Here is a 62,142-nt window from a genome sequence, read left to right as displayed (position 1 = left end):
AAAAGTCGCACAGCGTTGTTGGAGGGTATCAAGTTCAGCGCGCAAGGAACGTGCAGCGGCTTAGGGTAAAGGATAAACCGCACAAATGGACTAATGAAAATAAATGGGCCTCAGATAAGGCGTCGGTGCTCAGGTTCTGCCATTCGGGTGACGGAGATGCTAGGCCGCACTTCGCCCAAGACCCACATGATGTGTCTGTGTGGGAAAAGTGACAAAATGGTCGAATGATATGAGTGACAATGCGTACCAGGCCGTGCTGTGATGGGAATGTTTTTTCAGCCTTCCGAATGTCATCACATTCTTGTTACGATGATACGTACGAGTGTGAGAAGAGTCGGTGTGTTTGCCATCATTTGAAAATGTGTTGAAAATCTATTCTAACGATGATGCTGTCGAGTGCCCCCGACCGACCGACCGACCGACCGACCGACAATGACACACCAGAATTCATCCCACAGTGAGAAGAAGTGAAAATTAATACCATCTGCAAACAATTTGTAGCAATTGAAGGACATTTTATGGCACTCAAAACTGGCTGACTTTTACGGCTGCGGAAAAGTGGCGGTCAGAAAAAAAATCTGCCTGCTTCCTTAGAAATGTGGCCCACTTTGCGTATTGTAATTAAATTTCTTGGCCAAAAAATAAGCACTGAAGAAAAGAAAATCTTCGCCTTCTCGTCAGATGTCCCGATTGTTGGAAAAACGCGGACACAATTATTGGGAATTCTCCTTCCGTTCCATTCGATTTGCTCATTTCCTTCTGCCAGCGTGCCTGTTAGTTAATAAGGATGATTTCACAGTACGGAAAATGGCGTCCAATATCATCCCGCTTTAATGTTGTTAGGGAGGCGACGGTGAGTGGGAAAAGGCCAATGCTATTGGGGAAAAAAAAGGTTTGGAATTTTCATTTCCCATTGTGCTAAAACTACACCCGCGAAAGAGGCTCTTTATTAGGGAAATTACATTAAACCCGGGACATCTTTTTCTGTATTTCCAAGCCCAAAAGCATAAAGGAAATACAAAATGGGATGGTACGTTGTTCCGCTGACTGATTTCTGGGAAGCCGGGGTTTTTATTGAAGTTCGCCGAGTCGCCGGCTTACGATCAGAGCGGGCGCCATTTCGGGGCGGATTTGATTTGTGCACGGAGAGCAAAGTCAAATGACGAACGACCGCTCCCAGTGATGCTATTTTTACACCGGGCGGAATGTGAATAGTAAATTGTTCGGTGCTGTACGGTAACCATAAACTCGCGCGTTATGCCTGCACTCGGTTGGATTAGTTCCTTCGCTGGATGGATTAAACCCTACACACGGGATTGCGAGTGGGTCCACGCTATTGTTGTTTTAAGTAAGACTTTGCTCTACACAGCCACTAAAAAGGATGTGATTCTTGGCGTTCGCGGCTGATAAATGGACAAATGCTCTCACGAAAAACAAAGCGTGCGCGTTGTTAATGCATTCTGGCTAATCCTTGCCCGGGAAACGGAGAGCTCAAATATGCTTTAGCGGCGGCGAACTTTAACCTCAGCCAGAGCCAAAGGGAAGCCATGAGTTGCGTTTCCATCTGTGTTGCGAGTGTGTGATTGTATGTTTTCCCTCACCTAATGTTTGCCTGAGGCATTAAAAAAATCCTGCTTAAAGATATATAATGTGGTATTGTTCAGCATGGCTTTGGTGGTTCAGTATGGCGAAAAACTAACCAGCCTTCATTACTCGAGTCGAGGAAGCGATGCGGTGATGCGGGGGAAAGGGGAGATGAAAAAGGACTCTCACTGTATGTGTGTGGAAGATGTAGGAGAGCATGGAATTGGGGTTGAAGCTGAAAAAATATGATCCATTACCTAGTCCAATGGCACCGATAAAGTGCTTTCCTCCAGTGTTTGGACCATACTTGGAGAAATCTTGGGCAAACTCTCGTTCATCTGTTTGGCATGCGGGTGAAAAAGAAAAAAATACAGATAAAGAGAGAGAGTGAGAGACAGAAAGAGAGAGAGAGAGAGAGAAAGAGCGAATGAGTATGGTGGTAGGACGAACAAAAGGAAAACAGGACAAGACAGAACGAATGAGAGATGGCGAGTTCGGGTGAGTAAAAATGAATAAAAACGCAAGAAGGAGGATCAGATGAAAAATTGCTTGTTTTGTCGGAACTTTTCCCGGGCAGTGCCAGTCCGTACTGGGGGCGAGGAGCCCAGGACACCGTGGACACCGGGGGCATGATCACGTAGCCGACGGAATAAAATAAAGCAACGGCACACAGAGATGTACAACGGTCGGTTGCAAGGACTGGGAGATGCGAGAAATATGGCCCGAGAGCGTACGAAATGAAATGAAATAAGAAAGGTTTGCACATTAAATCCTGCCAAGGTGTGACGGGCACGTGGGCTCTGGGGTACTCGCCGGCTCTGGGTGGCAGGTCCAACCAAGGGAAGAGGGAAAGAAATCGAGCTTTTAATGGATTTTGGGGGATGGCCTAAAACCAAGCAGCCAGATTTCGAAAGAGAAGCAAGATTTATTTCCAACGGTGTTTCGGTGGTGGCTCCATGCTCGGCAGAACGGGAGTCGAGAGTTTTGCACGAGCGAGTTGACAAAACATTGTTTTGCCTGCAGATTTATGTGTTATTGGAAGGTGTCAGTCGGTGTGGCTTAGCACTCACTCACACTCGCACCATACTAATGCATTATCTTGTTGCCTCAGACAAATGGGAAACCATGGTGTGGTTTTATTCTAATGTTGGGAAACGCTGCAAAACATAACTCAGGCGAGCTGGACGCAAATTTGTGAAGAATTTTGGAGAGCAAAATGTGTTGTCCCGTTACGGAACGGTTATTATTGGCGACTCTAGGTTCTATTTTCAACTACTTCCCTTCTAGGAATCGAGCGATCTGGCCGGCCGCTCGTTGAATGCTTGACTGATTGCGTATAAGCTTAATAAACATGTAATAAAATTGAATGACAAACGATCTTTATTGTTGTACGGCTTGCTCGGGATTCGGGAGATCAATGGCCAGCTTGAAGGCTGTATTCGTGCAGCGCTTTTCTTCTCTACCTTCTTCCGACCGATGTCGATGTTGATTATAAACGTCCGATTTCCCCGAGGAAGGACCAGCCAACGAAAAAAAAGGAATACATTTTCCAAAAGCCGTCCACTCTGAAAGCATGGCTCGAAAATCCATTGTGCTGAAACATCTTCATTTCCTCTACTCCTTCATCCAGCCTTCCACCAACACGTCTACTCTCTCCCCCCACCCTCCACTTCTTCTCCCATCAGTCGCGGTAGTGGGGAAATAAAAATCAACGAAAAAGTCAACTAGTCGTCCACAGTCGAACAGATTCGGTTAAGCGCCCTATACAACTGGCGACGGCCGGTATCGTTTTAAAGGGGAATTTGGAAGCGGCAAGAGTCAAGCGAAAAGGTCACCCAAACTTTTCTGCTTCAAGACGATGGGTTTCCTTTTATCCTTGACCTTTCGCTGGATCGGGTTTCCACTATGGCCTCCGGCGACGCTCGCCAGTGTGACGTGCATTTCCGGATGCTTGGGTGTTTTTTCTGCCTGGTATTATCGGTGGCAGTGTTGTGTAGATAGATATTTTTTTCTTACATGACAGTCTTGGGGCTATCGGGCCAGCTTACAAAATCGGCTCTATTGTTCGTTTACAAAAGGGCTGCGATCGGAAAGCTGGTGCTTGTGGTAGTGTAGTTAGTTGTGTTTTTTTGCGTGTTGCTGGTCAGAATGAGTTTTTCCTATTGTGTGGGTTCTGTTTCAGTTTTTGCTTTTCGAAATTGCCCCGAGTGCTGTGCTGTACTATGTGTGCTGGTGGTCCATTTAATGTACGCAAACGATTAGAGCACAGTCATTTGTAGATGCAGATAGTTCGACAGACGACCGACACCGAGATAGATCGAACAGATTATGGGGCTAGAATATTCAAAGTGTTCAGCTAATTCTGCTTGAAAATAAACATAAAATAAAATTGTATTCTAGAACACTGCTACAGCTAGTTCAGTTTACCTCTAGCCATCTTTGGTCGAATCGGTCTTGGAGGCTTAATAACAAACAAATATGCTTAAAGTGAGTTGTTAATCCATCCGTTAATTAAAAACAAAACAACCAATCACTTACTAACTGAAGTAGAAACTCACACAAACACAAACGAAACTGGACAACACAAGATAATACAATGAGTCATGCGTAAACCATAGAAGGATGTGGACAAGAAGGAAGCAAACAGAAAATCCACAAGTTAAAAAGGAAAACCCGGGACGGAAATCAAACAGTGGCGGGATAAAAGCAGCGTAAGTAGATAGCGGCGAGGAAAGTGTTCTGTCTCTCCGCTAGCCTACCGACCACCCCACCGCACCGGTACTGACCTGTGACGTCGAGATAAACGGCGAGATTTATTTTCGGCTCGGTGTTCACCTGACACTCATAAATTCCACTATCTTTCTGCTGTGCATACTCAATTTTCAGATCCCAGTCGTCCGAGTCGGGCGGATGGATTACGGAGAAGCGCTGATCGCCGGTGTAGGTGTAGATGTTCGATGTCAATATGTGCAGGTCCCGCTTGCGCATCCAGGACACCTGTGAACAATGGAAGGAACACAGAGAGAGAGAGAGAGACAGAGAGAAAAGCGTTCCAGTTAATTGCCATTAAAGCTGTTTGGGAGTAACGAGAGTTCCTCGCGAAGCATTTAAGAGTATAATCAGATTAGTAGAGAAAAAGCAGTTAAAAAAAAAATCGCCGAAGCGAGGTGAGTCTATTATAAATGTAACGCAACGTCAATTTATTACAGCCACACATGCCGCAATGGGAGATCATAATTTCAATGCGGTGGACGAATTATCTGTAAATCGAAGTTTTAATTTAAGTAAGTAAATAATGCATCTAACCACACATATAATGAAGTAGGTTCATGTTGATCGTTTAATTACGGGGCGGAGGGAAAATCCTTTAATCTGTCAATCATGAATGGAGAGCGACATGAAAAGGATCATAGAATCATTAGTTTATGGCAATCATTAATAATAGTAACATTAATTCAAAGCTCATTTATGATGAATTAATTTTTGCACACGCAAACGCCGAATGGGGGAAAATCCCTTCATGTCCCTTGGATTTGGTATTGAAATGTTTTTCCATTAATCAATTTATGTCAAATTTATGTATTTATGTTCCTCGATTTGATTACAACGATATGCAACGCATGGAGCGTAGTCTGTCGCAAAGCAATTTTAAATGCTTTCAACCGCTTAAGATCGAAAAAAAAGGAAAAAAGGGACCGACCCAAGAGCACAGTCATAGGGTAGCGGCAATCAATTAATCATAATGCGTCATGGACTTCATGAAAAATATTTCTTTTGCGCTCTCTGCGTGCACATGGAAAATGTGTGTGTGTTTGGCCCATGCAGCACCATCAAACAGCGAGTGTCGTCTCCCTGACTTGCAGAACTCGGCTGATGCTTTGGACGTTTGGAATCGATCGGAAAGCAGCAGTAGCGGACGGACGGACGGACCTGCGCTATCATGCATCAAGAACGACAAAGATTCAACTTGCATGAGAGAAGGTGCTCGCAGTAGTAGCGCATAGAATGCTTTTGTTTGCATTTCCGGTTGTTGTATTGTGCATGTTACGTGTGTTGCGATGTTTTTATTTTACTTTTTTCCCCTCACTGTGTATGTAGAAAGCATAAGCATTCGTTTTGCCGCTCGTTCGTGCGGATCGGCCACAATCTGGCGTGCGAAACAATGGATGTTGTTCTGTTGCTTTACGCCATCCTTTGACACGCGTGAATAAAGGATAGAGGCTGGTCTGACTGTTTTTCTTTTTTTTTCCCCGTGAATATATCGTTCACTGTGATGCCCTGTGCCCTTCTAAAATGCCAACATTCTATATCAAACGGAGATATACTCGGCGATACGTTCGACGCGTTTCGCTGCCGACAGGCGATCGCGGCGCGCTGGATTTCAACTGATCCATTCGGATTGTCTGCACCCGCATGTCGTTGCGCACAGAAAGCCAACGAGGCGCTGGTTGCTTCACTGGAGCGGCACGGCAAAAAGTGCCTGAAATGGACCGGTGAACATGCAGCGTTCTTGGCTGGCAGCTGGAAAGAAGATACAAACAGGGCCGTATCGAATCGTGACGCAGCGACTGTACGCCAGCATGACGAAAGGTGACATCACGAACGGCGTGTATCCGGTGTGCCCAAAAATTCCGATCAAAGGCATGGGTCGTCACCGCCGTCGTCGTTGCATGTTCGAGTACGGGACGGTGCAGTACAGCAACACAAATTGATGAATTATAGACTGAATATTTATTTCGCGATTTTTCCATTCGCATCAAAAATTTATGCCCATGTGTCTGGCGGAAAAAGAATCCGGAATCACGATGCTTATTTTGCACGATCGCATCCCAGGGTCCGGATAGAGTGAGAGAAGCATTTTTGCGTACTTTCCCGTATGTGAGTGCCAGGGACCGGAGAGAAGAAAGCGCAGCGCGGAAAATGGACGCCAGGAGACGATGAAATGATGGGAAAAATGTCAGCTCAATTTGATTTTCCAGCGGTGTGACAATTTGGTGCGAATGCTGTCCTGTTTTTCTCTCGCTTTTTCCCCATCTCCCCCCTGCTTCCCCGATTCCCCTTTTTTTGGTAAACGGCAACGGAGTGTGTGCGTGAGCGTTGGAAAAATTTCGATGAATATTAACAGAAATAACAAAAATCCATGCACCAAATGAGTTGCAAACGAACATGTTTATCGAATCGCTCGAGCCACTCGTCAAGCGAGCGAAGGATAATTCGTTTATGAGTGGGAAGCGAACCCATAATGAAGTTTCAACCGCCGTACGTGACCGAATGGTAATCAGTCAGGTGTCGCTTTAAATTACTTAAAGCGAACAATTCACCCCGATCGCGACCTATCTCGCCATATTGAATTAAGAAGTTATCGGAGGCGAACGTGTTGATTGTTGTGACTTGAGCACTGTCAGCTGAAAAGCGCCCTATTTACATTGAATAATCGGTCTGTGTGTGTGTGTGTTTGTATGCAATTGCAGCTCAGCAATTTGTTGCTCATATTTTTAATTGATAACTTCAAGCCTAACAAAGCAAACAGTGGCGCACGCCTTTATGGAGCAATATTTTTATTAATTTCATCAAACACAGGCACGCACAAGGGCAATCTCATTAATGTTGCGGTGGGAATGATTTGCCGCATCGAGCGAACATGCCATTAACCGATGTTTGGCCACGGGCGTTCCAGATCGGTCGGATGACATTTCGTAGCTTGCGGGCGCCTTTTCGCTGTTGACTTTTTGACAAAAACTCTCACGGACGTGTAAATAGAGAATTTTGAAGGAAAACATTAACTCAATTGGTGTGCAGGAAGGCGTTGCGAAACTTTTCCGAGCGCGAGTGTTGAGGTGACATGACCTACACCTCCTGCCTGTCACATTGGGGATGAACGCAGGAAAAACTTTTCTTCCTCGTCTAATTAATGCGTACGATTGAGACGAGCGTGCCGAAATCCGACACGTTGGCACCAGGGAAAAAGTTATGCTCACGTGACGTTTGCGTCCGTACAAGCGTCGAAGATGATTTTATTACTGTTTTCCCCTCGCGATTGCTCAGTCGCGGCGGAAGCTGTAAAGGACGACATACAATCAGTCACTCGCTTATGCCAAAGATAAATATGCCGTACGTCGTTCCAGCAGACCGAATTACTGCCTGCCAAACAGGCCGTGGGAGGTGATGGAAACGGTGGCAAACTTTACCCGGGCACGTCAACATTATTGCCACACATCCTACTACAGTTACAGCACGCAAGACTGTCCGTCGTGACTGTGGGACGGCTGTGGTCGTAGAATCGATTGGCCATAAGCGGACGAGGACGATTTGATGCGTTTTCGCTGGCGGCCATAAGACGTGGCATAAATTGAACTAAGCAATTGCCTTTTTTTCCTGCTTTAGGGGGCATTTGGATCACGGTGGGGGGAAAGCTGCCTGCCATAAAGGAGTCCAGTACGGTCCGCAAAAGATAAACCGCATGCAATGTGTTGTCTCTGTCTCGGTCCAGCCCAATCCATCCCATTCGCACTGATATATTATTTTTCAATTATCGGAGATTTATTTAATTAAGAAAATCATTTACGCTTTTATCATCTCGGTCTCCACGCTGGTGGCGTTTATCCTTAGGCAGTACGTTTACGTATGTTCGGTAGTGTCTTCAGTCCGAGAGGAGGAGAAGTGTTAGTATCCTTTTGGCCGCACAATTGCCTTCGGTCGAAAGGCAAGTAGCAATGCGTCACGATTGATTCGATTGGCTTGCGGAACTGGGAGCGTACGAGCAGCACGAGATCGATAATTAATTTCATCTGTTTAATGGTTCACTGGAATAAGTAGGAAAATGGAACGCAACGTATGCACAACCAAAGCAAAATCTGTGATATGTGAGTTCAGGAAAATCCAGAATATCCACTAGCTCTTTTCTTGAATTTTCATCATTTTATTGTAAAAACAACAATTTTTCAAAGGTCCTGCATCGAACCTCAAGACCTAAATTCACACAAAAGACACATGAGCCCAGTATATCTTTAAGCCACAGAAATGTCCCACTAGGAAGATGTACAGCAGAGGTGCAGATATCGTTTCATTTTCCCACCTCTTGCGGGATAAGGATCGTTACGTTCGTAACAGTATCCATTTTCCGAAAGCTGTTTAGAAACTTCCAGTACAACACGGAAGGATCGTGATAAACAATTTTGAAGAAAGTTTATGGACAAACATGCATGCTTGGATAGTTTCCGCGTAACGCTCAGCACGGTTGTAGCGCTGCATTGCCTACATCCATCCATTTCGGTGTGCTACATTTGCCTACCTTCAGGCGGTTTAGTGTTACGTTCAGCGGGTTTGATTCGCTCGTGTGTCGGTGTGTCGGTGTGTGTGTGTGCGTGTGTTTGCGATTTCAGTGGTTCACCAATTCCCCGTGTTACCGCGTTACCAGGCGTCTCCATTCTGCGCGTCGAGCAGGAGCCCGGCGTCGTTGGGTGTAATTAAATTCTGCATCCCAAGCCGAGGGCGTCAGCGTGTAGCACCAGTTGTGCGCCACAGATTGTCGCTCTCAGGATGCTGATGGTAAAGGCGTTGCTTCTGACGGAAGCAAACATTAGGACGGACGCTTCATGGCGGGCTCGGGTCTCGGGCTGCATTGCCTTGGAATTCAATTAGTAACCTTGTGAGCATCATTAGGGCCTGGTTGGTGGTTGTGTCGGGAAAAGCTTCCAACCTTAAATTATGACATAACTGAGAAGAAATTCGTGCATTCTCGCGTGATCGAATTCTTATCCAGCGCAACTGTGTTGCCCAACTTTAAGGCGATAGGAAATCGATCGTTCAGCAACATGTTGTCGACCGTTTTCGGCCTTTTGTACACGTCCCATGCATGCGTCCCCGAACGGTTTTGTCATGTCTAATCCATCACATTCAGCGGCACTTCCTGATGTCTGCGTGTGTGTGTGTGTGTTTGTGCGCGATACACGATGAGCATACAAGGCTGATTGATTGATTTAATCATCTGTTAAACAGTTTATATGCGAATAATTTAGCTTGCCAGAGCGACAATGGTGGACCGACGTGGTCGTGTGTGAACGGGGCTGAATGGAGCTCGTTCGTGTATGTGGCTATCGATCGGTTGACTGGCGATGGCTGTCTGTTTGAAAGCATCAAACTCGCACACACACAGCCGCGTGAGCATACGCACACAATGTAGGGATAATAATCAGGAAGAGTAGGACGCGATGTCGATGAGATAGAACAAGCCGGGCTTGTGTATAATAATGGCTAATGATGGATTTGGAACGTTCAGTCGGTACATGCCGCGCTCGAACTTTCCGATGTTGTGCTGCGGACAAATCGAGCGCACTGAGCCAGCATAATCACAGCCGGCCATTTCCGTTCGATTAGAAGCGTCAGCGGCGGCGCTTTTGAATAAATCGCGAAGATAAGTTTCCATTAGTGCAGCAGCTGCTGTGTTGGATCATTAAGCGATGATTAGTTTTGGAACTGTGCTTTAAATACTGCAGCGCAGAATGCATTTTATAATTAGATATTTGTTCAGTTCGTTTAATTATCCTTGGGAGTTCGCCGTTCATGAGATTTGTAAGTACATCCGAACCGCACCCCGACGCCGGAAACGTTTACCAAAAAGCCCTCTCGGTAGAGAAGATGTGTAACTGTTTGGGTAGTTTGTTTGGCAGTTCCAACGATTCCATTATCACTCGGTGGCAGTTGAGTAACTTTCTAATGTATAAATTAGCCTCCGATCGGCACACTGTGTGGAACGTATCCAAGTGCTTCGGCGCTCCTTTCGGAACTTAAAACCAGCCCTGCAAAAAAATAAAATAAAATAATGGCAAAAATCTTCACATATCTCATGAGTTATGACATCGTTTTCCGGTCGTCGCCTGTGTCTGCTGTGGCTGGTACCGGGCGTGCCATACAGCAGCAGCACAATGGTCGGTGGGTTTCCAAGTTTTGAAAGTTCTTCTTCAACAGTTGCCAAGTTGCCGTGCGAACGTTTTGAAGATTCTTTGCCTGTGGTTTGTTTTGCTTCGGCTCTCGCGACCACCACGGACCACCAGGACACGGTGCTCGGTTGGGTAAGATGAAGCGCCACAAAAAAAGGCTACCAGGCGGCTAGTCCGAACGTACCCAACATCGCCGAGCGCACATAAATCTGGCTGCTCGAAGTGTCTTTTCGGAGCGTGCGTTACGTGGTGGTTGCTTTTCCCGTTTATTTTTGCGTGAGCCAAGAAGGGCTTAGTTTTTAGTTTGCTTTATTTGTTTGAACATTCGAATGGGTGGACCGAAGTGCAAGATGATTTATTTTAATGTATTTCCATTTATACTATTTCCTTCTCGTGTGGTTTGACTCACCACGGGGCGAGTTAGGTGTGGTTGGCTTTAGTCTGAGTTTAGTCTGAGTTGTGGTAGAGGCGTGCGGCAATTGTGTTAAAAGGAAATCATTTTAGAAGCACTGATGTGAACGGGGCTTCGGAAGACAATGTGGACGACGGTCGTTGAGTTACGTGCACTGAAGGCAAACGAGTATGGTGATTAGAAACAGAGCACCATAAAGCATGATGACACGTTTTGTCGATGTTTTTAGTCAAGCTGTTTTTTTTTTCCTCGTTAGCTTCATCTCCGAAATTTCAGTCTATTTTTTGCTGTGCCTTACTTTTATTCTCCATTATATCTGACAATCGTCCATCGACGAGGGCAAGTGAAATGTTGATCTGGAAATCTCTATTTACGACCACCCTCTTCATGAACACGTCCTGTGCGTGGTGGTGATGGTGGTCACTAGCGGTTACGGCCAACGCACCCTGCTTCTCGAGGTGGCAGAAATGCACCACCTTCAGCGTGGCGGTCGTGGTGGTCTCAGCGGTCACCGCAAACCGACGATGCTCGTCTCGGGATAAACGATGCAGGGGTAATGCACTCGCTTTCTCGCTGGACCGTTAAGATAAATCACTGGTGTGTCATTCGTGTTCCGCTGAAACCGCTGACAGTGATGTATTATGGGTGAGGAATTTATATCAGCCGTTCTTAAAATGCTTGCTTGTCTGGTCCGGTACTCCGGCACCCGTAGCACGACGGCAGAACCGCATGCGTTTGCGATACGCTTCGCCAAACCAGCCAGCCAGCCAGCCAGCCAACCAGCTACGGTGGTCAGTTTCCGACCGGTGAAATAGTAGTTAATATTCGTAGCGCAGTGGACGCATTTCATCCCGGGCACTGAGCGCCTTGTGTGCATGTGTATGTGTGTCTGTGTGTGTGTGGGTCTGGGTTAGTCCCGGGCTAGTCCAGGATACAGGATCACGTGCTTGTTTTTCAGCGTTCGGAGTTAAAGAATTCACCTTTTGCTCGTGCAAGCCGGCATCGGGAAAACATGGCCAGAATGCAACCGACTCGCTTCGTGATCAAAACCCCGCGTACGAAACCCACGGGAAAGGTCAGCAGTACCACGAGTGGTCCAAATAAAGCACACATACGCGCACAAAAAAGGCTCTCTTTTTCATCGTTTCGAATGGAGGATCAGATCGGGCTGTACAATATAATTAAGGGGTGATGTAGAAGGAAGGTGCATTGAGTGAGCACGAGGGACGATAAAAATGTTTACCGTGTATCGTTTCACAAGTGAGCACCATTGTAGGTTGGGCAGTGCCGGGTCGAACCGTTTCTCAATTTTGAGAAGCAAAGCTTTCCAAACAAATCTAAAAACCATGATGGCGAATGCGCTGCTCACTGTAGCGGCACAATACAATTGAACAATCGAAGGTTGAAGTATGTAAAAGAAAACATTTATTTGTACTTTGAACACTCTTTTACTACCCAAGAATAAATATTTCAACCCTTTGTTGGTTGAAAAGGAATAATAACTATTTTTGGGCATTGTTTCCTAATAGGGTTGTAACAGACCGAGTTCTCCCGCCATAACTATAACTACTCACGTATTGCCCTTAAAGAAGTTCGTGATGGATGTGGCAGTGGTGGTTGTTTATCATAAAATACCAGACGCCAGTTTCAAAACGATTCCGCTGCTTTACTATTACGAGGCACGGAATCAAACAAACCGTTCGCTTGTGAGCGAATGACATTTTCCAATAAATACCTGGCGCCTCCATCAAGTAAAGTTATGGGCTAGTTTTACGCTGTCGCCTTGCTCGTAGCGAACTTCATGACCGCCACTAGCACTTTAACGGTGTCGGGGAGATTCGAAAAGTACTGCACTTGAAGTGTGTTCAATAAAAAACGGTCAAATGAACAATTTCACGTGATCTTCATCTTTTCCCTGCTACGTCATCCTGTGCATCTTGTTACCCGGGGCGACCTGCGACGATGGTTGGCTGGTAAATGGTTTTATTTTCAATTAGGATTTACAGCACTTTAAACTCCTAATGACCGTTAAACTTGCTTCAAATGGGATTTTCCACCGACGGTTTCTTTTCTTCGGGGTCGACCTTCATGCAGTGTGTGTGTGTGTCGTTACGGTCGGCGGGCATCAAGGAGCAGGAGCCCTCCAAAGGGAAGAGCAACAACAACAAGACAACAAAAACAGACCAACATAAAGACGATAAAGATGTCGCTCTGTCACCATTTTCACAGTGTGTCGTTAAAGTGTGTGTCCGATAAACAAACAAAACATCCTGGGAAACATCTTCTCATTTCGAGGTTTCACTCTACGAAGACCTCGGTGAGGAGGGGCGAAGATGGCGTAGAAAATGGCACCCGACAGGGATTTAATTTTTATCACTGCTCTCTTTCCGGCGTCACGTCTGTGTCATTTTTAATATCCTTCTACATCACCGTTACGCGCCACCCCAAAAAGGGCGCCATTGCCTCGAGCCAAGAAGTCAAAGGCCACCGTGCCGGATGGAACCGGAGGAACCGGAAGAACGCGTGCGAAGAGAAACGATCGGCCTGATGCTGTTGGTGTTGGTGTTGTTGTTTCGGGGTGCTTACCACCACCTGAATGAGATGAAGCTGGGGCCAGAAAAATTCGCGACATTTAATGACGACCGTAAAGCGGAAAAGTCGAAAGCTTGAACGCGTAAACAACCTTGCCGAGTGAGAAGAAAAGAAAAATTAGTAAACAACCACTGCAAGGGAGGGCGTACGGTGAGGCTTATCGCTACACAAGCCTATCTCACCTTAATTGGCTTATTATGGGTGAACGATGAAATATGATTACGTTTGCCATTGCCCATTCTCGTTGATGTTGCTGTTGATAGTGTTTGCCCACCGGCAGATTTCATCTTTCAAGCGATCGTGAGCGTCACGACTGATCGTGAAGAGGAAGAGGAAGAGCAAGAAAATGTGAAGAAAAATTTGCGACGAATTTGTGACGAACGCAACACATAATGCGAGCAAGTTTTCTCTTAATTTTTACGACCATCCATCTGGATCACGGAAGCCGGAACATCGGCGTGGTGCGTGTTGATGTTTGATACGGGCTGTCGCTTTTCCCTGCCAAGGGTGACTGCTTTCAATTTCCAGCCAGCAAACTCTGCCATCGCCGTAATAGCGTCAGGTAAAATCGTAAATCTGCGCCACTCGGCACAGGCTACGAGCTAATTACTTGGCCGATGCTTTATACGCAGCACAATATAGCACAATTACGCCAGATTTGATTTAATTTTAAGCATTTTCGGCCGTTTTGTTGCTGTTTTTCTCTGTATTTAGACGCACACCGTGCCACATCGTTCAGTCCGCTCGGATCAGTTGGAAAGTTAATGCGGATGATACCAAATCGTGCTTTGTTTGTTTAGGAGAAGATTAAAACCATTACGAGAAAGGCCTCCCGGTGTTTTGGGTGGAAAAAAGCAAGGAAAATGGCAAATGATTTTAAATCGCTCCTTTCATATCTCATTACGGTTGATGGAAAAATAGAGCACGAAAGTTGGGCGTCTAACAGATGCAATCTTGATAGGGAAAATTCATTCCCGGGGTCTATGATTTATCGTTCGAGAGCAAGTAGGACAAGGGAATTGCTTTGCTTTTGCTTTCGGACGAAGACTGCAATGTAAATTTTTTGGCAACGGTTGGTTCGCTTCGTACACTTCTTCATAGTGTAATAGAATTATCGCCAACAGGATCGCTCTCGCTTCTGTGCTGCGCCCCTATCTCGCTCGCTCATTGCAACGCATCCTTACTTTCCAATCATGCTCCGGTCTCGTTCAATTTATCTTAATAAACACTTCCACTACCTTTGCTGACGAATCGTCGGCCTTCACCACAGCACCAGCAGCATCGATTCAGTAAATTTATCGCTCATCGACCACCACACGGACAGTGAAGAAGGGCCGTGCTTATCGGCAATGGTTCTGCATGCCAAACCGATTCTGAAGGAATTAAAAAGCGCTTCTCGTGGCCGTGGCGTGGGGAAAACGAAAACAAATACACTTAGTGTGTATTTTATGGCACAGCTCAGCTTAGCGCGGGTTGAAACGATGATGATTCTTTGCTGACTTTGCGCTCACTGCATCGGAAGCAACATCACCGGCCCCGGCACCAGCACACTGCCACGCTGTAAATGGAATTACGCTAAGTAATTAAGACTCCAGCTTGCCACGGTTGGCGGATGAAAGCAAAATATTGTTCTTGCGTATTAAAAAAGCAGTGCAGAAAGTCGAAAACTGAAGCTGGAAGCGTTTTTCGTGTAGGCGTAGCTGGTAGTGTTTAAAGATGAATGATTAGCCCGGGTGATGAAATTAAGCGCGGGCGAAAAGTGATGATGATGTTGGTTTTGGGGAGTTTTGGGCGAAAAGTTTGGCACGGATCTGTTGCAGAGCTTGTGGCGTAAGGGAAGTTTACGATATTTATAAGAACCGGCAACGATACCACACAATGTGGCGCTAAGACTCATCCAGAAGCGAAAGCGAAGAAGCTCGTTTTCGTTTACGACGACAAATTAAACAGGAACACACATTTCGCTTGCCGACCATCGACTTCAGTATCACGCACACAACTCTTTAACGATCCGAGAAAAACATCGCAATGCAGCAATGTATGTTGCTGCTGCTGCTGCTGCTGTCCAGTTTCTGCGACGATCGACGTTGGGCACACTCTCGGACGTTCCAATTTACCGGTTCAGTTCACTCTCAGCACCAGTGGGAAAAACAATAACAAAAAGCCACCACACAACAACCTCACAGGATATAGTTGTCTTGCTGGAAACAGCTTGTTTTTGGGAGAAGCTAAAGCTCCTATCGTAACGAGCAAATCCCACCGCATGGACACCAAAGCCCACGGGTCCACGTGTTTCGAGTGTAATGGGTGGAAAAACGCGAGATAAAACGAATGGGAGCGAATGGTGCTCGAGGCCCTCTGCTAGCATGGCCACCGCTGGCATGTTGTTGCGATGATGCAAATATCCGCACCGATAAACACCGTAAGCCGTTGCGTGACTTTGTTTAGAAATTGAAGATGATTTTTTCGGCCCCTACTCCATGGTGCCGATGCATACAACTCAATAGCGACCCGGTGGACGTTAAGCGCCTGGTTGGCAGCGTTTACCGCGATACCTTTTTATTTGTACCACTCTCGGGCGAAAGGTTATCTTTTACGTCGTCCAGCTTCCATTTTCATAAATTTAAATTACCTTCCCTTGTGCAGAACTCGTTCCGACTTGGGGATTCGTGTTCGCTGCTCGCGCACACCTGCTGACAACCCACGGCTGGTGGTGCATCGAACGACTTGTCCCCCGGTGAGGTGCGTCTGTTACTAAAAACGCAACCGTTGCGGTCACTGACCGATATGCGCTCGGCTTAGAGTGTGCCAGTGTCGTTATCACCTTCTCAAAGGCCAGGGAATCAGGTGTGACGGTGTGAATGTGGTTTTTATTCAATTTTTCAGATGACACCTTGCTCCAGACTCTCTTAAACCCTACCTAAATCTCCTAAATATTGGAAGACTACAGTCACCACACACAACGCACGCTGCTGGTGGAAATGGATGACAGCGACGGATTATGAAACGATGGAAGCACATTTGCATCCCACGTTGGGGTCAGTCGGCGAGAAAAAAAAAAAACAGGAATGGTGAAACGAAACGTATTTCGCAAATGAAGCACAAACAAGAAATTCGTGGAAAGGTGGATAGCGCGCCATCACTTATTAAGCAATTTTTCACTGTCACACAAAATGGGAAATTCGAATGGGACACGTGTTGGCAGATCGATGGAAATTTTGTCCCCTTCAAACACACACACACACACACACACACACACAGACAGAGGTCCACCTAGCTGAATGTCCCTTTTTGCTCTTTCCTTCGGCAGTGACAGTTTGGTCACGCTGGAATTGTTTTTTCCCTTATTTACACTGTAGCTTTTCCCGACTGTCTTTTTTTCCACGCTCACATCGCACCCATGCACATATCGAAATTTCGCAATAAAAATGAAGCGATTACATCCCCGATGGTCGCCCCCGCCACGTCATGGTGGGAAGGTCAGCGACAAATTGCGGTCGTTACAAAGTGAACCCCAATATTACTTTCTTGACAGCTTCCGGTTGGTTTTTTTTTGTTACTTTTCGGGTTGGCGCCCAAGAACCCGAGCTGTAACCCGGGATCGAGGTGGCAAGCCGCAAACCGACCTGTCAGCATCCGGCATCAGGAGGGAGTCGTCGCCATCGCTCCACGGGGAACACCCCTCGGACCCTCAATTCGCTCTCTCGCTCTCTCCTGATGGGTTGACCAAAAAATGTTACCCCCTTGAACACGGCATGAGATCCGATTTGTCCGCCGATGATCGGTGCTGAAGGTGAGGAAACAACATCCACGGGAACACACACACACACACATTCGGGAGGTTCATTAGCAATGGGTCGATGGGCCGGCAGGGTGAGCGCGACGAAACGGAATGTACTGGTGTAAATGTGTTTTTATTCGATATAGCTGACACATTACAATTTTTCAGGCAGTTTACGGCTAAACCGAAGGGAGCTATTCCGGGTACGGGGCGCTATATCGTTTGGCAGTTTGTTTCGATTGATCGTTAAAGATAATATGGTGGAGCTTTGTCACACGAAGGCGCACGTTTTACGGTGGTAAAACGGAAGCCTAATTTAAGCACATCACCCATTCGCTGTATTGCGTGTACATTTGTATTCGTTTGAATCGATGCTGGCACGAGATTTGCACCATTATTCATGTTTAATAGCGAACAAATTGATGACAAAAAGGAATGGCAGCCGAAGCACAAAGGTCAAGCATTTACTAAGCTCTTCGCACAGCGATGAAAAAGAAAATAATAAAGTTCGAAACCATTCGTGCAAGTTCTTTTATGCTGTCTATCGTTCTTCCGCTGTGTTTGTTCCCATCGACAAGCTCTGGTCCCATTATAGTTCATTTATTGTAAAGTTCCTCCTTCTTCAGTGTTTTCCTGCCCATCTCGGGAAGCAGGGTTAAATTGTTAGCAAAATCGTTTGCCAGTCGAATGTTGCAAATTACAGTGCGACTGCAGATGGTTGAATCGACTACAGTACTCGCAGCCCAGGAATGTTTCGTAATTAAACAGTGGTGAAATTGCTTGCAGTTTTCCCCGTTTTCCTGACTGTGTTCCCAGGAGTAGCAGCAGCAGGCAGAAGTGGTAAAGAGTTTTTCTCCATCCAGCAACACCTCTTGGGAGAATTTGTACCGGAACAAGTGGTGCACTTCGGCTACAGACACCGACACACTGTCGTGGAGTGGCGTCATGTTTTCCTGCTCTAGCCTTACTGCAATTTCCAGGCTCCAGTTTCGACGGGTGGCGTTACAAAACACCACAGGAGCAACATTTTCGGTCGAGGAATTTAAACTATGCGGTCTGATGGTTTGCCCGAGTTTGCCAGTACGTGTTGGAGCGCGGGTGTGTGTGTGTGCAATAGAAAATTAAACTTTCCATGTTTTCACCAAAAGTAAAAGCAAAAGTAAAAGTTTGCAAACTACGCTTCCCACGTGTTACCAATCCGAACGTCCCAAAACGGTTAACACTTTCATTTCGGCCCGGTACGATGTGTCGTACGGGATTTTAAGGTGTCGCCCTTCATATTTGTTCGAACCCTGTGGGGTAAGCTTCGGGAAAGTTTGAAGATTTTACAGGGATAAAGATGTTGAGTAAGTCATTTTTCAATGGGAAATAAACTAATTAACTCTTACGACATGTACTCGTTCCCTGTGTTCGATTGAATGAAGTTGGAGCTACTTAACCTGATCCAGCTCGATTAAATTCAACTCGCAAGCGAATGGACGACAGAAGCTTCTGTAAACAGTTTGGCCCATAATGGCTAGCTAATTGAAAAAAGAAAGCAATAGAAGAAAAGGCAAACACACCCACAATGAGACGGTGCTTCTTGAAGAAAACCCATCTAATATCTTTTTGCAGCGACCGACGACGACGATGACGACGACGACGTCGTTGGTGGTGGCCGATTGGGAGTTCACCGGACATCAAACGGAAGTAGCAAACGAGCACACAACGAAAAAAGGCATCATAAACGTAATAGAAATTTATTTTATTAGACGTTGGCCAAACAGTTCACCGGACAGTGTGGCAGGGCGGCAGATCACAACGGTCCTCAGCAGAACACGGTCATCAGTTGTGTCTGTTCGGTTTGAAATTTGCTGTTCTAACCTGCTCCCACTCTACGGACAGTTTGGACGAACCAAACGGTGACCAACATTTCTCTGGCAGCAAGAGCAAACAGACTAAAAGAAGCAATGAAAATGGAAAGAGCGGACCAAAAACTGAATCGTAAAAACGTTCCATGAAAAAGCGTGTGATTTATGGTTCAGACACGGATTAACGTATTTTGCGTTCGCATCGTTGCTTTTCTTAGGACTGGCTTGTGCTCGCGAGCCACAGTTCCATTTCCCATTTTTGGGTTTATTTTGAATCTGTTTCCACTCCACTCCAAACTCCTCCCGGCCAGACTCACTCCTCAAAGATCGTGAAGTTGGTAGAATTTTTGGGTAAAGTTTCGTGTGGCACGAAATTTTAACTTCCCGCGGTGGTGTTGCGATGGCATCACCGTAATTGTGGAAGCGAAAAATTGGCCTCACCAAGGTCCGTTGGTTTGGGTGGAGAGTCGTTCGGTTGGTCCCAAAGGGACAAAGCTTCTCAGGTTACATACACCACCAGCAGAACGGTCACGCGACAGCGAAACAATAAATATTGAAACAAGGTCGTAAATTGAGACAAGATTCGCACCGATGGCAGCACTGTATTTATTTGGTGCTTTTAAAACGACCGACAGAAGGAACAACTACAGTGCTCGGATCGGTAACTAAGGACCGTTTGGGGTGGAAAATTAAAATATATATGTGAGCATTCCTGCTCCGGTGCTTTGAAGGAGTTCACCAAACAAGGTCACTTTCGTGCAGCTGGATCATTTCTCAGCTCAAGTTGTTTCTTCTGGCGGTAGAACACTGACGGCCGACGAAACTGGAACTAGGTCAGCTCGGATCGGATCGGAAAATCATTTCACGAGGCTGCATCGGTCTTGTGTATCGAGATTAGCACCGGCATCGTCTAATGACCATCACACGTTCGATCGCACTACAAACGATGATGGTGGCTGGCTCAGTGGTCATTAGCAAGTCGTTAATCGATTGGCACGTCATTCTGCCGGCCTATTGTGAGGACTAAAAGAAGCAATGAAAATGGAAAGAGCGGACCAAAAACTGAATCGTAAAAACGTTCCATGAAAAAGCGTGTGATTTATGGTTCAGACACGGATTAACGTATTTTGCGTTCGCATCGTTGCTTTTCTTAGGACTGGCTTGTGCTCGCGAGCCACAGTTCCATTTCCCATTTTTGGGTTTATTTTGAATCTGTTTCCACTCCACTCCAAACTCCTCCCGGCCAGACTCACTCCTCAAAGATCGTGAAGTTGGTAGAATTTTTGGGTAAAGTTTCGTGTGGCACGAAATTTTAACTTCCCGCGGTGGTGTTGCGATGGCATCACCGTAATTGTGGAAGCGAAAAATTGGCCTCACCAAGGTCCGTTGGTTTGGGTGGAGAGTCGTTCGGTTGGTCCCAAAGGGACAAAGCTTCTCAGGTTACATACACCACCAGCAGAACGGTCACGCGACAGCGAAACAATAAATATTGAAACAAGGTCGTAAATTGAGACAAGATTCGCACCGATGGCAGCACTGTATTTATTTGGTGCTTTTAAAACGACCGACAGAAGGAACAACTACAGTGCTCGGATCGGTAACTAAGGACCGTTTGGGGTGGAAAATTAAAATATATATGTGAGCATTCCTGCTCCGGTGCTTTGAAGGAGTTCACCAAACAAGGTCACTTTCGTGCAGCTGGATCATTTCTCAGCTCAAGTTGTTTCTTCTGGCGGTAGAACACTGACGGCCGACGAAACTGGAACTAGGTCAGCTCGGATCGGATCGGAAAATCATTTCACGAGGCTGCATCGGTCTTGTGTATCGAGATTAGCACCGGCATCGTCTAATGACCATCACACGTTCGATCGCACTACAAACGATGATGGTGGCTGGCTCAGTGGTCATTAGCAAGTCGTTAATCGATTGGCACGTCATTCTGCCGGCCTATTGTGAGGGGTGCTGGATATCACACGGAACAGTGTATCGCTTTCTAATGAAGGCAAGCGGCTTTAATACCCCGAGTTACTGCCACCAACGGTCAAATCGATCGATTCGATTCCGATGTAAAAAGTGGGACAAAAATCAACAATCCCCCAATGCTGCTCCACTCGTTCAGCATCGAGTAACGGATGAATCTAATTAAGATTTTGCTTACGCTTGACAGTGTACGTAATTCCGAACCCACTCGACTGGGTGGCTTGATACGGAGCGACAGCAGGAAAAGGAATCGAGAGGACCACTTGGACAAATATGCATCCCGGCCACGGATGTGTCACCTCCACCCGGCAACAAAAGCAAATCCTGGCGTTCAAATTTGGAACTTTACCATGCCATCTCTCTTCCAGTTCCTCGAAACGATGCCACCATCCCTGGACAGGAACTCGGTCCTCGGAAAACATAGCCTTCCACCGAAGCGTGTAATTAGAAGAGATTCGAATTTGGCCCCGACGAAATTGGTAATGGATCTTTTCTGACCCGTTCGCCGACGGAGTGCACGAGGCAAATCCCATCTTTTGTCCCGTCTCAAACGACCTTGAGAGTGACTGGGCAGAAAGTTGGACCGGAGCTACTAAAACGAGGCGACTTCAACATCAGGCTAGCTCACTCGAACTGGAAAGTGCAACAATTGGTCACATTTGAGAAAACATTCGGAGCTCTAATTTATTTTCTTCGAAAGTGAGCTGTGTCGAGACGACGACACCGACAGCGAATAGGATGGGCAGAAAAGGGCGACGTGGCTGACATTCGTAATTAAATTTGAAGAGTGAAGTTCGCCTGGGACCTCTCGCTGATGTGATTATCGCCTCAACCCCAAACCAAACCCATTCGCGTCCCTGCAGCCTCTGCTTTCCTTTTCCGGGATGACATGTATGACGTAAGGGGCCGCCTGTGGCCGACTCTTGAGTGACATTGCGTCGTCGTCGTCGTCGTCGTTGTCTCTTTCTTTTGGCGGCTTCTTCCACGCGCACCGAAAGCATGTATCGTTTGCAATAACAAATTACACCGATAACGATAAAACGTTGCCCATAATGAGACTCTCGAAGGATGTAGTGTATGGCTTGTGTCTCACTGGTGGAAAAGGCTTTCCTTTCGCCCGCATCCCGTGAATGTGCATTTGAAACGCAAAGGGCAAATGGTTCCTTGCGATGGAGAATGTTTTGAATAATGAAGCAAGTCAAATCTAATCATGTTAACGGTTTCCAGCGAACTGCCACTATACCGAACATACCGACGGCTTCTTATCATCCTGCAATGAGCATCTTCGCGCGCCCGTAATCAATTTTAAATTAGACACGTTTTCATAAAAGCCAGCCGCCAGCGTGGTATCCGCGCGAGCAAAATAAGAAAATCCCGCTACAAACAGCGTGTCAGCAATGGTGGTCTCACGCCTGTCTACGGAAGAGTCGGGAGGGAGCGCCACCATCTTAGCATATGTCGAGCTGGTGGCGGCTTACGGGTGAAGCGTACTGTCACTGACTCGATAATTACCCTTCGAGCGCCCAACTTCAGCTCGTTCGGCTGAAGACACACATAGTTCCCGGGCCAGGGCATCCACGTGCTCGTCCAGGAGGTAGCTGGTAGCCGAGCACGGAAGGTAGCACAGACCCGATGAAGGAGCGGTGGGGCTTACATGCACGGGAACCGATGTTTTTGCTCATGTACCGGGCATGTGTAATCTTCTTTTAAGTACCAGATTTAACGCAATTTAGTACACCTGCCGACAGAACAGAGGGCTTCGGGATGGTTTTTCAGGATGGGACAGCTGCTGCTTGAGCGAAGAAGCTTGAAGCGTCGGTAGCTGGGTCCAATTTTGCCTCGCATGCCATGGCACGATTGTTTTAGGGCGAAGGATTCAATGTTCGATTTGAGACTTGTTTGCGGAAGGTAAGCATCGCCACGGGAGGTGAAGCATTACACACTTTAAGAACAGATAAGCTCAGTTTGAATATTGTAACTGTCATTTTGTCACGTCGTTCTTCGGTAAATGCAAATTGCGAAAAAGTACACACCGGGCCGTCGCCGTTTGGCAGATTGGGAGCTTATATGGAAATGAATGTTTTAGCAGGCACTAGGCACAATCGGTGGCAAAATCAAATGCCAGTAACGTGAGCAACTTTCGATCACACAAGCATGCGATCAGACACGGGTTGAAACTTAATTTAGAAACAGTAATGAGCGCATAAAAAATGATAAAATCTTTCACGCATCAGGGCGCTGCTGTCGCCTGCGGGATGGAGGTCGTTGGAGCTGTCATGTGTTGGACGTCTTCGTTTTATGCTAACACGTACCCGTATCCGGTCTGGTTCGGTCTGGTTCGGTCTGGTTCGGGTTCGGGAAACACATCCCCAGCAGAAATTGTTTTATTGACCACAAATTTAGTTATCTCTTGGTAGAGACTTCTAGGAACGCTAGGTCCTTCAAGACGACTCCCCTTTCCTGGGGTTGGATTTTAATTGCGGCAGCTTGTGGTATTAGTGCTCCAACGATTCGGAAGGGTTTCTTTCCGCTATGGAGGACGCTCTTGAGAAATGTGTCGAATTTCCAAAATCGCGTATTTATGCATATAAGTTCGCAGTCCGTTGTGTAGTTGTGGTCCGTGTTAATGAGCCAGTTGCCAGTTGAGTGAGAAGATGGAACACTCGTAATGGAGTAGTCATAAACGGATGCGATTTAAGCACTTCGAGAGCAGTTTCAGCTTCAGACGGCAGGTCATTATTATTAATTTAATTAACACACGCACACAAATAACAAATGGCGTTCGATGATAACGACGCCTGCGACTGCTGGGTACTTTGCCACGGCTCTAGCATTATCTTCCTTCCGGTTCGTCCGGCAGGATGTCGTCGGTTGCCCAAAAGTTGACCAATTTTTTAACGAGTTATTTATTCTCTGTGTCAAGATTTACGGTCCTGTGCACTTGATAAGAACAACAATCAACACCTTCTTCGGGTCGGTAGCACTAGCCATTCCATCCAGGACGCTTTATGGTATTCTGTGGCTGTGGTCCTTTGCTCAGTGTTGCTTTCTTCCCGTCGTATCCCGACGAGACGTACGTTTTTGGGATGCCGACTTTCCGGTCGTGGCAATCCGATAATGGGCTGTTGATAATAGAATAAATGAACTGCGAAGGAAGTTTCGAGCGGGCAGTTTCTTTTTGATTGGACCGGGAGCTCTAAATTCCAGTGAAAGCTCTCCCTGTCGCCCCTACGGTTCCCAGCAGGCTGACACAGTGGTGGACACAGACCACACGATGACGGCGTTCTTTCAGCAGACAGAACCGTATTTTTTATTTGGCGCACAAAGAGGGTGTTGTTGATTGTTTTCAACCCACAACTCTCCGGAATATTTTGTTCCCGATGCGCATAGAGAAGGGAGGAGTTTTAATCCATGGCCAGTGCCATTCCCAAGCCACTAACCGAGCGTTTGGGGCGCGCTAGCGCCGGAAAGTGGCTCGACCAGGATTACGCCCAGTGGCCAGTTTGGAAAAGCGCAATTCGCTCGTAAAACGTTAAGTCCCAATGGATAATTCGTTTCTCGAATTCGTTTCGTTCGGTTCGCATCCTGCCAGCATCCAGCAGCGAACAGTGCAGGAACTTTGTGGCCAATGGGAGTCACCCGGTATGTGGACGGGAGCAATTGGGAAACTTTTCAATCGTAACGAATCGCCTTTTCGCATCGTGTTGCCATCGACGCCTTTTTTCAATTAAACGATCTCGTCAGTCCAATCGATTTTAACACTCACCGGAGCACGCTGGAGGGCGAGTTGCCGCCGAATGGCTAAACTTTTGCCCCACCGACCAAATGCGAATTCAGCCAACTACTTTTGTCCCACCAGCACCAGCCCCCATTCGCCATCATTCCCAGTCCGGCAACAGTAAGGGCTTTGTGGTCGAGCAGTTTCGGAGTCAGCGTAATTCGTTCTGCATTAACATCCGATAAATTTAATCCTCTTTCAAACTTTACCGCACCAACTATGCCCAGTGCTTCGGTGAATTCGCTCAGTTCGTCCTTTTTTGTTGGGGTCGTAAAAGACGGTATTTTGTTTTAGTGCAATGCTCTTGGTAGCGGTCGGGTCTCATCAATTCCAACCAATCTAGTGACTAGCTTTTCACTTCATTCTATTTACCACTCGTCGCGCTTGGACTTCTACGCGTTGCAGTCTGCGAGATGCAAAAACTTTCCCATTTTTCCCTCGACGAAAGCGAGGACGAATGGGAAAGTTTTCTGAGCCAGCGTAACGGATTACAAGCAGTTACATTACTATTTACCACTGCATCATAATCGGAGCCTTGCACCACGTCAGGAAGTATGTTAATCCATCCGTCAGCGCTTAGAATCCATTCGGAGTTGACAGAACGCCCTTCCAAAAAGAAGAAAAAAAAAAGAGTGGAGAATCTTTTGGAACGAGTTTTTTCCGAACACGACCACTCCCGATGCTCTGCACGGCAAGACGGTACACCTTGTATCAATATTTTGATTCGTAATCAAATACCGACCGGTGGATGAAGATAACAAACCTCTCTCGTCGGAAACTCACTTTCCGTTGCGTTGCGTGTGTTGTGTTTGCTGGCGAGGGCGAGGCTCAAAATGCGCGAAATATGCGGCAGAACGAACCGAAACGAAGCCCCCATCGTGCACCGAGCCCAGGATATCCGGATGGAGCGGAAAGCCGGCTGGTACCGGGACTGCCTGGAGCCACCTTTACACACGACGCACCCACCACCCAGAGCACGACTCTGTTTTCTCATCAAATCATCGTTTTTATTGTGGCCCCTCCTCGTAATCAAACCTCGACATAAATTTCCCTTCGAATCCTTCCTTCCCGCCTGTCCACGCCTGTCCCGAGTTCTCGTCCCTTTGGCATCCGGATCCGGCAGAACAGATCCGTCCCGGGGTGCTGGTTCGTCGATGATGTAGCGCGCGCACTCGACGTTCGAGAATTCCCTCGGGTGATTGATTTCAATCAATTTCACCGCTCGTTACCGACTGTTTCGAGTTTCGAGCCGTGCTTCCGAGGCTCGGTTCTTTTTTTAGAACGGCAAGGCATTTCGGCCGATGGTCCTCCTGCCGGCAGAAGCGACTTCACCATGTCAGCGATTCGTTACGAAAAGTGCGTAATTTTGGAAGGCCTTTTCGGTGCAAGCCTGAGCGCAGGAGGGTCCCGTTCGCCGGTGGTGAATGGTGCGGATTAGTATCCTTTCAGGATCCACTTAAGACTCCATTCTCGGCCTTCATAATAGTACCTTTCCACTGCCAGGACGATTATCCGTGTTACGACGAATTTTTGGCCCATGTTGTCAGTGTGGAGTGTGCGAGCGAACGAGTAACAGGGACTGCACGGCAACGATCCTTAAGGCCAAACTCGTGCCCGGATTGGAGCGACCAGCCCAGGGAACAAATGATGAAGAATTTGTCTCGAGCCCCTGCTCCCGTTCGGCCGGTCTTATCGGAACGTGTAAAATAAATTTCCATTTTCAATTATGTTTGCGCTTCGTTTTCCACCCCAACCATAGGGCCGTGTTGTGTGGAACGCATGTCCATTGCAGGCGAACGGTTGTCGACTGGTTTGGGGTTCAATCTGGGACTCCCCCCATCGCATGTGCGCAAAGCATCACGGTCGATCATCACCCATCGGGCCAGGGATGAGCTGAATCCTTGGGATTCGCCTGTTTATCGGTCCGGTAAACACGGATATCCACGTATCCACGCCTCGCACGAAAGGTGCGCCATGGGGCGTGAGGTTACGGTCGGTAAAAAAGCCGAACGACGCAAACGAACCAGTGTCGATGGTTCGCACGAAGAAAAAGGCAAGACAAGGGTTTTCCATCTCGACGATTCGGTCACGGAGCTCGGAATGTTGATTACTTGAGCAAATTCAGAAAACCATGGGAAGTGGAGAATCCGCTAGGCTAAGGGTGCGAATCCCTTGTTCCCTCTTTTTTAACTCATTCCACCCAAGCTAGCTCAGTTTAATCCCATCCGGGCGAACGGAACACTCCACCACAGTGCAAGAGCGAGCTATTGTCCCACTGGAGAGCATTGGTGTCTATAACCCTATTCTTCCGACAAGATTTCTCTCGAAAAACTTTGCAGCTGGAGGTGGGTTGTTTGCCATTGTTTACTCAGTAAATGATTACCAAACAGTAATCTGTCCACTAAAACAACATGACGTTTTCGGCGAGCAGAACCGGAGCAGCCCGGTGGTCTGTCCGCCCGTTTGGCTGATTAAATTAAGCTTGGGATAGCCAATTACAGGCCATCTCGTAGAGGACAGCGGGCCGGTGAAAAAGTGGCCACATTATCGTGGTTTCCAAGAAAAACAACCGATACGCCGATGCTAATTAATTCCCAGGGTTTTCCCCGGGTTTTCGGGAAGTTGAGGTAAACTTTTGCTGGCCATCGCCGACATCAGCTAATTGACCGTTTACTGCTAGACTCACTGCTCGTGACAACATTTCGGGGACCTTGGAGGAGCCGTTGGGTTGCTGTTGTTTTGCTGAGACAATGATGAGCGAAAGTTGGAAAGCAAGTTGATATTGCAAACGATCCCTTTAAAAAAGCGTGTGAGCGAGAACTGTTTGCTGATTGGTGGCTTTTTTGAAGCCGATTTTGAAAGCTAAATTCCCCCCGGTGGTAGCTTTGCACGGTCGAACCATTATCATCATCAAAGACGTCATTATTTTTGTTTTTTGGATTTGCCAAGGGCCTATTAAAGAGCGGAATGGAGATTCGCATTTCAATACGAAGCACAAATGGATCCCAAGCTCGGCAGGCAGGCAAAGAGGCCGGCAGGCGTGGGCTAGCGTTTGGGGTTATATGCTCGTTTAGCAAGCATTAACATAATCTCACAAGAGGATTCGTATCACCGGGAACGGCAGGCGCTTAAAAAATACCGAAAAGCCCCACCCAGTGTGGGCGATATGGAGGAAGAATACGAAGAATTAGGAAGCATCATCAACAACGGCAGGAGAGCCCAAATAGGCCTCTAGCGAGCTCGGGAGGAAGTCACTTAAGTGACTCAAAAAACATGAGCTGCCTTTTACGAATGGGTTCAAACACGCCTAAATCGCACATATTAGCTTCGAGCTGGCTTTAACCTTACACATGACCATTAGCGTGTACCAGGCACACACACAGCCACACACGCGCAAACGAAACGATGCAAATCCAAATGAACAAACGATTGGGACTCACCGAAATCGATTTGAAGCAAATTGTTTTCCTCATCGATTGGAGCCGATAAAACTCATCAATCATTGCACTCGAGTGGTAGTGCTGGGCGCGTGACAACAGTTCTGGGAGGTACCCATTCCATCATTGTCCATGAGAGCAGTGTCAACTGCTGAAGCCGGCAGAAATACTTCCTGCGTAATAAACGTCACTGTACGGGAATGCAGTGGAGACAGAAGCACGACTCGCCAAAAGCCCAAGTATGCTGATTTGGTGAAACTGTTCCATCGCCCGGTAGGACAATATTAGCATGGAGATGATAGTTTCTGCACTGGCACAACTCTTGAAAAGATGAAATTGACACCCTCGAGTCGGGAAGTTTTACTGTGGCAATATCAGCTGCCACTTTTTCCCAACCCTGCAGCGGATGATAATTTTTATTCATTCGTCTCATTTCCTCAACTTACGAGACTATTTCCCAGGTGTCGTCTGCCTGATGCTGTCCCGTTTGCTGCACGGGGCAATAAGTTCGCCGGAGATGGATCTGTGCTACCTTACGATGTTTTATTCATCACAAGCCACCGTCGTGATTCGAAGCTTTTTGCCCCGGAATTTATTCTTTTCATTAGACCTCTTGGCTCCTTGGGCGCTGGCAGTCAGCCTGCAAAGTTCCTGGAAGGTAGAAGTCGAATTGATGAATATTTTACCACCATCCAACGATTGTCGTGACAAAAGGCGGCCTACCATGCTGGGGAGGGGGGTGTGCTGGAGCTGTTCAGGCCAGGGATTAAGCATCCCACAATTGATGAAAATGCATAGAAAAAATTGTAATTTTTCAAGCTCATTTTCAACTCCAATTGGAACTTTTCACACCCGAAAGCCTATCAATATGATAGCTACGCAGAAAGGGCTTTATGATAAAATCAGCGCTGGCAGAAGAAATGGAATACGTTAACAGTTTCCCAGCGCATGATGAAAATGCAATGCAAAAACTTCCAATCCGTAGCTAGCCCTGTCCGGGAACACACCGGGTGATCTGTGTGGCCCGGGAGGAAGTCGGAGAAATTTATCAAACTCTTAACCTCACAGATTTGATGCTCGTTTTTCTCGCTGGCTTGGTGGGAAGCTCGGTTTTTCGGTCGACATAATAATGAACCACGTTCGGTTGCGGAATCTGGTGCGACCCGCAATGCGACGCCCAACCATCTCCCCTTGGCCATCACCCTAGTCATCGTTATCGTGTCCGTTTAATCCTTGCCGAACGGTGTCGTTGAGTCTAGGGAGGCTAACCAAGGGCAGAAAAAAGCGGAAAAGCCGGGAAAAGTTTGTCGGCAAGTCATCAATCAAAACCGGACATAATTGTATTTGAAGGTTCCCCGCAGAGAGAAAGCGAGAGAAAGAAAGGGAGATCGAGAAAGAGGGATACCGGTTCCAAAAACTTTTCCCCATGTCCCATGTCTGTGCCGGGTTTGCCTTTTTTGCCTACCGAGTGTTGCAGCTTGAACCCGTGCCGGCCTAATTACTCCGGCCGTGGTTGCGGAACATTATCCTCGGTACACGTCTCTCCGGGGGGAGCTTTTTCGGACGGCTAGCATTCATTATCTTTGCTGGCATTGGTTCGGCTTGCCCTTTGCTGTGCGTCGGTGCGTCCGCACTTGAGAGTATTCGATCTGGGCCTCGCCGGAGCGTTGAACGAATTATGCTCCAAGTTCTTTGAAATTCATCGCCAACTGAACTGTCCAACCACTTCCGACAGATGACGACGATGGTGATGACGATGGTGATGATGATGAGCATGATGATAACGATGATCCTAAATAATATACCCGATCTTTAAGCCCAGCCTGGTGAGCGATTGTGGCCGGTGCAATGGAGAACCGGCGGGCAACCGTTTACCACGTTCTGGTCGACGATAACGAACTGACAAGCTTCCGGCCACCCGAAAAAGGCGCCTGGCTGGGTACGGGTAGCCAAAAAACTGACACTCCACTCGACACCGCCGACTTGTTGGCCGAATTACCCACTCAGCATGGGGTTTTAGAGAGCGGGGTGGCCGGTGACTCGGTGGAGAACCGGGAAGCGAGCTGGAATGCGGTAATTCTGTTTGTTGGCACCGAGTGTTACACCGAGTGTTCCGAGTTCGGTTGGGTGAGCTGGCAAAATTGGAGGGAAATTTAATTTTCACTCCGCAGGCAAATTTTCCCTACCCCGGTCAAAACCCCGAGTGCGACGATGGAAAGGTTGACTCCTGTTGAATTCCCCTAATTGACAGATGTGGAAATTTAAAATCATCCAATTCGATTACTCGCCATTAGCGAGTGACCTCGCCCGCACGCTCAGTCATGCGATGTCGGCTGAGTGGTGCATTCGAGAAATCGACTTTCAAGCTGTGTAAATGTAGCTGAGCCGGGCGTGGAGCTTGGCGCGCATTGGATACTTGGTACGAATTTCGAATTCCATCCCTTTTACGAGTACGATCTTGCACCCGGGAGTCGGAGTGGCCGGTCAATCGGTAACACGCTCCATACACTCCGGACTGCTCCGGCTCGAAACATCATGATCATCGGTCTTGCTAACGACGTCTAATTGACAGGAAAATGAGCTCAAAAATCGTTTATGCATAACGTAGCCCGTAGGCGGCACACACATTTCCGGAGGATTGATTGCGAAATCTAGCAAATGGAGGCAGGAAAAATAAAACACAACTTGCTGCAAGTGTTCTGCTCGCCGTTTTGGCCACCGAGCAGCATCGAGGAGATGAGGAGAGAAAAAAGCACCACCATTTGACTCGTAACGACGTGGAAGACGACGACGGCGACGGGCCAAGGAATGCCCATTTCCCGCAAATAATGGCGCAGACGTGCTCGTTTAATTCCTCCAACCGTCCTGTGCCCTTGTTGCTTGGTCCTGCTCGTCCGAGAATGGTCGTTTTGCATTAGCTCGAAAGGAAGTTCTAGTTCGGCCGCTATAAACCGAAACTTTGCACCCAAGCCAACAAAACTCACGGAGTGGATCACGTTCCGCGCTTCCATCAATCCATCTATCAAACGGAGAGCACAAGCGGTCAGGGCAAGGACAGGGTGTCTAGAAGAATGGCCGGGAGCTGTGGCGATGGGAACTCCCCATCGTGAGAAAGACCGAAACGATAAAACTAACAAACAGCATAAGCGCAGTGGTAGCAAATGAAAATTGGTGAAAATGCACCCAGCTCCGGTCATCCCTTCGCGCGCGAGAGGGCTGACTGTAATTATATGGTCCAACCACCGGCACAGCAGCCAGGCAGCAGAAGGATGGCTGCAGCCACACAAAAACGAGACTCCCTTGAAGCGTGAAGTGCATCCTCGAGCGCCACGCAACGCCCGGGAGGCGTGGGCACTCGACGCGGGGAATTAATTATGCAAATCATTATTCATGGAAGTGAAATGAATTACGTCGTTTCGCACTTTCCAGCGACGCGTTCGCCAGTGGCCAGCAGTGGCAGGCCGTTTTGCTGCTATCTTGATTCTTTGTGGCGTCGATGTCGATTTTAGAAGCTGTCGATGACGAAACACGCCACACTACAACGAGGGCTGCGAGACTGGTTGGCTCCTGCGCGAACAACTCGCCGGCCCAGGCTCGGGCGCGTGGTTGGAGGTTAAATATTTATGTGCAACCCATGTTCCACGGTTCGGGATCGGCCACACACAAATAAAAGATACGCGCCAAGCGTGACTGAGGTCTCTTGATGGACGATGATGGGGTGTCTATCCCGGGATCCGGGTTTTCGCGCTAATGCAGTCACACACACATACACGCGCGGGCACACACAGATAAGAGCAGGATGTTCATGAAAGGATGTCCAGCAGCGAACGCATTAGACTGAACAAGGGAGCAACCCGGGACGCGGGTTGCTCTTGGCGCCCTGTTTGGCTTGAACAACAGATTTCCCGGGCTGCGGCCAGTATTCCCGACGCAAACCGTGCACCAATTATGCCACAAGGACTCCGGGACCGGGTGCGCGTGTGTGCGAATGTATGTGTCAGAGAGAAAATATAATTTATATCGTCATTTAATGACCTACCGTTCTATCGCCTTTGTGTTTCACGCGACATTTCAGAATCGCCGTGTCGTCCACGACGGTCGTTACGTTGCGCGAGTTGACATCGTCAAAGTAGGGCTTTTCCGCCGGTCCTGTCAGCGAGGACGACGGTGACGAGAGTCCCCCGGCGAGCAGGGCTGCTGCGGACACTGCGGACGACGCGGCCGTTGATGTTCCAGCACCGTTGGCGTGGTGCTGCGAGGCCGAGGACGCTGCTGACGTAATTCCTGCGAGGTCAAGAGACAAGTAAATAAATTTTAACCAAACGTTTAGGACCGTATCGTATAATGGGGAGCAGTAGTATAGGACAACATTAGCGACATATTCGGAATCAAATTGTCGGTGCAACTTTCAACCAGTAAATTGCTTGCTGCGCATTTCGAACGCAAAAAGTTGAAGTTTATGATTTGATATATTGCTGAACAATGCAGCACAATTGAACTATACTCGTCTAATTAATTTGTCACGAGATACATTATAGTGCGTTCTCTGCTTGATTAATTTTCCCCCACACATGTCAGGTGAAAGTCAAACACACGGCCACGATCATAATCGAACCAGATTCACGAAATTGATCGATCCAATTAATGCAACCTTGATGTCAATGATGGGCGTCGTGCGCCATCTGTGTGCCACCTCGCCATGAGTTTATAAACTCCCATTCTGACCTCGGGTTTCTCTGGGCCGGATGCCGGTGGTTAGTTAATTGATAAAATGTAAATGGGAATATTTGGCCTCGTACGCTGCACTGATGTTGTGGTAAGACGGGGACGCCATGGCTGTGGTTTTCCTGCCGGCCCGCACAACGTTGGCTTTAAGTGTTTCCATTTAGAGGAAAGCTTTGCGTAGGAATTTAAAATTAGTCTCACGTTGTTAAGCGCGACGTGAACACCTCTTGAACTGGGGAGCTTTTTGCCCAAAGATTACCGACTTTAGCGCGGTGAAATATGTTCGCTGATGGGGTTCCGAAAGAGTTCCTAACGCCCCCGCCCGCCCACGTGTGCCAGTTTCCATTTTTAATCTCGCGTAACCTTTTCCTCGGCTTCTGCTTACGACTTGAAAGACGTTGAGGATAGAAAAAACGAATCCGTGGTAAAAAGTTGCTCCCCACAACGCACGTGCAGTGGCTGCTGTAGTGGCGGAGACCGGAGTACCGAGCGCGGATGAGCGTAAAAGTTGTTTCACAATGTATCCACCCCAGCGCCAAGCAGGTTTGGATATTATATTTTCAAGTGATTTCTTCATTATGAGGCACACAGAAATATTGCCCATTTATTTCTGGCATCAAACAACGGCGTGTAATATTTCGTCCCCATGACCGTGTGGCGAGAGCCCATGGCCCAGTGAATGGGAACTTGATATTTTAATTAAACTTGCCAATGCCTTTCTGTGTGTGTGTGTGTGTGTGAGAGAGAGAGAGAGAAAGTAAGAGTTCTCTTTCGTTTAGCTGTGTGGGAGCTGAGGACCGAGAGCAACAAAAAGCGATAGAGAGAGAGAGAGAGAGAGAGAGAGAGAGAGAGAGAGAGAGAGAGAGAGAGAGAGATGGTGCGGCATTTTTATACACATCACGTTTAATGAATTAATTTGCATATGTGGCCGGATTTGGCGAGCCCACCCACGCAATACAGGAGGCTGTATAGGCCGCAATGGGGTACCGGCACTTCACGGAAGGTGTGCTTCACGGTAATAAAGGTGTAGCGTTACAGGTTACTGTGCGAGGCTGTACTCTACCGGAGCCCGACACCGGAGATGGCGTCCGTTGGCGGTGGTCAGACGCGAACGACGACGACAGTTGGTCGATGTTTACCTTTTCAAATGTGAGCCGTTCAGCCGTACCGGGAAAGGATCAAGAGCCGTTCGTGTTGGCAACAAGGCTACAATGTTGATTTTTCGCAGCGCTTGCATATCGCCTACGCTGCTCGTGTGCTCAACCCGTGTCTTGTTTGAGCAACGAGAGCCGACGATCGTAAGCATCAAGGATTTCATTAATCGCGTGTTATTTTACAAGATGTTCATCACAATATGTTAGCAATAAGTGGTGAGGCATCATCATATCACAAAATACAACCATTAAAACCATACAAAATGCTCCTCAGCGAAGGACCAACCTGTAGGGAAAATGGCAGTAAAACGGTTTTTATTCGCTTGTCGCACGTGCAACTCCAGCGTGGGGAGGAAAATGCGTTTCCCATCGATTGGTTACGCCGTTAATGGTGTGAAACAAGGTGTACACTGGTGCTATTGGGTGGTGATTACTTGTACCTCATTTACGGGGTGACACGTTTTATGCTCGCTGGCTAGGGTTTTTACTATCCACGTCCGCTTCCCACAGCGCCACCCGCGCTAGAAGTCATTAGCGCTTGAGAGCCACAAAATTGGGTAACAACTCCATTTAATTGGCGTCTTCCAGCGTATGGTGTCATCGAGTTAGGTGAAATGGCTCCATCGTCCTTGGTGTGCGTCTTCCAGCGCCATAATCGGTGCACGAAACGATTATGAGCCAGATCTTTGCAGTGACCCGAGAGCTCAAACCTTCGCATCGTGTCTGATCGATCGGAACATGCAAAGTACCTGCACAGATGGGCGTGCGTTTATGCGTTGCTACTGGTTACCAATCCCAATCGCATCACGTCGACTGCGAGGGCGAGTGAGAGCGAGAAAGCAACTCACTTTTCCCTTGATTTATGGGCAAACCTTGCAAACAAACACGCTACTTATCGATCATTGGCGGTTGGGAAATGGCCCCCCAAGGTTGGTTTACGATGCAGCAGAATGCGAGCGCTGCCAGAATTATGGGTCCTGGCTACCGAAAACAGGAAAATCCTCCCTGCCAAGGACGCATGTGTACGTACACGTGTAATTCGGTTGCCGGGACAGAACAATTTCTGTGTCCCGTAAGGCGTACGCTGTCGTCAAACGACGTTCATTGAATCCATAAATAAATATTGCATCGTAACCCTCTTTCTACCACCTACCACCACCCTCCCCCCCCTCCCCCTACACTCCGTTTGGAGCGTTTAAACTTAATTTGCCCATAAATAGGCAGCGCGCCCGTTTGGCGAATAAGCAACCGGGAGTGATATTGGCTGCAGATTCTGGTCTCAAGTCTCGAGTATCTACGTGAAGGACACACACACACACACACACTCATATATACACACGGAGAGTTGGAAGCAATATGTGTGGCAATAATCGGACGACCGGGTCTGCAAAATGTCTTTGCGAGAGTGGTTGTGGATTTAATGTCACATAATTTAATGGTAGCAATAATTTACAGGCAGATTTTCCAGCCCATCGAGGCAATCCAGCGTGGCAATAGCTCCGGAAGGAAGTTCGGGTCGTTTGCTGCCCGCTCGTGCAAATGCAGCGGGCGGTGGTCCCGTTTCCGGTGGCCCGTGAGTGGGTTCGGAGGGCAAATTTATGTCCGTATTGCTGGCCCGGCCAACACTCGACGACGCCTAGTCAACGCCTTCGTCAACACGAAGCCTTGCTTGTACAATCCTTTTGCTGGGTCTCTCCAGGTCTCTTCAAGAAAATACTCAAAAACTTTCATCCAGCGTGATTGACGGTGGCTACAAAGTCGAAGCACACTTCCGGCAAAAAAAACCATGCCTCCAGAGCCGCGAGGGTGATGGGTGGAATTGGCGAAGGTGGTAAAATTGCACCATTTTCATTCAGTCGAATCGGCAATCAAGAAAGCAAAGAAGTTTGCCTAGCTCTCCCGTTTTCTTCCCGTCCCCTTTTTGGAGCGCATTCTAGCCGGTACCTGTGCCGAAATTTTCTCCGAAACACGTCGAGCGTAATTAGCATGGAAATTATGGAAAGTTTTTCATTTTTCACAATTCAGCTTCTGTTTCTCTTTTTGCGCCTAATTGCGAGTCTATTTGCGAGGAACAAAAAAAAAACGGTGAAAACGGAAAAAAAACAACCGAAGCTCACGTGAAAAGGTGTGCTTTTTTCCGTACGCGCTGACTGAGCCACCGACTCTCACCGACGATGCTCAAACAATATCAAACTTTGTCTGAAATCAAATTGCTTCATTTCAAGGCTTCAGCTTTGTGAGAAGGTGTTTTAGCGCGGAGAGAAAAAAGGAGTACCTTACTTAATGGAACCATCGAGTTAATGGAAAAAGATTTCTCTTTGCAGCGACGGTAGAAGGGCCTTCGAGTTATTCATGTCTCAGGCAAAATGGTTTATGTGACGTGTGCTTGAAAACGTGAGAAAATGTTTCAAAAACCCTTGTTTGGTAACAACTTCAACAATGTGTTCAATGATTTTCACGGTGCAAAAACATTTAAGTGTAAATAACGCTCGAGCTTATCGGGCAGTGAAGTGAATGGAAACATTTCAATTAAATGCGACAATGACAATCTTCTTAAAGCGAGCACCGTTCAACAAATTTTCAATTGAACTTGGGCACTCTCGAGGGACCTAACTTATGCAATCGATGCATCAATCCCAGTTCGGCGATATTTATTTGATTAACTTTTCTCCTCCGCAGGACAATCAAATCAACGCCGAACGCAACTCTGCAGCTAGAAACGCGTTCAAGCGCGTTCATTGTTTGGCTTTGGTTGGCAAAATCAACTCCCGTACCGTGTCTGCTGGACATTGGGCGCATGAATAATGGAAAACGGTCGATGCGCCATTGTCTCCACGGCTGGCGAGGGCCCTTGAATGGGCATGTAGCACGCAAATCTAGTACCTTCTAACAACGGCAGCACCAGCCACCACAAAATAGCAACGTGAGTCAATGGCACTCTAACCGCTCTGTGTGTACAGCACAGTATGCGACAAAGAGCGGCCCTTCAGCGATCCACGCGGCGTTTTGCTGACTTTTATGAGGCAAAAATCGAACAGGAAACACCACCCAAACTAACATCATAATAAGAAATATTAATGTTACGGTGGATGGTAGCGGAGATTATTCTTTCCCTGCTCGACGCACCTAATCCAACCGATAGGTACGGCAGAAGCCTAAGTGGAAGGATTTTAGGCCTCATCAACCTTCACCCCCTCCAAATAGCGGGTTGTAACGGAAAAGCAAGGCAAGGGAATGAAAAATGTTTATTACGTTTACTGGCTTAATTCGTGTCTGTGCCGTGGGCTGCGGAGGGTCCTCGACCCACCGACGATCCATGGGCGGCTTCAACACGATAAGCGGTGGGTGAAAATAGCACCGCTGGGAATCATTTAATCGACGCAACTGACTGGAGCAAGGTATGTCTAGCAGTGGTTTGGTTTGCCACGGCAGCCGAGATTATTTCCGGCAGTAAATGAGATATTTTGGAGGGCGTAATTATTAATGAAACTGATGCGTGCTTTCCCATCCGTTGATGCGCTGTTCGCGCTAGGCAGCCCAGGGCCTGCAAGATCGCTCGCAAACGTATCGCCAATCGCCAAAGGATTTGACGCTTGGACGATAATGGAACGCTGGGCTAAGAAAATTGAATCGAAGCTCACTTAGTACCGCCTCTAATCCGGCTGGAAGCGAGCGGTGTGATAGTTTGCAATATGATAACTTCACTGTGGGTTAGGGTGCAGTAATCTCTATGGTCTATGGTCGAGAGTGGGTCGATCTCATCATATCGCTCAAGAACTATGGTTGTGAATTAAATAATAATTTATTAATTTCCCATCAACAACCTTGATCAAAATGTATTCTACTTGATACTTGAGTTGAGCAATTGTTTAATACACTCTCGTCTTACGGGCGATTGAAAAGACCAACAGGAAAAGGATCATTCCCAATCACTGAGAACATCAGGCGGTGGCCCAGGGCATGCTTTATTTCGTACATGCCGTACTACCCAAGCACCGGAGAAGGCCCAAGCTCGTGTAGAAAAACATTCTACACTTCAGGGCAATCCATTCGATACGCCACTTGATATACGGATGAAAACAATCTGACAACAATTCATCTAGCAAAGGAACAACTCTCGTCCTAGAACCCTCTGCTTGCCAACACGTTTTGCCCTGGGAAAGCCCACTTTGATACTCCATCATGCATGGTGTGCTACAAACAGCATTTTTTGTCAGTATGCTTGTGCGAGTGCCTACTGCAAGCACTAGAGTGTAGCAGGAGGCCTGGAGCATCATTGAACCTTATGGAAAGAACTCACTGGCACTGTGAAACAGGATTTCGATGAAGCTATTTATCCGAGTGGCATTCAACATGCATTGAAGCTGCGCTGGTGCGGCTGGCTGGAGGGATGGATGGATGGTCAAGAAGCAAAAACTGAGAACCGATTCAGGGTGTATCGATTCGGAAAGTTTCATCAACAGTGGACCGGCCGTTTGCCTGGCATCGGACATCAGAGCACTAGTGCCAGTTTCTCGGAATGAACATTGCACATGCAGGAAGGCTGTACAGAATTTACAAAGATCACACTCGAAGCGCATGCCCGATCCCCCTAGCCCTGCTCCCTGGTCAGGGGAATCATGTTGCCACTGCCACCGGAGAGACCAGTGCCCAAAGATCGGACGTCTCGTGAGGGCACGAGTAGCAGGGTGCCCTGGCGGTGTCCCTTTTTGCAGTGTAGCAATTTGTTAGCATACGGTATTTGTTGCGTTCGAGAAAATGTCATGTTTTACGACGAGCTTTTCCAAGAGCTCGCCGACAGGACAAATATTGTTGCTATGTTTGACTTTTTGATTGACTAGGCGAGCGTTGAGGTTTTCTGGGGGCAGTCGATTAGATTTTAAGGATGCTAAATGAAGGCAACGAATGAAAAATAAGCTTCGAAGGGAATTAATTTTTCGATTTATGATGTCAGTGCTCGATGCGGCTTGATTAATTCTCCGCCTAGGGTCTAAAGTCCAAAAAGTCATTGATCTCAAGTTCGGGGTAAACTTGTAGCCCCATGTATTTGCTTCACTCAATTTTCCGCTCGTTACTTGGTCATATTTGAGCGTAATCTTTTTGTCCACTAACCCACACAAACATCGACTCCCATTACCTGCTGCATGTGATTAAGCTGGACTGCCTCGGGGCAAAGTTCCCTCACTTCGGCGTTTCCCACGCAGATCCCCTGTTTATAATCTAATTTCGTAGCTGACCTTCTCGCCCGTGTGGTTGCTGATGATGTTCGTCATTTAAAACGGATTTTCTTGGACGAAAAGTTGGAGCCCTGAGAGTATGTGTGAGTGCGGTACATTCCACACGACACACGAGCAGCGTGCTGATGGGCGGATAAATTCAATTACAAATTATTCATCCTTTCCTCGACTTGCACCGGTTCACCGAGCCCGTGGTCATCGAAACGGATACAAGATGTCGTTGCACGGCCGAGCGAATGGCTAATGTTTCGAGTAACAAATCCGGTCCGGGCGCATCGACATCACGTATTGATCGTCCTTTATCTGGGACCTTTGGCAAGTCAAACGGTCCGAAGGGAGACCTGTGCTCCTTCTCGCTCTGGGGGCATTTCGCTCCCTTTTGCGTTCGAGGAAATTATTTAATTATTTAATCACGCCACATGAATACGAGCCTCGGCAGGACCTGTAACCAAACTTTCTCGTCTGCGTTCTGCTGCTGCTACTGCAGCAGTTTCTTCCTCGGCTCATTCATAATTTAAATAAATTACACCGAAATTGTTGTAATGCTGTGAGGCCGAGAGCCTTTGGCAAAGCTCATGAAGTACTTTCAACCTCAACCCCTGTGCCAGATCTGGTCAGCGCCAGCAGTACCAAGGCTTCACCGTTCGCTGTGTGAAAGTAAAGTTGGCACGGTGGTAAAAGTTTTTGGGAAAGAAGGGCGAAATTCATCTTCTGAGAGCATGAGACCTAGTGTGCACCGAGGTTTCTTACCAGCAGGCGAAGCAACAAACTTTTCTCGAACCCCACTTTTGTCCCGTTCCTCTCCGCGTTTCCGGCTCGCGGCTGCATTAGGAGCGACTGCATCAGTGATCCTTCATGTGGCTTTTACACTCAGCCCGGCAGTCCTTTCAGGTCACCGTGAAATGACGCTGCTATCGTCCAAAGGATAAAGTTTCGGTGAGCAATCCGCGTGTACCGAAATGGGTGCAATGGCCGCATCAGCAGCACCCAGCAGCACGAAACGCTCTAACGACTGTTGTGTCGAAAGTTGGGAGGCACCTGCTGGAAGAAACGCGCGCGCACCATACACACCTTGACTGAGTGATGAGTGTTGTCTTCTGGCTAATGAGAGAACGAGGCATTCATGTGATGGACGAAACCTGATTCCTACATCCTGGCGTTCGGCACCGAGTCTGTGTGTGTGTGTGTGTGTTCGAATGAGAAAATTTGACAAAATGTGGATGAATTATGCATTCACTCGTTCGTCCATCCATACCATACGGTAAATGGGAACGATCGCTCGCTCCAACGCTGGAACGAAACAACTTCAAGGATGCAGACTCCAGAACGCATATTGTCCGTGGCCCTTTGCCCAGCAAATAGGAATGTGCATGTCTGTGTGTGTGTGTGTGTTGGATGGTGAGTGGCGTGGATTAGAAGAACAATGTCCATCCAATTCTCGGGCCTCGATGGGCGACTGAAGAACAAGTTTCACTGCCTCCGACTCGTCGGCAGGACACAAAGGATTCTGGGGCGCCCGGCGTGGACGGTGATGCTCGTGAATCGCTGTTATCACGTCTTTTAGCTATGAATTGATGGAGATTAGCGATGAATGGCTGTCGATGCGGCGATTAGTGCGGTGGATTTTGTGCAAAAGCTTTGAAAGACGTTGATCAGCTCGGCCGGATCGTGGCGTGTACTGGCGTACTGGCGTTGCAGACAGCAATTGGACATAATAGAGAGTTGCGGTAAATGCACGTACGGAAAAGTTTTCCCCCGAAAACCGGTTGCATGAATGCGACGGGTAATCGGGCAAGAGATTCACAAGTTTGTAATCGCATTGTGTTCGGATCACATTGTGCGGGACAGCCCTGACCGAGTCCGAGCTGGAAGGGAAAAAGTTGAGCAGTTCGTCAAATTATCATACGGGTTGATCGGGGTAGGTGTTTAGTATTAATTTGCTGGCGAGCAAGCGTATGCCATGTAAGGGGAAGTGTGTGTCCGTGTAATATGTTCCTCTCATTGTTATCCATTATCAAACACCAGTTTCGAAATGTTAAACTAATTTTGCTCGAGAGATCAAAATCATAATCCAAACGGAGGTTATACTGGGGGGATTTGTGCTACAAAGTGGATTTTACTTCGCCCTTAAGCTCGTCCTTTTACCTCGGCAACAATATTCAGATTGATTGCAACAATTGGCCACCAGTACAAAAAAGTCCATTACACCCATTATCCTTCATTGACCACAGAAGAATATAAAAGCAATTTGAAACGAATTCGCTACAACTCGAAACACGGCCACTGCGAAGGGCGCCACGGGAAACTCGCCGTTTTCCGCGGTTCCACGAAAGCTTTCAGCCCGTACACACACAGCGGAAAGACGAAAGATTTAGTGCAATTAATTAATTTTAATCATTGTGCAGGTAATCCCATTGGCACACTGCAAACCGCGGAGCGAACGCGGGCCACCCGTTCAGCCATCATAATCAACCTCATTATCATTTGCACCGTCGTTGGTGGCGTTGTCGTTGTCGTGCGCGCTGGAATTGCCACCGTTGAATGGGTTCATTGTAAGCCGTTTTGCTCTCCATCCCCACGCAAACGAATGCCATTTCTTGACAAAAGGAATCAACAAGGGCCATTCTGAACAAAGATGTTAAGTCGGCTTTCTGCAAACACACCAGAACAGCGTTAGGAAAAGCGTATGAAAATCTCTGACGATTGTTTCCATTTCAAGAACAAACGAAGAGAAATTAAAGTTTAATTGCTCCATACAAAACGGTAGGAAGCAGAAGGAAAATAGTAGAAACGGCTCCAACCAATTCTGAACACGTGGCGATTAGCGCTGGCCGAGAGACGGGTAACGACAATGACCACACGTGGTCGGAAAATGGCACCTGAATGTGGATAATCAATTAAAATCGATCACTCCCTTGTTGCCCCCATAGGGCCGGGAAATGCTGGGAGGATCGGAATCACTTTCAAGCTTCCAGGGAGTTTCCGGATCGGGTAATCGATTTGAGACGCGTTGATTGAGTTTACACCTTTGCTTTCCAACGGCACCATCGGACGCTCATTTTGTGGAGATGTCCGGGCGGTGTAAATTTCAACTCCCCGTCTCGACGACCTTTAAGGGTTTCATCGATAAAACCCCAAAGTTGAAGCGGGTCCAGGAAAATATCGACAGTTTTCATCCCAATCAAGCAATGCCGGGTCGGAAAAGGGACTCCTCTCGAACTAGCCGTAAGCAAGCTACTATCGAAACCCTTTTCCAACCGGCTCGAGGTATGTTGGACCCGTGGGAGATGTTTTCGTATTTATGAGTTATCATTCTCAACCCCTTTTCGCACAAAACGCGTCCGGCGTGCAGAGGTGGACCGAAGCGAAGAAGGTAAATGGAATCGATAAGAGGTTACGCATGAATCGTACAGCGGAGGAGGTTTTAATTTTCCCAAAAGTGATCCCAAAGGAAATCTTCCACACACGCACACACGTATAAATGCTCATTCTTGGCGAGAATCAGCCGACCGGCAGACAATCGTGGTTGTCGGGGTGGGTTTGAATTATTGAAAAGATCATTACAAGCGAACAAGCGAGAGGAAATTATCTCCTACATGAACGTGGCACAAAAGGGGTTCCGAAATGGGTGGGAAAAATCTCTGATAACCGAGCGCCCCCACCGAAAACAACGGTCGAGTAATAAATAAGCAGAGGCCGTTGCCGGATGTCTGTGCGGAATAGAAATCTGCCCACAGTGATCGAGGTGCTTGACTTTCTTGCCCGAAAAGATTAACTCGCTTTTGATATGCTGTCTCTAGGGGAGGACAGATTAAAATCCGATCCGAAGCCGGAAAAATAATGCACGGAAAATTGGCTTTTCATTTCTAGGGGTTGGCGTTTTGAGTACGGAATACATACGAGAGGTGATTTATTTCCTTTTTTACTAAAATATTTTAATCACTGCTTTTACAGCTTATATGTTTGAAATAAAACATTGCCTATCAATGCCTTCTGGACGAATTGGGTGGTCCAGCAATATCTATCTAGTTAAAATCCGGTTTTAACAAGTCTAATAAGCAAACGTATGGCTTGGCAGCACCATTTAGAAAAATATATTACTTGTTTGTGTTCTGTCACGTAGGTAAAAACAAATAAATTCCCTCTCAGCACCTCACTCACCGGTGCCAAAATACCGATGTTTCCAGCCCGATATTTATGTCAATATTTTGTTTTCGAAAAATCATATAAATTTGCTCCCCCTTTCCCCCGATCTCTTTCTCCCTCGCTCGCACACAGTTTTCAAACAAAATTCCTAAATGTATCGCCCGTACTGGAAAAAAATAAAATAAATAAATTGTGATCTGATTTGATTTGGCTGTCCCGAAATCCGAATATCGACGACCTGTGCCAAATACGGTATTTGCACCGGTAGCTGAGAGAGAGAGAGAGAGAGAGTGAGAGAGAGAGAGGGAGAGGGAGAGATAGACACCGACGACGATGACGATTGATACAAAATCAGATTTAATGTACACGGGTGAAAAACTTGCCCCCCTAACTACGGCGTACGGTGAAGCACTCAAATCGAACCCACCGCGAAATGAATCGCGACACGCACGCCTGCCATTGGCGTGTTGGTCGGTGGGTGCGTAGGGTGAGGCGAGGATAAAAAAGATATCGGAAAGGACCCAAAATCCACATTCACATTTCGCGACGCAGCGATCGTACGTGAAAATAAAATTTACACACACACACACATACAGCCAGCATCACGATGGAGGCGCCCTATCTGGCTTCCTATTTTCAACAAAAACATATTTATTGCCACGTGACCTGCATATGGAGCGGCAGGTTGGTTGAAGTTTAGTTTTTGTCCTCTAACATTTCACTCCCGTGGTGCTGACGTGGGGTGGCGATTTGGGGGGGGGGGGGGAGATGGAGATCGTGAAGATCTTCTTTTTTTCATTATAGGTTGATTTGATGCCGCACCATCGTTGTGTGTTTGCCAATAACCAACACTGCTTTGGCCTCGGGAGAGGAAAATTGGCTTTTACTGAAACCTTCTCCCAGGGTTTCCGTCGTCCCCTCGAGTGCTCACCACGATTACGCCATTGAACGGATAGGAATAAATCAGATTTTCGGCCAGAACGACATCAAGAGGGATTGAGAGGGAGGGAGGAAAAAAAGACACACACACGTGCCTCCTACACTGCTGCCTACAAAATGTTGCTAATTTTTATCCCATCGTGTTCCGCCCGGGATGGGGAGCGGGATGTGTTGCGTGCGGTGTGCATGAGTTCGGGTTCGTGTCGATCGGTGAAATTGATTACAGTAAATGAAATTGCTTACCGAGAGGCAACCCCGGAGGCGTTTGGATTGATCGAACTCGAAAGTGTCGAAAGAGAGACAGAGACCGATGTGTCGTCGTAGATGGGAAAGAAATCACTTCCAGTGTGTATGTGGGCGGATGGGTGGGAAAGGAGGGGATGGAAAAGGAAGGGAAATCGAAATCGAGCAAATAGTAGTTTTCCCCGGAAAAGGGCCAGCCCCGAAACGATTGCTATTTCGTTTGAATGACGAGCTTTCTCGGCAAACGTTTTGCAAGCGTGCTTGATGACACTTTTCAAAGTATTCTGAGAGAGAATGAAAGAGAGAAAGAGATAGAGAGATAGAGGGAGAGTGAGAGAGGAGAGTGTGTTTTATTTTGTATGCGTTTTAGAACCTCTCCCAGAGCCCTGGCTTCAAAGTCCTCCCCAAATAACCATACTCCCGGGAACGCATCCTGAGCCAAATCCTGAGTAGCAAACATGTACTTTGGCTCTAAAAAGCATCAACGTCTCACTATGGAAAGCTGTGGTCAGTGGGAAAGTGGGTCAATGTATAATTAAGTAATCAAAGTTTCACCACACAGCCATGCAATTTGCATTTTTTTCCTTTCGCTAGGCTAAACATTGACATCAGACGGACACAGCTCCACACAGACAAACCCTGGCGAATGCAATCGATTATGAAGCAGAACGTTCTCTTTGGTCCTGCATGCTCGAGGCTGTAGAATCGTTACACTGACAAGTAATTTAAAATCCAAGAATGCAGTTTTTGACGCAATTTCAGTCCCTCATTTAATTAAGGCAACACGCTCCATTTGCTCTGCTCGGGCAATTACCAAGAATTTCGAATGATTAACCCCGATGAAGAGTTATCAGCATACTTCATCCACTCACACAAATCATTAACGCTGCTGCTTCAGGGTTCTGAATCACTGGCAAAGCTATGATTTGCTGGAGTTTTTTTTCCCCCCAGGAACTCAACCCGGACTTGGTGCGGCTGTGTTAATATTCAATTCACTCTGTCGTACATCATCACCAGCATGTCGCGTGTCGTTGCTCTACACCTTCGAGCGTTATAGTTTATCGCCATCCTTCCCTACGGGCGGCGGCTTTTCGCACTGACTTCTTCCCAGCCCGGGCCCTGGGTGTGTCAGTCTGGCTAACATTCTCATCCGAGCAGAGAGTGTGCCTTCCTTTTTTTTTTTGCTTGATGAACGACAGCGAATCCGCCTCGAAACCAACGGGAACAGGATGAAGCGTAACACTTTTACCTCCGCTTTTTTTCTGGTTGCGAAAGAAAAACGATCCTCGGCACGCTGCCATGGTCCTGTTTCGGGGCAATGTATTTCCGGGATTTATTTGTTTTATTTGCTTGCAGCAACCGAGAGCGATCCGTGCCATTCAGCGTGCCGACTGGTGCCTGGCTCTGGCAACTGCAAAGGCTACAAATTCACACGACGTTCCTCTGCGTTCCTCGGCATGGCGTGAGGCATTCCGACCCAACCGGAGCCCAACCCAACCCAGCCAGCCATCGAACTGTGCAGGGTTGTGGAGAGTACAGTAGTAACTCGTCGAGCGAGCGGGCAAGAGTGCGAGTTTTGAAAGCAACGACGTCCTTCGGCGACAGATAAACCATCTTTTACGCTTTGCCACAACGTTCCAATGTGATCGGTTTTCGTGGCAGAGCGAATGAGAGCAAGTCGGAATCGAGGCAAAAAAAAACCCCAGTAAAAAAACCCCAGCCTTTGGGTCCTACGGAAGCGGAAGAATTATGGTCGTACCGATTGAAATTGTTTCTGATCGCATCCATTTAATGTCACCAACCGGAACCCAAACCGGCTGCTGCTGGCGTTGCTGCACGGATGCGGCAGACGGTCGCAACGCAGCCCAACCATTGCCGGCTCCCAGGTCTTAAATAAGTGTGCGTGTGCAATGGCGCATACGTGTTGTGCCTGCTGTTTCCTAGCGCGGGGCTGTCTGTCGCGTGTCTTGTCTGTTTTATCTTTCCTGCTCCATTTTTTTTCCTCTGCCCCTCAGTGTTTTGTTTATGCACACCAGCAAGACGCGGTTCCGATCCACGCGAAACTCGGAAGGCAAACAGATTTGCTTGAAATGGATCTGTTTATCGCAATGGCGCAATTGCCAGGGTACAGGGCCGGAGGAACAGCAGCAAAGTGCCAGTTTCAATTGTAACTTTTTGCCGAAAACTCATTCAATTGCCTTTCCCCGTTTTCCTGCGCCCGGCAGGGCGAGAGAAAATGGGAAAAACTAAATTTGTTGACGACGACGACAACGAAAACAGGGCCGTTGGAGAAAAGGCCAATTAACATGGGCCCGGAAATGGAGGGACTCAGAATAAACGCCCGAGCCCATTTAGCAAAGCCAATAGCAAGGAAAACCGTTTCGTTTCCGTGACGAGTGTAGCAAATGCATAAATCAGGTGACAAAATCATCAAAGGCCTGAGCCTTTAACTGTAATTTTATGGCTATAATTTGTATTGAAACGAGTGTGTTTGTACTACGCGTCGGATCGTATTAGAAAGGATGCAAAGTTTTGATGTCTGACAGTCAGAGTGAGTATGTTTTTCTTTTGAACCACTTTTCTGTAACATTCCCAATGATATCAGGGAATTGCGGAGTTCTCTTTTAGGTCCAATATAGAAACAGTAGAATGGTTAATCTTAGCTCAAAAATAAATAAAAAAATCTAGGAACTATTTTTGCCAACAATTGGAAAATGTTGAAGCTTAAGAAGATTAGGATTGAAGTCTAATCTAGTGGGCTATCCGAAGATCTGAAGATAGTGGTTCAGAAGAAGGAAGCATGGACAATCACCTAATATTTCTAATGGTTATTGGAAAGGATAGTGAATCATTTCTTGAAACTGCTTCTCTTTTTTCAAGTATAAACTGGAAGGCAGGAGTAGGAGTAGTAAATGAGTACATGTCTGCTGCAGAATTATTAGACAGATCAAGGACAACGAGGAAACTTCACTCGTTTTCCATATTCTAAATAAAAGTGTTAAATAAAACAAATTCCCAACTTTGAACATAAAAATGGACAAATAAATCAAGTTCAATCGAACGGACAACTTCAACTTACCGTAGTGATGCATTTTCAGGCCATCGGGCCGCTGTAGATCCCCGCTCGGTCGTCGCTCAATTCCGGCGGCTGCACTCGCACTCGCACTGGCACTAGCACTGGCACTAGCCGCGGCCTGCACCACCTGGCACACGTTCACGTTGAACGTCATCAGCAGAAAGGTAACGAGCAAAGTTCGCGAAAATACGGCCGACGGTGTGGAAATGAACGGATTGCAGTCACCGCCGACCATACTCTGGCCACCGCAACCGCATCTCCTTGTGCCGCCCGGCCCACGCCGGCCCCGCAATCTGGTGCCCCTTAGCGCCATCATAGGCGCCATTAGCATGATGGTGGCAAATCGTTTCCTGCTGCAACCGGGTGGTGTTGGTTGGTGGGTGGGCCACGAAAATTATCACCCAAAACTTTCGAGTTTGAGGTCTCTCGGCACGGATTCACTCACACACACACACACACACACAGACACAGACACTCAAACGCGAACTCCTCACCACCGGTAACTGGGAGGTTGAGTTGTCTTTCTTTCTATTTTGTGTTGCGATGATAATGGTGTGCGTATTATAAACGATGGACGCCTTTGCGCCCTCGGGAGGTGTTTTTTGTTGGTTATTGTTGCTCCCCCAGCGGTTGTTCGTGGTTCGTTTGTTTGTGTTCGTTCGTTTGTGGTTCGAGAGTTTTTAACCTTTCGCTTGTGGTTTTGTTTTTGCTATTCACTCGTCCTTCACACACTAATGTTGTCACTTTTTCGCACTGCACTGCACACCATTTCCAGTTCCTATGGTGTCAGGTTTTCCGCGTTCCGTTTGCGTTAATTTGCCTGCGCCCCATTCGGTGTCCTTTGTCAGAAATTGTGAGTGTGGAGTGTGTCTAATGCCGACGCGGGTGTTCCTTTTCCTTTCGGGTCTTTGTTTTTTTTTCGCCGACCCTGTAACGGGACACAAATATAATGATAGATGCTTCGAAATGGCACAAAAAAGGAAGAGCCAAAACGATCCCCGCTCGAACTCAAGCGAGAAGAAAGTGCAGATTTTTATTAGATTCGTTCAAGTAAGTGTTATTGCGACGCTTTGTTTCATCGTGCTTTATGTCCTTTCGGTTGAAGCTTTAAAAATGTGCACTTTTTTCTCATAAACTTTCTATCTCTCTCTCTCTCTTTCTCTCTCGCTCTCTTCTCTTTCCTTCTCAGTCATCCAGCTTCCACGACCGTGCAGACGAATCTGCTTGGATGAGGCATGAAATGGGCCACGGTTTAGCTCTCACTCCTCCGTTTAGCTCCACCGCGAGGAGGCTCTGTTTGAGGCTTGAATTTATTACCTTCATTAAAGATATTTGTATTGTGTGTTTTATGCTCTATTTTTGCCTAGCAATTTGCATGCTTCCATGCCGCATCCGAAGAAAGCTTGTTTGGTTGGTCGGTTCTTTTTCAGGCAGTTTTTTGTCTTGTTTTGCTCAGTCCCATTTGCCTGCACAGAGTTCACACTTTTTTATCTGGCGTTACCCAACGCCACGTTGACCTTTTTCTATCTACTGGTGGCAATGGCATTAAACAAAAGCACAACCAAAAAAGGAAAGGCGAACGTGAGACGGTAAGCTTAGCGCACGGCCTAGCTATTAATAATAATACATTTTCACGCTTTTGTTCGTTCGCCGTGAGAGTCTTTACAGTAATTTTTACGCCGTTTTTGGTTTTCTTTTTGCTCAGTCCAGTACCTCACGCTATCAAAAGAACTAGCCGGTATGAGGATGAAAAATGAGGGAAGCCCTCCCCGAAGCAGCTCGAAAGCATGCCTGTTTGCCATTAGCACACGAACGGAAGCAAAACAAATGAACGAGCAGATAGAGCGAGCGAGCGAGTGAGAGTCCTTCAGTTATCATTGTCGATCGGTGCCGTAAGCTAACTCCAATCCAACCGCCGTTCGCTAAAAACTCTCCCCCCCCCCAATCAAGTTCGCTTCATTTGTCTAATCGTTCGAATGTTTGCTTAAGCTAATATGCCTTCAAAAATGGAAAAAGAAAACTTCTTGCCGGCATTGCCTTCCCCAAAAAGGGAAAACCCGATCCAATCGTGGCACTTCGTTAGTTCTCGACTCGAAAGAGGGCGCCTGTCTTTTCACACTGGGTTTAGAAAACGTGACAAGAACTCCAAGCAAAATACCGGGCATAAATAAAATAAATCACAATTTCAACTGAATTGGTAACAATTCTGCCACCTTGCGCCCGTCTGCTCCCTTCCGTACCTTTGGATCCGCTGGATATTTCACTTCCGCAGCGACTTCCGCTGCTACTTCCGCTTCCGCTAGCGATTGTGACTAATGGGTAGCGATTTTTCCTTTTCACCTTCACCTCTTTTTTGCTACGCTTTCCAGATTCAGCAACGCGGGTTTCGAGCTGTGGTGCTGTGGGCGACGTTTGGAGAGGCGTAGTTTTGTTCGTCCTTCCGGGCCGACCGGTGCTCGTTCACCGGTAAAGTGGCCTCCACCACCTTCGACCCTTGACAACGGTGGACCCTTTCTTCTCGAGCACTAATGGGCACTCGTGGCCGACCGGTGGGCCTCGCACTGGCCATCGGTTTACGCTCTGCAGCATCTTGTCTCTCGTTCGCGCGGTGCTTCAGTCGCTTAAAATACTACTTAATTTAATTTCATGACCACTTCACACAACGTTACGATTGTTCACGAGCTTTTTTCGGGGGTAGTTTAACATTTCTCACGCTCATTGCCTCACAGACGCACACACGCACAGTACAGGGTCGATGTCTTGGAAGTCCTTCGGATTCGGAGTTTGTCTGAAGAGTCGCTGAACCTCGTTTCACCTTGTTGCTGTATTTTGTAATAACATCAATCGACCGGGACTGCCAACAGATGTGTTCACCACGTCCAGCAAATGCCCTCCCTGCTCGTGACCGATTCTCTGGAAAGAAGCAACAAATGGAGAAAATGTTAGTCCCGTGCTTGAATATGAACTTTTTTCTGTATCGAAAACGTATTGAGTGCACGAAGGATGAACACGGGACCGGGTGGGCAAAAAAGTTTTTAATTAAAACGCTTTCATCAAGATGGTCGACGAGTGGCGAAAGATGAGTCCGAAATTTTCATCAATTATTTCGTTTTAAAACGCTTTCCATGTCGGTACACCGCCGCAGTGCCAAAGCCGAGGGTGTTGGTGTCCCAGGGCAGAAAAATCCCTCCCTTTCAGTTGAAGCTCCCATGCTCCCCAAGGACAGGCAGGCAGGCAGGCAGGTCCCTCCTCTGTGTCCGAGATTTCGGATTTAAATGTAGGCCCGAAGGTTTTGCTGGAAAAACTCGTGAAGGTGTTTTTTTGCTCTCTGCCTTTATTGCAGGGCGAAAGGATAATGCATCGAAAAGGGCCAGAAACAAACGCAGCCTGGGAATTACAGCGTGCGAGAGCTTTGCAAACAGCTGATGGAAATGAAAATTAATCTCCATTCGTACGCATTACCCTCCATTTGAGTCTCGGTTGGGCGTAATTAATCTCCAAAAGGATTAACGGAATGGATAGAAATCAGAGAGTAGAAGCACTCGCCGGACGGTATCCACTGCGGACGTGGTTGAGCGTTGGGTAGCTTTTTCGTGCTTCATTTTGTAGTTTCCCGCTGTTCAGTTGGCGACGGGGTTTGTGGTTCGGAAAAGTAGCTTAAAAATATACACAAGCGTGAAATATTCCTCAAATCCTTCTTGGCGTACAGCTTTTTGGACAATTTGCATCTCGCCTTTTTCCGGCAACAAAACCCACCAGCTCCGCAGCTATCGTTTTCATCCAGGATTGATTGTTGCTCCACACTGTGTTCCTCCCATATGGTGCACTCGCATTAACCACAAATGGAGAAAACCGTTCGACTGCTGCCCGCGCCGCTGCTCGGTTTTGTGGTTGATTGCGACGCATTTCCTCCTCGGAAGGTGTCGGATGAACAGAAACCAATGCCCGAAAAGCACTCAAGCTTAGACTGTTACCGATAACAGCATGGCGTTATTTTCCCACTGTTCCGCAACACTGGCGCACACGCTTTTCCCGACAAACAAAAGCCGCTCGGGGTGAGCCGGGGAACGGAACGCTTAAAGCTTTCCTTCCGCCGGTACTTTGGTGTTCCCGTGCCGTCCCGTTCCGTATCCCGCGCCCAACGCTTCTTGGTGTAATGTCTCAGGAAATATGCTCAGTCAGTGTTGGCACGATTGTGGCTGTACACCGTCGAACGGAATCGGATTACACTTCACTGTGGCCCACCCCGAATGGCGACCGTACCGTTTTTCGCAAAAACCCGGGGACGATGTGTACCAGCGAGGAAATGATTGGGAAAACATTGTTTTTAGATTATACATGAGCAGCTTTTTCAGTTGTTTTCCACGTTTTGTGTTTGCCTCCCTTTTTTTTTGTGCTACTATTCCAAGTTCCAATAACATGCCACGATGTTGGTGGGATCTGCAGGAGCAGCAACAGCAGCAGCGGCAGCAGCAAGAGCAGGAGTTTGGATGCATTTCGTCCGAGCTTACAACGTTGGCGAGCTGGGTACGGCAAGTGGTTCAAACGATCCAGTAATACCTCCGACACGAAGACAGTTAAGGAATCGATTTTTCCTCCCAGACCCCGGACCCAAGACCGGCGAGCTTTGTTGGAGCGTTCTACTTTTCGACACCACACCTGCTAGAAAGTTGCTACAGCTGGGCGAGAAATTTATCATGACTTCATGGAGGACCGCGAGGAGCAGGAGGAGCTTAAATTGCACGGCACCGAACCGAAAACCGGGCTTGCTTTTCATCAGCTCGCTACATCCGGTTGCCGACTACAACCGCGCCCGGAATATGATGCGGTGAAGGATGATTTACATGTGAAATAAATGTTGTGGAGTTTCCGATTATTTGCTCTGCCGCATTTCTCACCACACGCTCGATGTTCGAGGTTCGGTGGAACAGGGCTGAAGAATGGCCAGAATAATGCTTTCTCGCATCAACACACCCAAAGTCCCGGAGTCCCGCAGTGAAAGGATTTCTTCTCGCTTTCTGCAAATCCTTTACTGCAATCGATCCCGGTGAAAAACGGACCATCGGATAAGGTGTGAAGCAGCAAAGGCAAGAAAGAACCATTCATCCAACAAGACGGGTTTGAAGATAAACAAAATTTAAATGAGACTCCCCGGACTCGGAACAAATGCGGTGAAAAAGTAGCACCACTCGAGCAACCGAAACCCTTAAAACCGAATCATCCGTCCGTTTCTAGTCCGATTGATTGGAAAAGCTTAAATGGAAGAAATTGGATTTGTTTTGCATCCACCACACCACCCACCGGAACGACGGAGTCGGGGATGGCGGCGTTTGAATTTTAGATTAGACTTTGATGAAGCGTATCATCCAAACATGTTACGGTCAATTTGCGTTATTCGATCCTTTTTTTTGCGCTCCTTTTGCTGCCCCATGTTTGTGAGCCGGTGTGTGATGGGTTTGCGTTTTCGCGCTCGATTCCTTTTTTTCTGTTTTGGTTAACGCTTTCCCACTTTCCCGCACCGCAACAATTACAAATAACACTTCGACGAACAACTTCACTGCTTTTGGAACAACTCTTCAACCCTTCTGTTCGCTTGGTGGAGAGCTTTCTGCAGGATTGACTTCTTGCCTTCGTTTAGCAGCTCAGTGTGCTGGAGGCTTTTCGTCATGTCCATGGCACATTTTTCAGTGCGAAATCGAGAAGAATTTCAAAGTAAATAAACAGTCGTCTCCCGACTGGCTGCTGGACGCAAACCAGTTGACTTGGCAAAAGTTTGTTATCTCGCCATTACGAAACTAATTGGGAAAGTTATTTCCCGTCCGGAGCGACATAAAAACGAGCCGGGAGTGAGCGATCGAGCGAGCGAGCGAGAGAGAGAGAGAGAGCAAGCTGGGGAAGAGTTGTGTAGAGCAGCCATTTGACATTTTTCATTCGTCAATTCCAATCCATCGCACGGCTGAACTTTTCCGGCAAACCATTTCGATGCCAACCGCTCTTAAGCCCTTCGGCTTGCCCCTCCCTAGCTCGGCCCGATAGGTCTGGGAAATCATGATAACTGTCTCGTTACGTCCATAACTCCTGGCGTTCCAGCCCCCGAAATCATGCCACGAGAACCGGTTTCAACGGGGCTGCTTATCTTGGTTAATGGTGCGTACAGAAACGATCTCACAAATGAGGGTAATTTCGTGTGAAAAAGCTACTCTTCCACTAAAATTGATTTCTTCCTGGTTTTGCCCGGCTTACATCACACGCGCCGGTAGAATACGTTTTAACCTCCGGTAGTGAAGGAAGTAGTCCAACCCGCACCGGTGTACCGCTCCCGAGTTCACTCGATTCCGGAAATGGCTAAAAGGTAGCTAATCTTCTGAGTGATTTCACCCACATCGAAACGCTTCGGTTGGAAATAAGGGGCGGCCAGTCGTTGGTGGTGTCGCCGTTGTTCAGCTGGCTGCCGAGTGCGGGGCAGACTCATTTGAGATAATTCTTGTTTATTAATTTGCCATCCGTACCATTCTATCGTTGACTAACAAACAACTATGGTTGTTGAGTACCAATTTCCTCCAAACCGCTTCTTCCATCCAGCTTTATCAACAATCGTACTATAGTTGGGATTTAGCCACCTTATACTCGCTCTCTCTCTCTCTCTCTCTCTCTCTCTCTCTCTCTCTCTTTCTCTCTCTCTCTCTATCTCCCTCTCTCTGATCCAGTCAATGTAATAGCTGAGCTCATTATCCTTTTTCTGTATTACTTCTTGTAGCTGGCTAGAATTCGAGATTTCGATTTGTTCCCTCAGTTCCGATTGCATCGGGAGTAAGGCTGCCGGTAGAATGGGAAGCCATCCTCTAGTCAAGCCATGCATATTGATCAGCAAGCAAAGCAAAAAAACTCGCCCCGAACCAAATGAAGCTTCAATACGCACAATCGACCGGGATTGCGTGTGCTGCAGGCACAGGAAGGAGCGAATCCAGCGAAAGGATGTAAACGAATATTGTGATTACTTTGCCACTGCCGGCAGAAACAATTGGCTAGGCGGGACCGTACGCTCGACTAGGGAAGCCAGTGATCTATGAAGGTAAAAGTTGGATCGTTCGTTCTATCGATCTACTTATTCATCGCTTTGTAAAACTATCCAGGGATGTGGTGAGCAATTGGTTCCGTTTGAACATATACCGGCCACTCCCAGCTACATGATGCTGCTGCTGCTGTCTGAGTTTGCATAATTTTGGAATTGATTCCAGGAAAGTGAAATACTCTTTCTTCTTCAGATGAAAGGAACTCGAAGTTGTTAGAGCCGCAGCGCTGTGGCCTTTACGGAAGGAAACTTTATAGAATTAATATGACGCGCCTAAAAGTTGACTGACTGGCGGAAGTTTACAAACGCAAAGGTGGTTCGCAGCCATTCTTTCTGCACAAAACGAAAGAAAACGTTCTACTTCTGCACAAAACGAAAGAAACGTTGTACGAGAAGAAACAAACCAGCAAAACGTTCTACTGTTCGCATATTTCGAAATTGCTCAAGGTATGACGGGGATTTCTAAAAAATCACATCCTTACACGAACAACAACAAGCTATGGGCGCTTGCGTTCATCCACTTTTGGTGATGACATCGCAACACACTAGCGCCCTCTGGCTGTCAAACTTTAAACCACCACATGTCACTTTTATTGTTCAAATTATTCGTTGCTATTACGTCGGGTACTATTAGAAGGTTTCACGACCTGGTCCTTACACAGAAGTATTTACATTTGATGTCTCCCAAGGGACACCGTGATAACGTCTTATTTTGTGTCTTCATTTAATTAATATCAAACTACTTACAATGCACAACGTTTCGCATTCAAAGACACTTACTGCCCGCCGAGTTATTTACCCCTCGAGACTTCATTAACCCCCTTTTCCTGCCAGCAGCAGAAGGAAAGACCTCACCGAACGGAATGCAGCGAAATACCAGCCATCCGGAGCGGGTGAGAGAAATGATTGGTGATTTTTTAGGATCTTCTGGTGCCACAAAAGCCGCAGCCCGGCTGGAAGTGCATCCAGGAGTCAGAACTGTTCACGCCTCTGCCCCTTCCACCTCTGGCCGCCGATGGAAGATGAAGTTGGGACAAAATCCTAGTTAAGGCCAAGGCTGCCTGTAAGCAACTCTGATTTTTATGATGATTTCCACTGCCATAAATTCACGCTGCTTTCACGCTGTATGGCAGTAAGTCGTCAGGCAGTCGTGAATGGTGCCGGTGGCAGAGATGCCAGCTGACTGCGATGGGATGCGATCTAGTGCCGTCCGGGAGTACGAGACTGGATTGCAAAGTGGATGCTCTCAGCACGACTTAACCTGACGAAAGACCCTTTTCTGCGCTTCCCATCGCGCGCGCACACTGTGGGAAAATGTGTATCAAAGCTCGCGCGCCTTCTGCTGCCATTTGTACGCTTCTACGTACACACACATATACACAACTCCAAATACATTCCTCTCGAGACTGGGGCAACTTTGGTACATTTACTGGTTGCTTCCAAACAGTGGCCTCCCTCCTCAATCCCCTTGCGTCGGCGATCATATTTCTTACACGGCGCTGCATTATATCTAAATTATGTTTTCGTCGTTGATTTATGGTTCCGAGGAGTGGTACCGTTCGTGGGTGCCGTGTCGAAGGTCCGGCGGATGGTAAAATGCCAGGCAACGTAATATTCCAAACATGGGCGAATGGAGCACGACGGATAGGCACTTCCCAGCCGAGAGAATGTTACTGTTGGCGTCATTCCTATCATCTCTTGGGAGATGGTACAACGTTTGGAGTACAACGAACTTCGCTTGCCGGAATGGGAGCACCACATTGCGCGGGAAACGTGTAATCACAGCCACTAGCAAGCGAGCAAGCAACTGCAACTTGCGACAGGGCGGCTTTCAGCAAGCGAGGCTTTTATCGTGTGTCAAACAGCCCGAACCAACTTGGCTTCCGCCTTTCTCGCTAGTGAGCATAAAGTGACATTCGAAGTAAGTAGTAGTCGGGGAGGAGGAGCAGCGAAAGAAGAGGAAACAGGCACCAGCAAGTTATTAAATGGCTCTTACAGTAGAAAACATTGACTTTTCCCTCGTCATCGACACGCGGCTCGCTGTCTCGGAGACTTTGATCTACACAGCAAGGCGTTTCTTGGACAGGCTTCTTCCATCATTCGATGCCGCACGACCGTGCCATTAGGAGTAGCGTGAAGCATAACTTGCGATCGGGAAAAGTGATACGCACCATACACACAAACACACGCTGAAGGAAGGAGCACCAGGGGAGAGAAGAATCGTTGGAATGGTAAAACAATTGTCCTTCCTACGCCAACGCCCGATGCATATCTGGAAAGCGTATTTCCGGAGCACAAGGACACGGTCCGGGGATAGCTTCTCGGCGATAGCGACTGCCAGGCGTACAACAACCGAAAAGAAACTGGATTGTGACAATGATCTGGTTGACAGAGAGTCATAGTAGTTGTAGTAATAGTAGAAGTCGCCACGATCACAAGCAAAAACACCCAGTGTGCCAATAGTGTGAGGTAAAAGGTCAGCCCAAGTCGCATAAATAAACATAAACGAAAACTCGGATTTTTTTTTGCTTCACTCACGATGTTGTGTTTCCATCCGGATTTCCATTATGGTGGAAATGTTCGCTTTCAGCTGCCCTAACCGCGTCGGAACCGCCGTTTTCGATGATGAAAAACGGAAACAAACGGGGGTGAATGAATGATAACAGAGCACAGCTCTGCACAGCTCGCAGACGGGACAAAAGACGGGGACACTTCTAGTTGGACTGGGCTGGCCAGCTCGGACCTTTCGATGCGTGCGATGTTCCCTTATGCCAACGCATTGTAATCTGAAGTTTGTGCTTTTTTCGCTAGCGCTTTCGAATCCCCCGCAACGGAAACCATCATCGCCATTGCTCATACACGGACGAAAGCAAATTAAGAGGTGATGTAAACATAAATATTCATATTTCGAGAGGCCCCGAACCGAAAACGGCACGTTCCGTCGATAAGCATCGTGCGCGAAGGGAATGATAAAAAAGGCTGTACAGATTTGTAGAAAGAGAAAATGGCGCGCTCACGGACACCTCCCACTACCACACCCAAGGGGTGCGTGGATGAAAACGGCTGGCGAATAAATATTACTACTGGTGGTCATAACACAGCACAGAAGAAGGAAGAACGCCACAACAAACAACAACAAAAAAGGCACAACTTGAACGGAAGAAAAACGTCCAGCGTGAAAAGTGTATGGGCAGAGAGAAAATGGCAAAAACCCCTGCTCTAATGGTCGCCAGCATAAGGAAAAAGCTTTATGAATAAGTTTCCATTTTTTGTTTGCTGAACCGAGATCATCCGTCCCCGGGTTTTCTTTGGGAAGGAAAACTCTCCACCATTCTCAACACCATCCCCTGACAACGGCACTGTCGCAATGGAGATGAATGCGTCACACGAAGATAGCGGAACATAAATGGCAGAAATATGGCAAAAGGAAGAATGGGGCGAAAACTGAAAAAAGCAAACGAGTTGCATCTTCCACTGATGGATTATGGGGCCGACGGGAAGGCTAATTGGAAATGGAATCGCTTTTACAGCACTTGTCCTATCCGTTCGAGCTGGAACTCCCTTGCCGAACAGAGGCTCAAGCTTAGAAATAGAGGAACAAAAAAAAACCCAGCTCGTATGATTGTTTGTTTCTAGTGAGTAATGTGCGGAACGTGTTGATATGTGCGTGATGTTCTACATTCCTTATGGGATGGAGAACAAAAGTCATATCGAGCACACTTTCACCTGCAAAAATTCAAAAAAGGTAAGCCCTGATCTTTCGCACGGAACGCCAACTTGTGACTTTTCACGGCGACCTTTGCAGCGTACAAGATAAGGGAAGAAAAACAAAAATGAGCATTTCAACTGGTCAACCGGAAACGGAACCGTCATAACGCCCGGCTCTTTGAGGAATGGAGACGACATCCAAGGCACGCTGAAAGGAGCGAGACACAAGCAAAAATTGTGCGAGGTTGTAGAGAATAAGGTAATAAATTTTCATTTATAGCTTTATTATTCTTCTTTTATTGCTGTTATCCTTTACTTCAACTGTAATCTATTATGTCCGACCGTAAGCCGGTAATGGTGTGAAAAGGCCATAACTCTTCCGGCAGCCATTCCCACCCGTCTAGAGCCGTCCGTGAGCTGACGCCAAACGGATTCGCCCGATGTGAGATGGGCGGGTGGTGGTTTAGCTTAAAGTTTTATCTGCAAGAATCAGTTCTCGCACAAAAGAATCAGTGTGTAATTGTCCAGCGATAGTGCACTGCAAATGGCGAGGCGGAATTAATCTTTACTTTAGAAACTGTTTCCTGATGATGCTGTGCTGACGGGAGCAGTCCCCGAGCAGCAGAACTTTATCGTTCGAATCAATCGAACTATGATGCACTTTAACGGAGGTTTTAGAACATACTTTTCGTCTTGTTCACGTTCCGTCATTAGTGTTATTTGTTGCGGTAATGACCTAGTTTGAAGTATAATCTCGTCCGGCGAGTGAGCACGAATTTTATGAGGTAGAGACTTTAGCTCATACAAGCTTTTGGTCCTGGGTTCGTGGTAGAAACTAAGCATAAGCCCAGCATCACTTAAAGTCGGGCTAATGTGACTTGTGCGCTCGACCTCACGCTCTGTATGGAATGAAAGAAGTTCAAAATTGTAGCCAGTGCGTGATTTCTTCTTCAGCGGCTTTAAATGTGATTTCTCGAGAAGTCTTAGCCTACTATTATTGGCTTCCTTGAGGTTATTTATACCTGTGGCTGAATAGTAATAGTGAATAGAGATTGGGTCGTCAGGTGCGTGACACGTTAGGACTATTAGTTCGTTCGAGAGCCTACCAGAACTCATATCTCGCATGATCTCGCTCTCAAAAGCTCACAATTGCTTAGAATTCAACTGTGCCTTAGAGTATAAGTTTAAAGCTTACATTAACTGTTCCTAAGCAAATGGGGGCCTCGTCAAAATACGCACCAAAAAGCCACTTGACGAGGTACTATTCACCACTTTCTAAATTCATCAAGAGTTTCCCTTACAAAGTTACTGTGAACAGTAACAGTATCACGGATAAAATGATTTACAGAGTTAGCCCATCAGCAACCGGACACCAAAGTTTCAGTTTATACTTTGCAGCTCCTTTCCGCATCACCGACACCGTCATTACTTCACCCAGTACGCCGGAAGTAAATGAGGTTTTCCGGAAGTGGGCATTAACTTTTAGCTTCATTAGCATAACGTCATCAGTTTGCAATAAATCGTACATAGCCTCCGGGAGAGCAAGAGAAAAACTCCTTTGCAAACCCAACCCAACCGACGACTAAATCAACATCGTAAAATGCGCTCACAAATCATCAAACTGCATATACAGCGCCAAACCGATAGGCCCACACCCCGGTGCCTTTCGGTAAATGGCTTACAAAACGCTTCCACTTGGCTGAAACAACAACTTAATGAAGTGTAATAAAGGCGAACGGAACCGACGGCGTCGCTGAGCTGGAGAGAAGCCTTGGCGAAGCGCAGCTATTATAATAATTGGACCCCGGTGGTGAAGGTGGTTGGATGGATGTTAACGATACTTCCTTCCTGCTCTCCCTCGTCCCTTCTCCCGACCACAGGAAAGCACCCCAAGCATCCTCTCCCCCCACCATCCCTTCGAGGGTGGTACTCGACTTTTTCTTCAAGAAAATACTTCCCATTAACAACGCTGGGCCGAGAAGTTGGATAAAAATAAAAGTATATGGCACACTTTTTAACACGCTGTTTATTTTCCCATACTATACGCCACCCCCCGCCCTTCCGACAGGTAGGAAAATGATATCGTTAAGAAATAAAATTCATAATCTTGGACCCCTTCTTGCCAGTCAACGCAAACGCAATCTGCTTGCACTGCAGCTCAAATGTGACAGGTCACATTCGGCCCCACTGCAGCGTAATGCATGCAAATGCGGCAAAGCTTTTCCGGTGTGTTTTCTCTCTCTCTCACTCGCCACTCGCAGCCAGTCATGTGAAACGAAACAAACCGTGCTAACATGCAAATGTCGCACAAGAAGCGGAGATTTTTCACACCGCCCGTGCAGAGGACCGGAGCAAAAGTACACATTTAAATGCGTTCGCCTGGCCCGCGTCCGAGCCACGGTTTGCCGCGCTCGGCGCACATGTAAAGGAGCGCGAAATAATGAAAGCAAGCAGCAAGCAAGGTGAATTACCCGCTGTTGTACAACCGGAAGGCGCCCGTAGCGGTAGCTTATTAAAAACTTTTACCACAGCCACCGCTCGCGCGCTGACTGCCGCTTCCGTTACAGCGGGGAGTCCTCTGTTCTTGATATTAAATATTTTCACTCTCTTTCCGTCGTACATTTGAGCGGAACCTGGAACGCTGGACCGAGTGGATATTCCAACGACAAAGTTCCACTTCCGGCACGGTTGTTGGCAGCGTTGTGCAACGGGGCAAAACCCGAGCCCTGTGGCGAACACAGTAGAACAACAAACAACCATGTGGTTCCCGAGTGCTAGGCCTCCCGTCGTCCATTGACACAGACACGAGTGCAACTCGGGTGGAGACTTATTGCTAGTCCGCCCTGCTTTTCTTCCTGTCCATCCCTCCCCCCACCATTCCTCTACTCCGGTGATGGGTTGCGCAAGTAATGGTTAAAATGAAAATGCTTGCCAACAAGCATCGTTTTGCCATCAGCGTTGCAACAGGAGTTGCAGTGCGGAATGAAAGAAAATGTCGCTGAGCGGGCAGCCAGCAAATCGACAAACCGCGACCATAGATACTAATGAGGATTTTTTGTCGGTGCTTTGCGCTTCCTATTCTGTTACCTTGCCTTCAAAACAAAGTTAGCCAATGAAGCACGGCTCAGCGCGATGGCCTATTTGCGGAGTGATAATGAGCATTCCTTTGGTGAGCGGTCTTTTCTTTACTGCGGCGGCACAACAAATGAAACCGGGTTCCGATGCCTTTGTTTGACGCATTTCTAGAACAATCACAATAGAGCTATCAACCGATTGGAACGCTAAGAGGTTGGAAAGTGGAACAGAAAAGGAAAAACTTTCCCGAAATGTGGTTTAAACGTTCATTCATTGGTTAAATATTTGGTTGAAAATTAGGATAGTGGAGCGAGGCAAAGGATATTTGCTGACGGAAAACTGCTGTCATTTTAAGCAGTCTGTAAAGGAAAAACAACATTCCACTTTGACGCAACAAACCCTGTGATTGGACCC

The 62,142-nt window shown here is 47.4% G+C and overlaps 1 protein-coding gene across 1 annotated transcript; it reads right to left on the bottom strand.

Annotated features, from left to right (window-relative positions):
- Positions 1-1,638: 1,638 nt before the first annotated feature.
- LOC118517191 lies at positions 1,639-50,786 on the bottom strand. The gene is made up of 5 exons (XM_036063136.1): positions 50,114-50,786; positions 47,877-48,801; positions 32,393-32,637; positions 4,371-4,581; positions 1,639-1,922 (listed from the first exon to the last, which is right to left on the bottom strand). The coding sequence occupies exons 2-5, from the start codon at positions 48,202-48,204 to the stop codon at positions 1,696-1,698; spliced, it is 1,011 nt and encodes a 336-aa protein (XP_035919029.1). The 5' UTR covers positions 48,205-48,801; positions 50,114-50,786; the 3' UTR covers positions 1,639-1,695.
- Positions 50,787-62,142: the final 11,356 nt, after the last annotated feature.

Source organism: Anopheles stephensi, unplaced genomic scaffold, assembly GCF_013141755.1.
Source record: "Anopheles stephensi strain Indian unplaced genomic scaffold, UCI_ANSTEP_V1.0 ucontig61, whole genome shotgun sequence".
NCBI classification, from domain to species: domain Eukaryota; kingdom Metazoa; phylum Arthropoda; class Insecta; order Diptera; family Culicidae; genus Anopheles; species Anopheles stephensi.
This window is presented reverse-complemented; position numbering and strand designations above follow the sequence as displayed.

Excerpts from the sequence above, each read along its gene's own strand:
- LOC118517191 (XM_036063136.1), bottom strand. The coding sequence starts at position 48,204 with ATGCTAATGGCGCCTATGATGGCGCTAAGGGGCACCAGATTGCGGGGC. Across the intron at positions 32,638-47,876 it reads CCTGAAAATGCATCACTACG|GAATTACGTCAGCAGCGTCC; the intron begins GTAAGTTGAAGT and ends TTGACCTCGCAG. Across the intron at positions 4,582-32,392 it reads AACACAAAGGCGATAGAACG|GTGTCCTGGATGCGCAAGCG; the intron begins GTAGGTCATTAA and ends CATTGTTCACAG.